We start from the raw sequence: 72,089 nt of genomic DNA on the forward strand, positions 1-72,089 counted from the left end.
GAAACCTTTACCTGATGCCTCGGTACTCTGCGCCTGCACTGGCCTCCTTAGCACCAAAGAGGAAACAAGGATGCTGCGCACGCTGGCGACCGCCTGGCGCCCATCTGATCCTAATCGTCATGGCTCACGTCATGAGAGCCTCGTGAGGATTGCCCTGCCTTGATACCTCCGCTCCTCGCGAGGCAGCCTGGTGAGGCCGCTCCCGAGGAGGTCTTGCGTCGTCCGCCTCGCGAGGCTTGGCCCCTCGCGAGTGTCTTGTATGCCTTGTTGATGACGATCAGCCGTACAGGCCTGCTTGCATAGCCACGCCGTGGGCTGCAGGCAGGCAAGTCTGGGGACCCTCGTTCCCAGGACGCCGACACACACGCTTCACGATCTCTAAGCTAGCTCGACGAACTCGCAACACAAGGGACACAAGATTTATACTGGTTCCGGCCACCGTTGTGGTGTAATACCCTACTCTAGTGTGGTGGTGGTGGATTGCCTCTCGGGCTGAGGATGAACAGTACAAGGGGAAGAACAGCCTCCTGAGGAGAGGTGTTCTTGTGCTTGGTGAACTTGTGTGGGTGAGGATTCGATCCAGCTGAAATCTCTCCACTACTATGGTGGCTAGTCCTATTTATAGAGGCCCTGGTCCTCTTCCCAAATATTGAGCGGGAAGGGATCCCACAATGGCCAATTTGAAAGGGGACAACTAGTACAACTTATCCTAACAAAAGTAGTCTTCGCCTGCCAAAGACTTTGGTGGTGACGCCGTCTTGGGCTCCACGGTGACCTCCGTTCTGCCGTCCTGCTGGTCTTGGTATTGTTGCACCGATAGGGGAACCTTTGCTTGACGCCTCGGTACTCCTCGCCTGCGCTTGCCTCCTTAGCACCAAAGAGGAAACAAGGACACTATGCGTGCTGGTACCCGCCTGGCGCCCGCCTGGTCTCGATCGTCATGGCTCACGTCACGCAAACCTCGCGAGGTTTGCCTTGCCTTGATCTCTCCACCCCTCGCGAGCCGGCCTGGTGAGGCCGCTCCCGAGGAGGTCTTGTGTCGTCCGCCTCGCGAGGCTTGGCCCCTTGCGAGGGTCTTGAAAGCTTGTTGGTGAAGATGGGCCGTACAGGCCAGGTCAGAGCCACGCCGTGGGCCGCAGGCAGGCAAGTCTGGGGATCCCCATTCCCAGGACGCCGACAGTAGCCCCCGGGCCCAAGGCGCGCTCGGACTTGGCTTCGAGGCGAAGCCAAAGGGCAAGTGCGGAGCGCCGCGGGCCCCAATAGCCTACGGCCTTGGTCGATGCATGGCGGTTGATTGGACGTGGGCGGCTCCGCTTCCCCACACTGCCTCGGCAACTGCCCGACTTGACAAAAGGCTGGCATAGACAGCGCTTGCCTTCACTGCTTCCTTTCGCCTCGCTCAGATCCCCTTTCTTGCGCCCTGCTTTCGAAATCTCCAGATCTGCTTCCATCTTCTACCGCATCAGCGACCAATGGTGCCTCGCAAGGTCAAGTCTGCCTCGTCGCCGGGTTGGTATGAGCCTGATCTCGATGCGCCCAACATCTCGGAGAAGAACCTCGCCGCCACGCGCTTGCTAACGGCGGGGGAAAGCAACGAGAGGGGGAAGACGGAGTTCCGGGTGGCCTCCGACGTGCCGGAGCCCGAGGGGAGCACCTTCTTCCCCTTCTTCACAAGCAGCATAATTGTAGGGCTGGTTCCCCCCTTCTCTGACTTCTTCTATGAGGTCCTCGGCCAGTATGGACTGCAGGCTCTGCATCTTCATCCCAACTCCATCCTTCTCTTGTCGATCTTCGCCTACTACTGCGAGGCGTACGTCGGCGTGATGCCGTATGTGGCTCTTCTGCGCCACTTCTTCTTCCTCCGCATCAACGAGGGCCGCACCTCCGGGTGTGCAAACTTCATCGCGACTAGCAAGGCCAACTCGATCTCGAAGACAGGGAAGAAAGCCGACGGCTTTCGGAGCAAGTGGGCCATGATGGACGCTAAATGCGTCCACCCACGCTTGACACTGCCAACGGAGATGCCCCAGTCTGACAAGGGGTGGTCTTGCGCGAACCTCACCGATGAGCGGGTGTTGTTGGTGCTGGAGCAGATGAAGACCGACTTGAAGCCGAGCAACGCGAAGGCGGCAAAGGTGACAGGGGCCATGCTTCTGAGGGAATTCCTGATGCTGCGCGTAGCCCCGCTTCAGGCTCATACGTGCCCCTTGTGGGAGCTTGGGACAAGGAGGACAAGGTTCGCTTGAGCCCGAAAGCCTTGTCCCACGAAGAGCTGGCTGTGGTCCTTCGCCTCTTGGTTGGGGACGACCAGGAGTACCCGTCGAGCATCTTCACCCCCTTGTTTTGCCATGAGGACGGGGCGCAGGTCGTGGCTTCCAGGCCGACTTTTGACGGGCGTGGGCTGGTGCCGCCGGCGCATACCGGGGCCCTTGCGGCGCCGAAGCCGGTGGAGCTGTCTTCTGATGAGTCCCGTGGGGAGGAAGAGGAGGAGGAGGAGGAAGATTCGGAGGTGACTCCTGAAGGGATGGGGGAGGCCTCCCCCTTGAGCAAAGCTGACATCCTCCGCACCCTTCCTGACGACGATGAGTCCGGCGCCCGCCAGGAGGAGGGAGAGGCACCGGCAATCCCGACAAGGGGCCGATCAACGCTGATCTGCCGGGATGCTACTTCTGTTCTGGCGCCGCCTGGTGCCGCTTCCGGCCCCTCCGCTGCCCCAGGTTCTGCTTCTGGAGCCCGCGCGCCCGTACTTCAAGCCTCGAGGCTCTCGGGCTTCAAGCTCACCAAGCGGAGGGTGGACTACGCCGCGGTGGACCAGTAAGTGCTCGTGCTTTGCCTTGTTCTTGATTATGCTGCTGATTCCTGATGCTTCTCCGCTGTGCGATCAGGCCGACGCCTGTGATGAAGAAGGGGAAGGAGGATGCATCGGCCATGCCTGGGACCGAGCCATCTACAGCGGCCGCACCCCCCTTCGCGAAGAAAGGAAGCGACAGCACTCACACCTCTTCGGCCCGGTTGCCCTCGCGAAGCCTGGAGGGGCGTCGTCCGGAGGAGTCAGCCCCCGAGGCCCCGCTCGCTCCGGAAGTGCTGATGTCCGGCTCGGCTGCTGAGGTCCCGAAGGCTCAGGAGCCCTTGGTCTCCCAGGCCCTGGTGACGACGTCGCCTCCTCCTGCTGCGCCAGTACTTCCAGGTCCTTCTTTTTTCTCCTAATGTCTTGGAGCGCGCCCTTTTGGAGATGACCCAGCTGCAAGAAGACCTTCAAGGCGCCGACCCCCTCCTGGTGGTCGGGCGTCTGGAGCTAGTTTCTGGCTGGCTCCGTTCCGACGTGTCTGTTCGAGCGGCACTGAGCCAGGCTATGGCGACCTCTGAGAAGGAGAAGCGGGCCGCCGCCCAGGCAACGGCCACTCGCGAGGCGGCGCTGAAGCACGTCGAGACCACCAAGAGTCGCTACTAGGCGCTGGAGGCCGAGCTGAAGACCCTGCGCAGCGAACACGCAGAGGAAGCCCGTGGCCGTCAGGCGGAGGAGGAGAAGATGAAGGCCCGGGAGGACACCGTCAAGGGTCGCTACGCCGAGCTGGAGCAGTCAGCAAAGGCGCAGGCCATTAAGCGGCCGACTGGAGGACCTGGAACAAAAGGTGAAGGCGGAGGGAGTCGAACTTGTCGCGAAGGCGAAGGTTGTAACATCCCAAATTTTCAATTTGGTATGTTATACATAGATCATCATTGCATATCATATTTTATTGCATTTTGACAAATCCTCGATAAATCCTAAGCAACTCAAGGACCCTCGGAGAGAGTTGGGGATTTTCTCGAATTTTCATATTTGATTTTCATCAAATAATAAGACGTGGATTTTGGTTTTAGTTATTTTCTCTCCGGAAAAATATTTCAATTAAACAAAATAAATGAGAGGAGAAAATATGACTTCTCCAAAACAATTGAAATACTGGAGGAAAAGTGTTAAAATCATTTATTGGAATTTATTTGCAATTTTATTGCATTATACAAATATTGCATGTTTTCAAAATTTATTTTGTGTCAAAAAATGTTCACCCTATTCTAGATTTTCTAACTAGACGGGGAAATTTTATTTTATCTTTTTTGGACTTTTATTTATTTTTCTACGAATTTTTCTGCGGAATGTATTTAAAAAAACCGCGCGACGCCCGACCGGGCCGAAGCCCCGCCGAGCGCCGGCCCACCCCGGGCCCCTCTCCTTCCCCAGCACGACGCCGCCGCCGCTCGCCGAGTCCGGCACCCGCACGCCTCCCCGGCCGCCCCCTCCTCCAAGCCACCGCACCCCCTCCCCCTCCTATATATACCGCCGCCCCCCCTCTTCTCTCATCCCGCCGCCGCCCGCCTTGCCCCGCACCCGCCGTCGCCGGAGCCGAGCACAGGAGCCGCCGCCGCCGCCGTTTGCCGCCCCTCGCCGCCCCCTCGCACCCCCCGAGCCCCCAAGCCCCGCCGCCCTCGCCGCCCCCTCGCCGGAGCACAGGAGCCCCGCCGGAGCACGCCCCGACGAGGTAGCCGCACCTCACCTCGTTGCCGGTTTTGTCTTTTTTAAAAAAAAACGTTCGTTAAAAAAAACCCTATATCGGTTTTTTTTCGGTTTTGTTATTTTGCGAGCGTTCACCGAACAGTTCGTTTTAACGAACGCGTTTGTCGGTTTTTCTCTGTTAACGAACGTCCGTTCTTTAACCGTTCGCCCATTTTTCTTTTTCGTCGGATTTTTCCGCGATTTTCTCAGATTCGATTTCTGATCAAATCTTCGTTTCTGTTTAACTTTTCGCTCGTTTATCGGAATTAGGCGATTCAAGCGCCTAGAGTTTCGTCTCGAAATTCTCTTTCCGTTTAACCTACTCAAACAAGTTGATTCTTTTTGCAAACCGGAGTTCTTAAGTTGAACTTTCTGGTTGGATCTTTCATTCGAGTTTTACCTGTGCATTAGTTGAGTACTTATTGTTTGCTTGTTTGTTTGCGATAGAGTACCCGGAGTGTGTCGCTTGTTACTTCGAATCGCTAGGTTTCGCGGATCATCAGCAAGGCAAGTAACACTTTGATCATACCTTCCATACCCAGTTTTTATTGCATTAGAGCTATTCCTCAAACATTGCATGGTTAGGATCTAATTAAACTGTGGGTATTGGGAAGTAGTTGAGGTAGTACCTATTACCTGTTTTCTTATCAAACCCTTGGGAGTTACTTCTACGTTTGCTATTATATTGCCATGCTATGCTCGTAGACGTGGATTGGGTTTGAGAGATATTCATGACAGATGTGAGATTGTTAATAATGGTTTACCTAAGGTGGCAACTAAAACTCACATCTGGGTGGATTGAGGCACCTGGAGAACCCAGTGTTGTCTGATTTTATAAGGTCCGCCACCCAGGCTCAAAGGGATCATAAGATTATTCATGCTAGAAACTTCCATGTGCAGCCACAAGCTATTATGGGCTCTAGCATAGTTGAGTAGGTTACAGGATCTCTTGAAGAGGTGGGCTAGCAGATGTAGGGGAAAGTAGGTGTACCGGTCCACCCAGAGTAAAGAGTGATTGTTCCTGAAAGGCTGTGTCTCGGTCATCCATTTCTCAAACATCATGCAGTGCGAGAATCAAGCGGAGGCGATCGAGTCTTGTGGGGAAAAGTGCACAAACCTCTGCAGAGTGTACAAACTAATCATGGTTAGCCGTGTCCCCGGTTATGGACAACTTGAGTATCTAGTACCTGGATTATCATTTGAATCTCATCACCGAGTTAATTTTAATTAATTTTGTTGGGTTAATGATGACACTTAATTGGGATTGAGTTGGAGGTACCTTCTCAATGTTTAACAACCACCATGATAGTTAAATAAAATTTATTCCTTTGAAGTAGGGAAAAATTGGCTTTTCGCAAAACTTTAACCATAGAGCTTTCCACCAGCCATAAATGCATGTAGTATAGTATTACTATTGTTCATTATTCTCTGTGTGTTACATTGCCAGCATATTCCATGTGCTGACCCGTTTTCGGGCTGCAACGTTTTATGTTGCAGACTTTTCAGACGACGAGTAAGGTGCCTTAGGTCGTGGTCTTATACTCAGTGATGCCGCTGGAGTTGATGGACTCACTTATCTTCCAAGTCTTCCGCTGTTATCGTTATTAGATGGCCTTAAGCCATATTTATCATACTTAATCTCTTTGGAGATATTCGATGTAATAAGTGTGTGATTGCTACTCTGTTATAAATCCTCCATTTGTACTGTGCGTGTCAGCATTACTGATCCAGGGATGACACTGGTGCACAGCAGCACAGACCATTTGAGGTCTGGTCGCTACAAAGTTGGTATCAGAGCACACGCTGACTGTAGGACACGACCACTAAGCTTAAGCCCTAGAAAGCTTCTCTCTTCTCATTTCTGACCCCTCTCCATTTTCTACTCTTTTAGGAATGGCGGATGCAAGGAGTAAGTTCATGCAACCAGATGAAGACACGCCGTTTGGTCGACACTTGAAGGAAGTCACTAAGTATTTGAACATAGGAATACCAAGCATCACCGGAACCTACAATGCCACATTACCCGAAGAGGAGAGCTGGAAGATTCAAGTTCACATTCCAGGAAGGACGTTTGTGCCAGTTACTGAACCCACAAGATTGGTTTTCGAAGCACCAACCTAGAGTTTAGGGAAGAGCATGGCCGCACACATCTCTATGGGACGCATTGGAGAAGTCTACCACCAGGAGCTTAAGGATACAATTTATCAAATTTGTGGACGCCGAGACGCGCAATGGGAGATGATCAGAACCAAGAAGGATGGATCAATCGCAGCTTTCATCCAGGAGCAGAACCAACATATTCGTCGCCAGGAGAACCAGATGTGCACGGACAAGGAAGAATTGAAGAAGGCATTAACCAAGATCAAGGAGCTGGAGGAAGAACTCAAGGCTACACGCGAGGATTATATGGAGGAAATCATCGCACTAGCAGGGAAGAATGACGACCTGGAGAAGAAGATTGGAGTATTCATGGGAAATCCAGTGCCAAAAGCAAAGGTTGACGAATGCACTTGTCCGGATAACTACATCATCATCGACGACACCGACTCAGAACCAAGTGAAGATGACTGGGTTGACGAAGCTGGAGCAGACATCATGGAGTCTTCAACGGATTAGAATTTTTATTACACCACCATATCAGTAGTAGTTTTCCCCCATTTAATAGTATAGTTCAAGCACTTTGTAACGCTAGTTAGATCGATTGTTATGCCTTGTTTGAATTGATTGAGTGATATTGATTGTATTTGTCTCATGAGCATATGGGTAGTGTTTTCTCTCTAGACCTCATTCTATTCTTAACTCTCATCTTTTCTAAACCTATCAGATGCCTCCGAGACGCGACAACGGATTTGTTTTCCCGCCAGAGATCACCCAGTTGATTCAGCAACAGAATGCCCTGATGCAAGTGTTAGTGCAGAACCAAGGCAACAACAACAACAACCCACCGCCACCACCACATGTTGATCACTTAGCCCGTTTCTTAAGGCTAAACCCGCCGGTGTTTTCCAGTAGCACCGAGCCGATTGTTGAAGATGATTGGCTCCGCAAAGTTGGAAGGGAGTTGACCACTGCAGGATGCACAGATGCGAAAAGAGTGCGTTTTGCCGCACATCAGCTTGATGGACCCGCAGCATCATGGTGGGAGAATTATACAGCCACGCACCCTATTGACACTGTCACATGGGACCAGTTTCAGCAAGCTTTCCGTACAACACATGTTTCAGCAGGAGCTATGGCTATGAAGAAGCGTGAGTTTCGTAACCTACGCCAAGGAGGACGCACCGTAGGCCAGTATGTGGAGGATTTCAGTAAGTTAGCACGTTATGCACCAGATGACGTTGCTACAGATGCTGCCAAGCAGGAGAAGTTTCTTGAAGGACTGAATGATGAACTGAGTATGCAGTTGATGGTAGCAACCTTCAACAACTACCAGGAGCTGGTAGATAGAGCTCTCATGATTGAAGGAAAGCAACAGCAGATTGAAAACCGAAAGAGGAAGTATGGACAAGGGAAGTACAATTCTGGAGCTCAGCAGAAGCCACGATTTGCCCCGAAACAGGGAGGACAGTTTCAGCATACCCATGGAGGAGGTAGTTCGCACAACCATAATGGCTCTAAGAATGGGAATGGGAATGGAGGAACCAACGGACAGAACCGTACCAACCCATCTACCCCAGCCAAGAGGGATCTAAGTCATATTACTTGTTTCAAGTGCCAGAAGACTGGACACTATGCAACTGATTTTCCTGAAGCCCAAAATGGAAATGGCAATGGAAGCTCTGGGAAGAAGCCGAAACCGTTCAACAAAGGACATGTGAACCACGTGAGCATGGAGGAGGTTGAAGCTCAGCCTGATGCAATAATAGGTAAGTTTTTGGTTAAGTCATTTACTGCAACCGTTCTTTTCGATACTGGTGCATCGCATTCATACATATCAAGGGGATTTGTGAATAAGTTTAAGATGTCCACCCAAGTTCTCAAAACCCCTATGCTAGTAACCTCGCCAGGAGCAGAGTATATGGCAAGCCAAGGATGTTTTCAGATACCATTGGCCATTGGAAGGCATGTTTTCCCCTCGGACCTCATAGTTTTGGAGTCGCAAGGTTTGGATGTGATTTTGGGAATGGATTGGCTATCGTTGTATGGAGGAATCATCGATTGTGCCAGTAAGACGATTTTGCTTACCACCCTAGAAGGAAAAGGGATAAAGTATGTATCCCGGCATATGCCGAAGAGGACTCAAGTGAATTCCTTATCAGGAGTTGTACAGGAGGAAGTACCAGTGGTGAAGGATTATCCGGATGTATTTCCAGAAGAGTTGCCAGGCATGCCACCAGACAGAGACATTGAGTTCTTGATTGAACTTTTGCCAGGCACAGGGCCAATATCTAAGAGACCGTACAGGATGCCCGCAAAAGATTTGGAGGAAATTAAGAAGCAGATCAAGGAGTTACTGGATAAAGGCTATATTCGCCCAAGTTCGTCACCTTGGGGATCACCAGTACTTCTAGTGGAGAAGAAAGATGGATCGCTGAGGATGGTTGTTGATTACCATGGATTGAATGAAGTAACCATCAAAAACAAGTACCCACTGCCGATGATCAATGATTTGTTTGACCGCCTACAAGGAGCTAAAGTATTTTCCAAGATCGATCTACGATCAGGATACCATCAGTTAAAGATTCAAGAGTAGGATATACCTAAGACGGCTTTTACCACCAGATATGTATTGTATGAGTACACCGTTATGTCATTTGGTCTGAGTAACGCACCTGCCTATTTCATGAACCTGATGAACAAAGTGTTTATGGAGTTTTTGGATAAGTTCGTCGTGGTGTTCATTGACGATATTCTAATCTTTTCCAAGAATGAGGAAGAGCATGAGGAGCATTTACGATTGGTACTTGAGAAGCTCAGAGAACATCAATTATACGCCAAGTTCAGCAAATGTGAGTTTTGGCTGAAGGAAGTTGGATTCCTTGGACATGTTATTTCTGGAGAAGGAATAGCAGTAGACCCTGCCAAGGTTGACATAGTGACAAGTTGGGAAGCACCCACGACAGTTGGAGAAATCCGGAGTTTTCTTGGACTTGCAGGATACTACCGGAGATTCATCGAGAATTTCTCAAGGATTGCTAAGCCCATGACTGAGCTATTGAAGAAGGACACCAAATTCAATTGGACTGAGGAATGTGAAGCTAGTTTCCAAGAGTTGAAGAAAAGATTGGTTACATCACCAGTGTTGATTCTGCCAGATCAACGCAAGGATTATGAAGTTTACTGCGACGCTTGTCGTCGAGGACTTGGAGCAGTGCTTATGCAGGAAGGAAGAGTTGTGTCATATGCTTCACGACAATTTAAACCCCATGAGAATGATTATGCTACACATGATTTGGAATTAGCAGCTGTGGTGCATGCATTGAAGACATGGAGACATTTTCTCATCGGAAACCATTGTGAGGTGTACACGGATCACAAGAGCTTGAAGTATATTTTCACGCAGAAGGAGTTAAATCTCAGACAGAGGAGATGGTTGGAGCTCATTAAGGATTATGATATGAGATTGCATTATCACCCAGGAAAGGCTAACGTAGTAGCAGACGCGTTGAGCCGCAAGAGTCATGTCAACACCCTCATGACAGGAGAGTTACCTCAGGAGTTAGCCGAGGACCTTCGCGAGCTATGTTTGGAGATAGTCCCAAGAGGCTATTTAGCGACATTGGAGATTCAGTCTACCTTGATGGAAAGGATCAGAGAAGCTCAGAAGACAGACAAGGAGATTGAAGAGATAAAGGAGAAGATGAGCAAAGGAAAAGCCAAGGGATTTCGTGAGGATGAGCACGATACCTTATGGTTTGAGGACCGCGTATATGTGCCAAATGATCCGGAGATCAGGAAGTTGATTTTGCAAGAAGCCCATGATTCACCGTACTCGATTCACCCAGGGAATACCAAGATGTATTTGGATCTGAAGAATACTTTCTGGTGGACCGGAATGAAGAAGGATATTGCAGAATATGTAGCAGTTTGTGATGTGTGTCAGAGAGTGAAGGCAGAGCATCAGAAGCCAGCAGGATTGCTACAACCATTGCCGATACCCGAATGGAAGTGGGATAAAATAGGCATGGATTTTATCACAGGATTACCCAGGACTCGTTCAGGCTATGACTCAATATGGGTTGTAGTCGACCGTTTGACGAAAGTGGCTCATTTCATTCCAGTGAAGACCACTTACACCAGTGCTAAGTTGGCAAAGATATACATGACCAGGATCGTATGTTTGCATGGAGTTCCGAGGACCATTGTATCAGACAGAGGAACCCAATTTACCTCGAAGTTTTGGAAGCAGTTACATGAAACATTGGGAACCAGGCTAGAATTTAGTACAGCTTTTCACCCGCAGACAGATGGACAGACCGAGAGAGTCAACCAGATTTTGGAGGACATGTTGAGAGCTTGTGCACTAGATTATGGATCTAGTTGGGACGACAATTTGCCATATGCGGAGTTTTCGTATAACAACAGTTATCAAACCAGTTTGAAGATGGCCCCTTTCGAAGCTTTGTACGGAAGGAGGTGTAGAACACCGTTGTTATGGGACGAAGTTGGAGACCGTCAGTTGTTTGGACCAGATTTGATTAAGGAGTCTGAACAGAAAGTGAGGTTGATTCGCGATAGGCTCAAAGTAGCCCAGTCCAGGCAGAAGAGTTATGCTGATTCTAAACGAAAGGAGACAGTTCACGAAGTTGGAGACCGAGTTTATCTTCGAGTATCACCACTTCGAGGAGTGAAGCGCTTTGGAGTTAAGGGAAAGTTAGCGCCCCGTTTTATCGGACCATACAGAGTTTTGGAACGTATGGGAGAGGTTGCCTACAAGCTGGAATTGCCCGAAGGATTGTCTGGAGTTCATGATGTATTTCACGTTTCCCAGTTGAAGAAGTGCCACGCAGAGATGGCTGAGATACCACTGAGAGATACTGTGCCACTGGAAGCAATTCAACTGGAAAGTGATTTGACCTATGAGGAGAAACCAGTTAAGATTCTTGAGTATGCCAGCCGAGTTACCCGCAGTAAGGTTATCAAGTTTTGCAAAGTCCAGTGGAGTCACCACACGGAAGATGAAGCCACCTGGGAGCGAGAGGAAGATCTACGGAAGGACCACTCCCACCTGTTTTCTAGCCAACCCGAATCTCGAGGGCGAGATTCATCTTAAGGGGGGTAGGTTTGTAACATCCCAAATTTTCAATTTGGTATGTTATACATAGATCATCATTGCATATCATATTTTATTGCATTTTGACAAATCCTCGATAAATCCTAAGCAACTCAAGGACCCTCGGAGAGAGTTGGGGATTTTCTCGAATTTTCATATTTGATTTTCATCAAATATAAGACGTGGATTTTGGTTTTAATTATTTTCTCTCTGGAAAAATATTTCAGTTAAACAAAATAAATGAGAGGAGAAAATATGACTTCTCCAAAACAATTGAAATACTGGAGGAAAAGTGTTAAAATCATTTATTGGAATTTATTCGGATTTTATTTGCAATTTTATTGCATTATAAAAATATTGCATGTTTTCAAAATTTATTTTGTGTCAAAAAAATGTTCACCCTATTCTAGATTTTCTAACTAGATGGGGAAATTTATTTTATCTTTTTTGGACTTTTATTTATTTTTCTACGAATTTTTCCGCGAAACATATTTAAAAAAAAACGCGCGACGCACGACCGGGCCGAAGCCCAGCCGACCGCCGGCCCACCCCGCGCCCCTCTCCTTCCCCAGCACGACGCCGCCGCCGCTCGCCGAGTCCGGCACCCGCACGCCTCCCCGGCCGCCCCCTCCTCCAAGCCACCGCACCCCCTCCCCCTCCTATATATACCGCCGCCCCCCCTCTTCTCTCATCCCGCCGCCGCCCGCCTTGCCCCGCACCCGCCGTCGCCGGAGCCGAGCACGGGAGCCGCCGCCGCCGCCGTTTGCCGCCCCTCGCCGCCCCCTCGCACCCCCCCCGAGCCCCCAAGCCCCGCCGCCCTCGCCGCCCCCTCGCCGGAGCACGGGAGCCCCGCCGGAGCACGCCCCGACGAGGTAGCCGCACCTCGCCTCGTTGCCGGTTTTGTCTTTTAAAAAAAACCGTTCGTTTAAAAAAAACCCTAGATCGGTTTTTTTCGGTTTTGTTATTTTGCGAACGTTCACCGAACCGTTCGTTTTAATGAACGCGTTCGTCGGTTTTTCTCTCTTAACGAACGTCCGTTCTTTAACCGTTCGTCCGTTTTTCTTTTTCGTCGGATTTTTCCGCGATTTTCTCAGATTCGATTTCTGATCGAATCTTCGTTTCTGTTTAACTTTTCGCTCGTTTATCGGAATTAGGCGATTCAAGCGCCTAGAGTTTCGTCTCGAAATTCTCTTTCCGTTTAACCTACTCAAACAAGTTTTTGCTACTGTAAAATTTGACCTAGATCCAGATTAGTAAATGAATCTTGTTTCTTTCGCTGTTTGACTTTCGTTGCTTCGTTCGATTTGATTCTGTTTGCAAACCGGAGTTCTTAAGTTGAACTTTCTGGTTGGATCTTTCATTCGAGTTTTACCTATGCATTAGTTGAGTACTTATTGTTTGCTTGTTTGTTTGCGATAGAGTACCCGGAGTGTGCCGCTTGTTACTTCGAATCGCTAGGTTTCGCGGATCATCAGCAAGGCAAGTAACACTTTGATCATACCTTCCATACCCAGTTTTTATTGCATTAGAGCTATTCCTCAAACATTGCATGGTTAGGATCTAATTAAACTGTGGGTATTGGGAAGTAGTTGAGGTAGTACCTATTACCTGTTTTCTTATCAAACCCTTGGGAGTTACTTCTACGTTTGCTATTATATTGCCATGCTATGCTCGTAGACGTGGATTGGGTTTGAGAGATATTCATGACAGATGTGAGATTGTTAATAATGGTTTACCTAAGGTGGCAACTAAAACTCACATCTGGGTGGATTGAGGCACCTGGAGAACCCAGTGTTGTCTGATTTTATAAGGTCCGCCACCCAGGCTCAAAGGGATCATAAGATTATTCATGCTAGAAACTTCCGTGTGCAGCCACAAGCTATTATGGGCTCTAGCATAGTTGAGTAGGTTACAGGATCTCTTGAAGAGGTGGGCTAGCAGATGTAGGGGAAAGTAGGTGTACCGGTCCACCCAGAGTAAAGAGTGATTGTTCCTGAAAGGCTGTGTCTCGGTCATCCATTTCTCAAACATCATGCAGTGCGAGAATCAAGCGGAGGCGATCGAGTCTTGTGGGGAACAGTGCGCAAACCTCTGCAGAGTGTACAAACTAATCATGGTTAGTCGTGTCCCCGGTTATGGACAACTTGAGTATCTAGTACCTGGATTATCATTTGAATCTCATCACCGAGTTACTTTTAATTAATTTTGTTGGGTTAATGATGACACTTAATTGGGATTGAGTTGGAGGTACCTTCTCAATGTTTAACAACCACCATGATAGTTAAATAAAATTTATTCCTTTGAAGTAGGGAAAAATTGGCTTTTCGCAAAACTTTAACCATAGAGCTTTCCACCAGCCATAAATGCATGTAGTATAGTATTACTATTGTTCATTATTCTCTATGTGTTACATTGCCAGCATATTCCATGTGCTGACCCGTTTTCGGGCTGCAACGTTTCATGTTGCAGACTTTTCAGACGATGAGTAAGGTGCCTTAGGTCGTGGTCTTATACTCAGTGATGCCGCTGGAGTTGATGGACTCACTTATCTTCCAAGTCTTCCGCTGTTATCGTTATTAGATGGCCTTAAGCCATATTTATCATACTTAATCTCTTTGGAGATATTCGATGTAATAAGTGTGTGATTGCTACTCTGTTATAAATCCTCCATTTGTACTGTGCGTGTCAGCATTACTGATTCAGGGATGACACTGGTGCACAGCAGCACAGACCATTTGAGGTCTGGTCGCTACAAAGGTTCTGGCTGAGGACCGCGCGGCCTTTGCACTTCTCGAGAAGAGGTCCCGCGAGGCTCTGAAGTCACTCTATGAGAAGGGCTTGGAGAGGCCGCTGACCACCGACGAGGACGGCCCCGCCCAGCTTCTTCCCTACTTGGTTGCCGCGCTTGAGGAGGTCGTGAGCGACGTCGGTCCCATGGCCGAGGCAGAAGCCCGCGTTCTTTCCTCAGCCGCACTGACGCGGGTCTTCAGCCACCTCTATCTTCACGATCCAGCTGCCTACCTGGACGAGCTGCTGGAGCCTATGGACGAGGAGCGTAGTGCGGCCGCTGCCGCAACCGTGAAGGGCTAGGTGGAGGCCCTGCTGAAGAGGTCCCACGGCTTCGCTCTCGCGCCTTCGACCGGCGGTGCTACCGACCCTGCGGCTCAGGCTGGCGGCATAGGTGACGACGATGCCGCCAAGGGAGGAGCGCCTCTTGTGGGCAACGGCGGTGTCCAGGGGTGACCTGCGGCTCCTTTCCTATTTTATTCCTTCAACACGCATCATGCCTTGTGGAGGCGTTTAGACTTGTGCTTGATATTTGGGAGAACAATATGTCTTGTAATATTTGCTTGAGATTTTGCGATTTTCTTCCTATTTGCTTTACGTTCTACGTCGGCAGAGCCTGGCCCCGCGCATACCTCAACCGCCGTTGGGCCGACCGGAGACCAGGATGGAGCCAAGGAGTGAGGGGCTACGTGACCAGTTAGGCTCCTGAGTCGCGATGCTTAGGAGTCCCCCTTGACGCGTGAACAGCTTATAGGAAGGAGATGCGAGGATAGGTTTAGTGTTCTACGTCGGCAGAGCCCGGCCCCGCGCATACCTCAACCGTCGTTGGGCCGACCGGAGACCAGGACGGACCCAAGGAGGGAGGGGCTACGTGACCGGTTAGGCTCCTGAGTCGCGATGCTCAGGAGTCCCCCTTGACATGCAAACAACCTTCATACCTTTGCCCTCGCCGAGGCTCGGCTCGGGAGGGGCGCGCGACGACCAGGTCTGAGGGACCTGGTTGGGTGGCGTACGCTTGGGCGTGACCGGAGCGCAGCCCCCGTGCCCAGCCCCCTCGCGCGACTCTCCCGAGGGGAGGTGTTGCGGTGAGGCCGGACACTGAGCTCAGGGCTCCCTGAGGTTGATGCAGCCGTGGGGCCGCCCTCAGTTGTTTATCACCAGCGCGGAGCATAGCGCTTCCGCACTTGCACGGGCATAGCTGCTCCTCGGCAGTGTTGACGGCCAGCACGGAGCATGGTGCTTCCACTGGTACGTGGGAGGGGACTCCCTACTGCGGAGAGCCCCCGGGGCGTGTACAGCCCCGCCCTAACACGTGGCTTGCATGTCAGGGCTAGACGAGGTGTGTCTGGGCACTCGTGAGCCAACGCAGGACTCACGAGGCCCTACCTCAAGGCGGGTTGCGCCTGGTCTTGGTTCTTGTTCGCTGTGTGGGTCCTGCGAGGTGGTCAGACAACCTGCGCTGAACGAATCTCCTGAGGTTATCGCGTGAGAAGGCCAAGCACCAACGGCCCCAGGAGGTGACGTGAATGGGGCCGGCCCGCCAAACAGAGCTCAGCCGTTGGATTTATCGACGCTGCAGGGATGGGCCCGAGCACAGACGCCGTGCCTAACCTTTCTCACGTGAAGGGTCCTGAAGAAAGACGATCGGCACGCGGCTCCCATGGTGGCGACAATCAAGCAGGTGATAGTCATGGATATATTAAGTATCGAAGGCAAACTGGCTCAAGTAAATGCACGGAAGATACACGCCACTGGGCCAGGCCCGAGCAGCTTGGGGATGATGCAGCCCGAGGGGCGCCCCCAACAAGGCAGGCTAAAGACATAAAAAGGGATACATGCCACAGGGACGGACCCACGCAGCCTGGGAATGATGCAGCCCTCAGGGCGCTCCCAGCTAAATAAACTTGGAAAATGTCACCTGGTTCTGTTGATGAAGGAATGTTGGGGTAGCTGAAGGTATGCGGTGAAGCGGTTGCTCCTCACGAGCCACTGGGGCCCGTAGCCTCAAGAGGCTCTGGGGGTCCAGGCGGTTCCTTGAGGACCGTCTCCATCTCCGCCAGGACTGGGTGGTGCCTAGCCTGCTGAGACACCAGGACACGCCGCAGGTTGCGCTGATAGGCGGATGCCACGCTCGGCAGGCCAAAAGGCATGCGAACATAGCTATGCGGTGGGCCCTCGCAGCGTCCCACGCGCGAAGGCCAGAAGAGCTCCTGAGACGCGGCTCTGTTGAGCCCTGGGATGTCGATGCAGACGCGCAACCCGCCATCCTCGCCTGGATGGGGGGCTGCGGCAGGTGGGCGGCGATCGCCGCGCATGGCTCTTGCTTCTCGCAGTTCCTGAGTGGTCTTGATGATGAACTCTCGAGCGTTGGGCGCACCTCGGCCGTTGTCTCCCTGAGGGAAACATGCCGCGAAGCACGCCTCCAAGTGGTGCCCGAGCGCCTCCCTCGTGACGTTGGCAAGGTCTGAGGCCCTCCAGAAGAGAGCCCCCGAGCCCTGCCCAAGGAGGGCGCCGAGCGCGCCTTCCTATGCGAGGGAGGGAGGCGCCCCAGGTGCGGGCGCTGATCCTGACGAGGTACCACTTGCGGTGCCGCTCTCCTGCGGTCTGGCGCGGAGCAGTTGCTTCTTCTTCTTGGGGATGGCTTGAGCTGCATTGTTGTCGGGGTCTTCGACTAACACTGCTTGGAAGGCACGCTCGAGGGAGCACACCGCATCTCTTTCTTCGCAGGGGGCCGTGATGATCCCGCCGCTTCCTGGCATCTTGAGGACGTTGTAGCCGTGGTGCGTGACCGCCATGAACTTGGCCTTGGCTGGATACCCGAGGACGGCATTATACGGAAGACGGATGTGAGCGACGTCGAAATCGATGAGCTCGGTGTGGTAGTTGTTGTGTTCTCCGAAGGTGAGAGGGAGGCGGACCTGCCCTATCGGTGTGGTGGAATCGTCGTTCACTCCTGAGAAAGGCTTGGTAGGCTGAAGCTGGTCGTAGGGCACTTGAAGGTTGTCGAATATGCCGACGGACAAGACGTTATGCCCTGCGCCGCCGTTGATGAGGGTCTTGGTGACTTCTACGTTGCTGATGACGGGCGAACAAAGCATCGGGAGAACGCCAGCGGTCGCCGCGCACTTGAGCTGATCTGCCCAACTGAAAGTGATGGCGCACTTGGACCACCTGAGCGGGCGTGTGGCCTCGAGCTTGGGGAGGACTGCGTTCACCTCGCGGGCAAACTGCTTGAAGATTCGCTGTGAGGCTGGGGCTTGAGCTCCGCCCAGGATGCAAGCGATAGCACGTGGCTCCTGGAAGCCCCCAGCCCCCTCATCCTGATGGTGGTCGTCGTTCCTTCTTGGTGGTGGCGGCAGCGGAGGAAGCCCAACATTGCCCTATGGACGGTCCTCACGAGGTTGATCCCTCCAGGCACCCTTGCGGGGCTGATCCTGCCAGCGGTCCTCACGGGGCCGGTCGCGCCACTCCTGACATGGGCCACGGTCGTCCCAGCGTCCTCCGCCACGTCCTCCTCCTCGGCCGTAGCCCCGGTCGTTGCACTCGGGGCGTCGACCGAAGCGTCCATCACGAATGGCCTTGAGCTCCTGACAATCGTTGGTATTGTGGCTGTGCACGTTGTGGAAGGCACAGAACGGTCGACTGCTCTTGGATGACTCGGGCTGATCCCTGCCATGCTTCGTGTCTGGTTCTGCCGCGAGTACGACTGCTCCCTTGCGCTTCACGTCTTTGGCTTTGACCTTCTTCTCCTTCGGGTCCGTAGCTGGGAGCTCGAGGAGGGAAAGGTGCCCTTCCTCAGCCCTTGCGCACTTCGTCGCCTGGTTGAACAGCTCCAGGGACGTGCACAGATCCTCGTGGATGGCGAGCTTCTCCTTCATCTTGACGTCGCGGGCGCCATCGGAGAACGCCGAGATGATGGCCTCGTCCGTCACCTTGGGGATCTTGAGACGGACGTTGTTGAAGCGCTAGATGTACTTCTGGAGGGTCTGTCCTGGTTGCTGCTTGACGCGGCGCAGGTCACCCGCGGCCGGGGGGCGGTCGCGAGTGCCCTGGAAGTTGGCGACGAAGCGGTCGTGCATCTCGTCCCAGGAGGAGATCGAGCCTGGAGGCAGGTTCAGGAGCCACGAACGAGCGCCGTCTTTGAGCGCCATGGGGAACCAGCTCACCATAACTTTCTCGTCGCCGTTGGCCGCCTCGGTGCTCAGTTCATAGAGCTGCAGGAACTCCGCGGGGTCGGGGGTGCCGTCGTATCGCGGAGGCAGGTCTGGCTTGAACTTGCCCGGCCAGGCGACGCTACGCAGCTAAGGGGTGAAGGCGCGGCAACCGGCCGTGGTCACCGGGGCCCGTCTTGGAGGTGGAGCTTGGTCTTGGCGCCCGCGCACTGCCACGGCAAGTGGCGCGGCGGTGCGGGGAGCGGTGGAGCGTTATCTTGTGGGCGAGGGACTTCTTGGCAGCTTCCTTCTTCGCGCACAGGCGCCGGGCGCGGTGGGTCGCGCCGCGGAGCCACGCGCCTTGGCGCCAGGGCGCCGTCTTGGGGCAAAGGTGGTGGAGGTGCTCCGTGAGCTACATCGCTCGTAGCTGGCGGTGGACGAGGCAGCGAGAGGGACGGTGTGGGGGAGCCCCCTGCGGCGCTGACAAGCTCGGCGATGTGGTCCAGCCAATCCTTGTAGAGGTCGTCGATGGGACGGTAGCGCAGGAGCTCGCGTGCCATGCACAACGCGGCCTGCGCTTCCACGGGAGCGCGACAAGCGTGGGATGACGAACCGGCCGGGGTCAACGATGGAGTGGCGATGCGGCCGTCCCGCCGCACCGAGGGGTGCAGCGAGGAGGCTTGCTGCTCGTTCCCCGCCGGGCTGGTGGCGGCGTTGGCGGCAGGCGACGGAGAACGACGAGGTGGCCCGCTGACGGGACCATCTGGGCGACGCGGGTGGCGAGGGCAGCCCGGCGCTCAGCGCGGGCTCGGCGGGCGTCCGCCATCGATGCGACGAAGCGATGGGACGCGGATCACAGAGGGAAAACTCTAGCGCACCCCTACCTGGCGCGCCAAATGTCGGATCTCGGGTTCCGGCAAAACCCTTAAGGTTCGAACTCTGGGGTGTGTAAGAAGATCTCTCCCCTGCAGATCACGCCCTCACACGCTTCGCGATCTCTAAGCTAGCTCGACGAACTCGCAACACAAGGGACACAAGATTTATACTGTTTCAGGCCACCGTTGTGGTGTAATACCCTACTCCAGTGTGGTGGTGGTGGATTGCCTCTCGAGCTGCGGATGAACAGTACAAGGGGAAGAACAACCCCCTGAGGAGAGGTGTTCTTGTGCTTGGTGAACTTGTGTGGGTGAGGATTCGATCCAGCTGAGATCTCTCCACTACTATGGTGGCTAGTCCTTTTTATAGAGGCCCTGGTCCTCTTCCCAAATATTGAGTGGGAAGGGATCCCACAATGGCCAATTTGAAAGGGGACAGCTAGTACAGCTTATCCTGACAAAAGTAGTCTTCGCCTGCCAAAGACTCTAGTGGTGACGCCATCTTGGGCTCCACGGTGACCTCCGTTCTGCCGTCCTGCTGGTCTTGGTCTTGTTGCACCGATAGGGAAACCTTTGCTTGACGCCTCGGTACTCCTCGCCTGCGCTTGCCTCCTTAGCACCAAAGAGGAAACAAGGACGCTGCGCGCGCTGGCGACCGCCTGGCGCCCGTCTGATCCTGATCGTCATGGCTCACGTCACGAGAGCCTCGTTAGGTTTGCCCTGCCTTGATATCTCCGCTCCTCGTGAGGCAGCCTGGTGAGGCCGCTCCCGAGGAGGTCTTGCGTCGTCCGCCTCGCGAGGCTTGGCCCCTCGCGAGTGTCTTGTATGCCTTGTTGATGACGATGGGCCGTACAGGCCTGCTTGCATAGCCACGCCGTGGGCTGTAGGCAGGCAAGTCTGGGGACCCTCGTTCCCAGGACGCCGACACACACGCTTCACGATCTCTAAGCTAGCTCGACGAACTCGCAACACAAGGGACACAAGATTTATACTGGTTCCGGCCACCGTTGTGGTGTAATACCCTACTCCAGTGTGGTGGTGGTGGATTGCCTCTCGGGCTGAGGATGAACAGTACAAGGGGAAGAACAGCCTCCTGAGGAGAGGTGTTCTTGTGCTTGGTGAACTTGTGTGGGTGAGGATTCGATCCAGCTGAAATCTCTCCACTACTATGGTGGCTAGTCCTATTTATAGAGGCCCTGGTCCTCTTCCCAAATATTGAGCGGGAAGGGATCCCACAATGGCCAATTTGAAAGGGGACAACTAGTACAACTTATCCTAACAAAAGTAGTCTTCGCCTGCCAAAGACTTTGGTGGTGACGCCGTCTTGGGCTCCACGGTGACCTCCGTTCTGCCGTCCTGCTGGTCTTGGTATTGTTGCACCGATAGGGGAACCTTTGCTTGACGCCTCGGTACTCCTCGCCTGCGCTTGCCTCCTTAGCACCAAAGAGGAAACAAGGACACTGTGCGTGCTGGCACCCGCCTGGTATCGATCGTTATGGCTCGCGTCAAGCAAACCTCACGAGGTTTGCCTTTCCTTGATCTCTCCGCACCTCGCGAGCCAGCCTGGTGAGGCCGCTCCCGAGGAGGTCTTGTGTCGTCCGCCTCGCAAGGCTTGGCCCCTCGCGAGGGTCTTGAAAGCTTGTTGGTGAGGATGGGCCATACAGGCCTGCTCAGAGCCACGCCGTGGGCCGCAGGCAGGCAAGTCTGGGGACCACCGTTCCCAGGACGCCGACACACGCAACGGCCTCCGAAAAACATTCATACACAATGGCCGCCTAAGCACACATGCGTGCAGCTGAAATCGCTCCCGCCCATTATTTGGGACACCTGGGATTACCATCCTACCCTGACCCGCAATAGGTCCGAAATTTAAGAGCGGGGTAAAGTTTGTACTTTCCCCAAATTTCAAACAAGCGCGTCCCATCTGTTCAAAAAAGCCAAAAACAAGCGCGTCCCAGACCGAAACATGGTTCTCCCTTAGCTCCCCCTGCCCCCCCCCCCCCCCCCCCGCCCGCCCCCCGTCCGATTCCTCATTCGTACTCCGTGGGAACCAAAACTAACTCTACACCAGCCGTGAAACCCCGGCGTCCTCCGTCCGCCACCCCATCCCACCCATCAACCGCCGCCCTCCTCCATCATGCCCGAGCCGATACCTCAACGTCGTCGTCCACCGCAACCTCAACCGCAACACCCTCCACGGCTAGTAGTTGAAGCCGAGGTCGAGCCGTCCGTACCTGAGCCAGTTCAACCACGCCGTCCTGCGCCTCACCGCTGCCGCTCCAACTTCGCCATCGTCCACCGCACCGGAGCTGTTCCTGCTACGCCGTCCTTCGCTGCCTCGGATCTGCTTCCCCTCCGCCCGCATACGGCCATGGCAACATAGTCAACAATTTGGCCATGGGTTCTGTCGGCGTTCTGGGAATGGGGGTCCCCAGACTTGCCTGCCTGCGGCCCATGGCGTGGCTGCGCTAGCAGGCCTGTACGGCCCATCTTCATCAACCAGGCATTCAAGACCCTCGCGAGGGGCCAAGCCTCGCGACGCGGACGACACAAGACCTCCTCTGGAGCGGCCTCTCCTGGCAGGCTCACGAGGAGCGGAGATATCAAGGCGGGGCAAACCTCGCGAGGCTCGCATGACGTGAGCCGTGACGATAAACACCAGGCGGGCGCCAGCGCATGCAGCGTCCTTGTTTCCACTTTGGTGCTAAGGAGGCAGGCGCAGGCACGGAGTACCGAGGCATCAGGCAAAGGTTTCCATATCGGTGCAACGAGACCAAGACCAGCAGGACGGCAAGATGGAGGTCACCATGGAGCCCAAGACGGCGTCACCACCAGAGCCTTTTGCAGGCGAAGACCACTTTTGTCAGGATAGCTTGTACTAGCTGTCCCCTTTCAAATTTGGCCGCCGTTGTTGGCTCCCTTCCCACTCAATATTTGGGGAGAGGACCAGGGCCTATATAAGTAGAACTAGCCACCACAGTAGAGGGCATCGGATAGTGCATCGAGTCCTCACCACACAAGTTCGACAAGCACAAGAACACCTCAACCTCAGGAGGCTGTTCTTCCCCTTGTACTATTCATCATCAACCCAAGAGGCAATTCACCACCACCACACTAGAGTAGGGTATTACACCACAACGGTGGCCCGAACCAGTATAAATCTCGTGTCTTTCTGTGTCGCGAGTTCGTTGAGTTCGTCCGCAAGATCTTAGCAAGCTAGGGCGTGGATTGATAGGAGGAAAGAACTTCGTGCGCACCACAGATTTCGAACCTTAAGGGTTTTGCCGGAACCCCAGATCCAACATTTGGCGTGCCAGGTAGGGGTGCACCATAGCTTCCCTTCCATTGATCCGTCGCTCCGTTGCTCCGTCGTCTCAATGGCGGACGCTCGCCGCGCTTGAGCTGAGCGCCGGGCTGCCCTCACCGCCCGCGTTGCTCAGACGGCTCCCATCGGCGGCCCACCTCGTCGTTCTTCGTCTCCTGCCGCCAACGCTGCCACCCGGCCCGGTGGGGAACGAGCAGCAAGCATCCTCGCTACACCCATCGATGCGGCAGGACGGCCGCACCGCCACTCCATCACTGACCCCGTCCGGTTCCTCGTCCCACGCACGCCGCGCTCCCATGGACGCGTAGGCCGCGCTCCTCATGGCCAACGAGCTCCAGCGCTACTGCCTGGTCGACGACCTGTACGAGGACTGGCTCGACCGCGTCGCCGAGCTCGTCTGCGCCGCAGGGGGCTCCCCGGTGCCTTCCCTCTCTCTGCCACACCCTCCACCGGCCACGGGCGACGTGGCTCATGGAGCGCCTCCACCACCTCTGCCCCAAGACGGTGCCTTGACACCAAGGCGCGCGGCCCCACGGCGTGACCCACCACGCCCAAAGCCCGCGCGCGAAGAGAGAAGCTGCCAAGAAATTCCTCAGCCGCGAGAAGCTGCACCTGCGCTCCCCGCGCCGCCTCGCCAAGACCACGCGCTACCTGCAGTGGCGGCGCGCGGACCTCATCAAGACCAAGCTCCACCTCTAAGACGGGCCCTGGCGACCATGGCCGGCTGCCGCTCCTTCACCACCGAGCTGCGTAGCTTCGCCTGGCCGGGCAAGTTCAAGCCGGATCTGCCTCCCCGCTACAACTGCACCGCCGACCCCGCGGAGTTCTTGCAGCTCTACAAGCTGAGCATCGAGGCGGCCAACGGCGACGAGAAAGTCATGGCGAACTGGTTCCCAATGGCGCTCAAGGACGGCGCCCGTTCGTGGCTCCTGAACCTGCCTCAGGGCTCAATCTCCTCCTGGGATGAGATGCGCGACCGCTTCGTCGCCAACTTCCAGGGCACTCGCGACCGCCCGCCGCCCGCGGGTGACCTGCGCCGCATCAAGCAACAACCAGGAGAGACCCTCCAGAAGTACATCCAGCGCTTCAACAACACTCGCCTCAAGATCCCCAAGGTCACGGACGAGGCCATCATCTCCGCGTTCTGTGACGGCGTGCTGGGTATCATCACCTTACCGGGTCATAAATAGGCCAATGTTATAACTCTTGGAAATATGATCCAACCATCATATCTGACCGAGATTCAGATCTGATTGGTGTCAGGATAACTCAGACTCAGGATGCCTGAGAAGAAGAAAGGTGCAACACAAATTGTCGAAACGACATCGAAGATTCTCGGGAGATGAACTATGGAAGCGAGTTCCGAATAAGGGTTCATCATTACATCAAGGAGAGGTGAGGAGGTGACTGATTGTCTCAGCGACAATCCATTGAGATTTCCAAAAGATGGATTTCCACCACTATGTGAACAAGGAGATAACATTAGCTAGTTCGAATGACTTAATGATGTATGCTCGAGGAAAACATACACAGTTAAACATTGGTTGAAATGTGCACCCGAAATATGGGCTAGGTAGCACAATCAATGTCTGAATGATGATTCATTAAGCCATAGACGTAGAATGAAACTATAGACCAATAACTTCAAAGCAATAGGGTTGCTAGAAGTTTAGAATTTACACATCACAGACCATTGGTCGGTATTCCTTTAGAAACAACACGGGGACCAAGAAAGAATGGTGATGGGGAGAAGTATCACTGTACCAAGATGTCATACGAGGTGGTGAAATTCTTACGACATACTTGACATAAAAGCTGGTAATACTCCAAGGTAGAACATATCATAAGCTAGATAGCAAGGAAATCAAGGTACAACACAAAACACGAACAAGTTTGTGTTGAATGGAAGGCGACAAAATGGTCGGTGATAAAACAAATCATCGAGGGCAAGGATGGTATTCCTCATCCAGAATTCGATAGATATCTTGGAAGAGCTCAGAATGTTGATGATGTTCACGACACATTGTAGCGAGAATTTATGAAGAGGTAATCGATCGGCGATGACATCAAGTCAAAGGAATGACGAAGCGAAAAGTTATTGGAACCAGGGGTACGACACAAACTCGAAATCAAGCTTGCTGTTCAAGGCTAAATGATATGGCAAGGAAAATCGACGTAAGATTAGCTCACTGTCGAAATTTGTGCGCTGGGAAGGACCAGGTAGCACAGTTAAGATCGGCACGATAATGACATAGTTGAGCAGGCTAGGGATGACGTGATCGAGTACGAACTCGTAAGCAAAGGAAATTACTAAGAGTTGTTTAATCGTGTTGCGGACTCGATTCAGTTATCGATGTCCTTGAGTGTTTAATAACTCGAAGTCCGTGGACAATTGGAATCAATGAGAATGTAATGCTTGATGGAGACGACAGATTAAAATAGAGGTTGGATTGGGTATTGCTCTACAGAAGTCAAGTGCTTAAACTTGCAGGAGAAATGGTGTTTAAAGGAGAACATGGTCGGAACCACGATTGCAAAAGGCCAGATCCCAGATATAAGATGAACTTATACCAAGGTAATAATTTAATTTAAGAGAAGCTTTTAATGATAAGATCTACATCGTGTCCATGGGCATGAACACAAAGTTCAAGGTCGACTCCCACTTCTGCAATGCATAACCTTTCATTCACTGCTCTATTAAAAAATAATTTGAGTGCGAAGACCCACCTGGTGAATTACCAGAGGAGTATGATCCTTGGAAAACTTTCGGATTCACACAGATTAAGGAAGGCATAGGTTCAACCCATCAGGGCATCTTAGGAACATATACCACAAACTTCGGAGTAAATATTACAAGCTCGAAAGAAGAGCATTGTTCAAAAGCAGATGATACAATTTACCAAAGGCATTATATACCCATGGAAAGGCTCACAAGGTTATTCAATAGGAAGGACACTGTCGGATAAGATCCAACAAAGGAACCGATGGTCCACAAGGGATCTGATGTGAGCATCGGTACTCAACCAGAGGAAGAAGAATGCCAGGAGATCTGATTATAGAAACAACTGACTAACTCAAAGTTCAAATGCAAAAGAATTATGATTTCCAACTCAGGGGGTCAGAAGCAACGCTCTGATCAAGGATGAATAAGTTGAGTAGGCTTAGGGGTACAATCGATGGCAATTTGATAGGTCGAGTTCCAGCTCACGTTTAAAATGACGCCTGAGCCGGAAGAATGAATTCTAGGATATGATTGAGGATTGCGAGCATTCGCAACAAATTGAATCAACGGACTCAAAATGATAATGACAAGAGATGCCAATAAGATTACGAGACTTATGGGATTAACCATAATGCAAGCAAACAAGAATTTCGAGAGCAATAGGCTCCTGAGGATTTTCGGAAGATCGAATAGTATTTTGAAGACTATTGTGGAATACTTGAATCAACTGGGGATGACCGGATACTTGGTAAGTGCGAGAATTATCCGTAGGGGTATTCAGGTGACAAAGAACAGCAAGGCAGTAAGCTCAAAGGATTCTCAGAACAACAGAGAGAATTTCGGGGTATCTTGTAATAACAAGATCAACTGGGAAACATTGTATGAATGGCGAGTATACGTGGTTATCCATAGGAGTTTATCGATGAAAGAGAATTGCAAAAGCAATGAACACAAGTTCTTGGGTTATCAGCGGAGAGTATCTTCAGGGTCTTCACGTGCAGCAGACGATCATCAGTAATAAGGGGCTCTCCGGGTGAAAGTGATAACGAGATCCTAATGTTAGATTTAGTAAAATTCACTTAACCCGAATAGAAGAGAGATCAGAGTCCCAGAGTATAGGCAAGGAGTAAAAGATCCTAGTACCACCCAATGGCGACGTGGGCCCGTAAGACACACAGCCATGTTAGTAAAAGTTTTTCAATGTCTAGACTCGACTTCGGCCAAGGAGTTGGAAAGGGGGATTCCTACAGGCAGTCGGCTCTGATACCAACTTGTGACGCCCCCGATTTGACCGTACACTAATCATGCACGCAAATGTGTACGACCAAGATCAGGGACTCACGGGAAGATATCACAACACAACTCTACAACATAAATAAGTCATACAAGCATCATAATACAAGCCAGGGGCCTCGAGGGCTCGAATACAAGTGCTCGATCACAGACGAGTCAGCGGAAGCAACAATATCTGAGTACAGACATAAGTTAAACAAGTTTGCCTTAAGAAGGCTAGCACAAACTGGGATACAGATCGAACGAGGCGCAGGCCTCCTGCCTGGGATCCTCCTAACTACTCCTGGTCGTCGTCAGCGGCCTGCACGTAGTAGTAGGCACCTCCAGTGTCGTAGGTGTCGTCGTCGACGGTGGCGTCTGGCTCCTGGACTCCAGCATCTGGTTGTGACAACCAGATAGAAAAGAAAAGGGGGAAAAGAGGGAGAGAAGCAACCGTGAGTACTCATCCAAAGTACTCGCAAGCAAGGAGCTACACTACATATGCATGGGTATATGTGTAAAGGGGCATATCAGTGGACTGAACTGCAGAATGCCAGAATAAAAGGGGGATAGCTAGTCCTGTCGAAGACTACGCTTCTGGCCATCTCCATCTTGCAGCATGTAGAAGAGAGTAGATTGAAGTCCTCCAAGTAGCATCGCATAGCATAATCCTACCCGGCGATCCCCTCCTCGTCGCCCTGTTAGAGAGCGATCACCGGGTTGTATCTGGCACTTGGAAGGGTGTATTTTATTCAGTATCCAGTTCTAGTTGTCATAAGGTCAAGGTACAACTCCGGGTCGTCCTTTTACCGAGGGACACGGCTATTCGAATAGATAAACTTCCCTGCAGGGGTGCACCACATAACCCAACACGCTCGATCCCATTTGGCCGGACACACTTTCCTGGGTCATGCTCGGCCTCGTAAGATCAACGCGTCGCAGCCCCACCTAAGCACAACAGAGCGGTCAGCACGCCGGTCTAACCCTATGCGCGCAGGGGTCTGGGCCCATCGCCCTATGCACACCTGCACGTTGCGTACGCGGCCGGAAGCAGACCTAGCCTAGTGGCGTTCCAGTCCAATCCGGCGCGCGCCACTCAGTCGCTGACGTCAAGAAGGCTTCGACTGATACCACGACGCCGGGATACCCATAACTACTCCCGCGTAGATGGCTAGTGCGTATAGACCAAATGGCCAGACTCATATCAAATACCAAGATCTCGTTAAGCGTGTTAAGTAACCACGAACGCCGACCAGGGCCAGGCCCACCTCTCACCTGGGTGGTCTCAACCTGCCCTGTCGCTCCGCCACAAAGATCCACTTGCGGGTACTCCTACGAGCCGACCCGACTTTAGTCATCACATGTGTCATGTATGTAGTATATAAGTATATACCCGTGATCACCGCCCAGGTGATCACGGCCCGATAGTATAGCACAGCAGACGGACAAGAATGTAGGGCCACTGATGGAAATCTAGCATCCTATACTAAGCATGTAGGATTGTAGGTAAAGGTAACAACAGTAGTAGCAAGGATAGGCTATGCATCAGGATAGGATATCGAAAAGCAGTAACATGCTACACTACTCTAATGCAAGCAGTATAGAGAAGAATAGGCGATATCTGGTGATCAAGGGGGGGGCTTGCCTGGTTGCTCAGACAAGAAGGAGGGGTCATCGGTGACGTAGTCGACCACAGGGGCATCAGCATCGTCACGGGGTCTACCGAAGAGAAGAGGGGGGGAGAAACAGTAAATACATAGCAAGCAAGTGCATAACAGGACAACAGGCAGAGCTAGACGTGTTCTAACGCGGTATGAGGTGATACCGGTGAAGGGGGGAAACATCCAGGAAAATATCCCCGGTGTTTCACGTTTTCGGACACACGAACCGGAGGTGAAATGTTGCAGGTTCAATAGGTTAGTGATGTGTGGTGAACGAACGGGCTGCGTATCCGGATTCGTCTCGTCGTTCTGAGCAACTTTCATGTACAAAGAATTTCCATCCGGGTTACGGATGATTTTATATGATTTTCTAAAGATTTAATCATTTTCTGAATTTTAATTAATTATTTAATTCAACCTTATCCAAAACAGTGTTGCGATGACATCAGCATGACATCATGCTGACGTCAGCAGTCATCTGACACGTGGGTCCCACATGTCATAGACTGATTAGGGTAATTAGGGCTAACTAATTAATTAACTATTAATTAAACTAATTAATTAAATTAGATTAATCTAAACAGGGTTAATTAACTTAATTAATTAACTAATTAATTAATTATTTTTATTTTCTTATTTTCTTTATTTACTTATTCATTAATTTTTATTAATTTAATTTATTATTTTTATTTTCATTATTATTATTATTTTAAATTCTTTTAAAATTTTTTTATTTACTTTTTTTTACTAAACATTTTAGGAGAGGGGCCTGCCTGTCATTGGCCCCAGGGGGCCTAGAGGGTTCGGCGGGTTCGGGTGCTGGAGCGGGCAACGGGCACCTGGGCGCGCGCTCGTCGGCAGGGAGTACGGCGGGGCGAGGCCACGGGCGCGACGTGCTCGCGCGTGGGCGCGGGCTGGGGAAAGCGAGGGCGCGGCGAGGCGGGCGAGCAGAGCAGCGGCAGTGGGTGCGGGCGAGCAGGGGGCGGACTCGCCCGAACGGCACAAGGCGATGGCGATGGTGCGGCCGGCAGCGGCGACCAGCACCGTGGCACAGCGGCCGGAGGCGAGCGCCGGAAAGGGGGAAGAGGCATCGCGGGGAGAGGGACGGGGGCCGAGGCGTGCGCCGGCGCGGTGAGCACGTTCGGGGCCCGGTCGGCGAGTGTGCACGGCGACGGAGGGGAAGAGGAGGGAAGGCGGAGGCCGATGGCCTCACCGGCGTTGCAGAGAAGTGGGGCGGCGAGGCTCGGGGGCGACCGTTGTGGAGGAGGATGGGGACGAGGCGTCGTCGCCGTGTCGGGGAGGCGGACGCAGTCTGGCGGGGAGGAGGACGGGGACGCGGCGACGGCGGGGCAGCGTCAGGCGAGGTCAGCTCCGGGCGGCGGCGATCCGGTGATGGGGCCACGGGTGGTGGCTCGGGCCGGGGTTGTCGAGGCCGACGCGGGGAGGCGAGGTGGCGGAGGAGGTGGTCGAGGTCCGGCGAAGGGCAGCACCAGCGTCGGGGCGCGGGGAAGGGGGGGTCGACGCGGGCGTCGAGGCGATGGGGGTGTCCGGCGACGGGGGCGAGGCGGCGGCGTCGCGGTCGGTTCCCCGATCCAAATGGGATCGGGGAGTGGGGAAGCGAGGGAGTGGGGAGGTGGGGGTTGTCGGTGGGGAGTGGGGTGGATAAGGGAGCGGGGTGGGCTGGCCGGTTGGCCTGGCCCAGTGGGGCTGTGGCCTGCTGGGCCGGAGCCCAGTGGGGGGGGTTGCTCTCTTTTTTTAGCTTTGTTTTATTTCTACTTTTTCTTTTCTGTTTTATTTTGTTCCTCATTTTATTTTAGTTTTGTAAAGTACAAAATGATCCCTAAATTAGTACTACCACTAAACCCACTGCGATAAAAAGTTTAACACCTAACTAGAATAGTTTAACATTTTATTTATTATAAAAGGCATTTCAATAATTGTTTTGACTACTGTTTTATTCATTTTAGAGTATTTAAAGATTTTATATTAGTGTGGTTTTCTCCATCATAATTATCCATGATTTATTTGAATCCCCCCGAACATTTTAGTTTTTAATATTTTTGAAAACTTTTGTTGTTTGCCATATTTTGAATTTGAATTTTGATCCGGTTTTGAACTAACGCGAGATTATCAACACTAACAGAGGTGACGTGGCATCATTAGCGTAGGTTTACTGTAGCATAATTATCCGGGCGTCACAACTCTCCTCCACTATAAGAAATCTCGTCCCGAGATTTAAGAGGGAAGTAAAGGGGGAAGGTTCGGGCTACGAAATTATAACGGATCTTCTCGAAGAAGTTAATCCCTTTCATTGATGTCTGCAATTCTTTATTCCTATGCATCATGATGATGTTGCCGTCCTTTCTTCGGGGAACTCCATCGTACTTACGAATAGGTAAGGGGCAGCTCTTCAACGATAGGATGTTATAAGGGAAAATCATCTGGGGGGTAACCCAAGAATGAACATATGAGTATCCTTCGAGTTGAACAAATTGAACACATCGAGAGCAGAGTAGGACAGTGCAATAAGAAGTTTCGATCGGATAGGCAATCGTTCGTTGCCTGAAACAGAGTGAAAAGGGGTTCAGAGCAACAGGAATAAGTATTGTGCCCGATACCAGAATTGATCACTTGGGACGGTGGCCCGTGAATTACATACGAAGTCAAGCTCGAGGAATAACTTCGACAACAGGGTGTATAGGAGAGTCAGGTTTCGATCCCGTGGAACTGTGGGTTATGGGCCCACCATGTGGGTTAAAAGTAGGAAGGGCGGTGACATCTTGCACGATCATGATAGCAAGGCATGTCAGAGAATACCCTGTCAGTTATGTCGGCAACACGTTGGTACCAAGGGCGAGGGACGAAGAGAACCATTTTCCTGCTCGTTAAAACGAGGCGGACCCTTAGGCAAAGTTCTCGTCCATCAGTGGTTACCGAAATGTCACCAACACTAGTAACAGGGTCTTACTGACAGAGTTGTACACCGAGGTGTTTACATAAGCAGGAGAATATTACTGCTTAGATCATATAGATCACCAGAAAGGTTAAACCAAACAATGGAAAGAAAAATATGATTATCAGATTAAACAGAAGAATGGAAAGGAAAATGTGTTTAAACACATATTTCAAGGGTATATCCTTCCCAAGGACAAGCAGAGCATGATATCCAGGACAGGATATAATGTAGAAAACTCTTTAGGTAAGGTGAGAGAATTTCCATGACATTACCCATACAACGGTGGTTGGATAATTGAGCGAGAAACATTTAGCATTGGGCTTCAAATGTTCCTGTTGAAAATCAGAGTACCATAGACATGCTTCGAGATAGCATTGACATGGTCAACAGGTGAAGATCAGACTTTGGAAACAAAAGGATCCATCAGGAACAACTTATAGAATAAGTCTTACAGTTTCCTCAGGGAAGAATGGATAACCTTGCTAAAAGGGAAAACTATAACAATAGGTCCTCCCGCCAGGTGTGCTGGGTATCATCACCTTACCGGGTCATAAATAGGCCAATGTTATAACTCTTGGAAATATGATCCAACCATCATATCTGACCGAGATTCAGATCTGATTGGTGTCAGGATAACTCAGACTCAGGATGCCTGAGAAGAAGAAAGGTGCAACACAAATTGTCGAAACGACATCGAAGATTCTCGGGAGATGAACTATGGAAGCGAGTTCCGAATAAGGGTTCATCATTACATCAAGGAGAGGTGAGGAGGTGACTGATTGTCTCAGCGACAATCCATTGAGATTTCCAAAAGATGGATTTCCACCACTATGTGAACAAGGAGATAACATTAGCTAGTTCGAATGACTTAATGATGTATGCTCGAGGAAAACATACACAGTTAAACATTGGTTGAAATGTGCACCCGAAATATGGGCTAGGTAGCACAATCAATGTCTGAATGATGATTCATTAAGCCATAGACGTAGAATGAAACTATAGACCAATAACTTCAAAGCAATAGGGTTGCTAGAAGTTTAGAATTTACACATCACAGACCATTGGTCGGTATTCCTTTAGAAACAACACGGGGACCAAGAAAGAATGGTGATGGGGAGAAGTATCACTGTACCAAGATGTCATACGAGGTGGTGAAATTCTTACGACATACTTGACATAAAAGCTGGTAATACTCCAAGGTAGAACATATCATAAGCTAGATAGCAAGGAAATCAAGGTACAACACAAAACACGAACAAGTTTGTGTTGAATGGAAGGCGACAAAATGGTCGGTGATAAAACAAATCATCGAGGGCAAGGATGGTATTCCTCATCCAGAATTCGATAGATATCTTGGAAGAGCTCAGAATGTTGATGATGTTCACGACACATTTGTAGCGAGAATTTATGAAGAGGTAATCGATCAGCGATGACATCAAGTCAAAGGAATGACGAAGCAAAAAGTTATTGGAACCAGGGGTACGACACAAACTCGAAATCAAGCTTGCTGTTCAAGGCTAAATGATATGGCAAGGAAAATCGACGTAAGATTAGCTCACTGTCGAAATTTGTGCGCTGGGAAGGACCAGGTAGCACAGTTAAGATCGGCACGATAATGACATAGTTGAGCAGGCTAGGGATGACGTGATCGAGTACGAACTCGTAAGCAAAGGAAATTACTAAGAGTTGTTTAATCGTGTTGCGGACTCGATTCAGTTATCGATGTCCTTGAGTGTTTAATAACTCGAAGTCCGTGGACAATTGGAATAAATGAGAATGTAATGCTTGATGGAGACGACAGATTAAAATAGAGGTTGGATTGGGTATTGCTCTACAGAAGTCAAGTGCTTAAACTTGCAGGAGAAATGGTGTTTAAAGGAGAACATGGTCGGAACCACGATTGCAAAAGGCCAGATCCCAGATATAAGATGAACTTATACCAAGGTAATAATTTAATTTAAGAGAAGCTTTTAATGATAAGATCTACATCGTGTCCATGGGCATGAACACAAAGTTCAAGGTCGACTCCCACTTCTGCAATGCATAACCTTTCATTCACTGCTCTATTAAAAAATAATTTGAGTGCGAAGACCCACCTGGTGAATTACCAGAGGAGTATGATCCTTGGAAAACTTTCGGATTCACATAGATTAAGGAAGGCATAGGTTCAACCCATCAGGGCATCTTAGGAACATATACCACAAACTTCGGAGTAAATATTACAAGCTCGAAAGAAGAGCATTGTTCAAAAGCAGATGATACAATTTACCAAAGGCATTATATACCCATGGAAAGGCTCACAAGGTTATTCAATAGGAAGGACACTGTCGGATAAGATCCAACAAAGGAACCGATGGTCCACAAGGGATCTGATGTGAGCATCGGTACTCAACCAGAGGAAGAAGAATGCCAGGAGATCTGATTATAGAAACAACTGACTAACTCAAAGTTCAAATGCAAAAGAATTATGATTTCCAACTCAGGGGGTCAGAAGCAACGCTCTGATCAAGGATGAATAAGTTGAGTAGGCTTAGGGGTACAATCGATGGCAATTTGATAGGTCGAGTTCCAGCTCACGTTTAAAATGACGCCTGAGCCGGAAGAATGAATTCTAGGATATGATTGAGGATTGCGAGCATTCGCAACAAATTGAATCAACGGACTCAAAATGATAATGACAAGAGATGCCAATAAGATTACGAGACTTATGGGGTTAACCATAATGCAAGCAAACAAGAATTTCGAGAGCAATAGGCTCCTGAGGATTTTCGGAAGATCGAATAGTATTTTGAAGACTATTGTGGAATACTTGAATCAACTGGGGATGACCGGATACTTGGTAAGTGCGAGAATTATCCGTAGGGGTATTCAGGTGACAAAGAACAGCAAGGCAGTAAGCTCAAAGGATTCTCGGAACAACAGAGAGAATTTCGGGGTATCTTGTAATAACAAGATCAACTGGGAAACATTGTATGAATGGCGAGTATACGTGGTTATCCATAGGAGTTTATCGATGAAAGAGAATTGCAAAAGCAATGAACACAAGTTCTCGGGTTATCAGCGGAGAGTATCTTCAGGGTCTTCACGTGCAGCAGACGATCATCAGTAATAAGGGGCTCTCCGGGTGAAAGTGATAACAAGATCCTAATGTTAGATTTAGTAAAATTCACTTAACCCGAATAGAAGAGAGATCAGAGTCCCAGAGTATAGGCAAGGAGTAAAAGATACTAGTACCACCCAATGGCGACGTGGGCCCGTAAGACACACAGCCATGTTAGTAAAAGTTTTATAATGTCTAGACTCGACTTCGGCCAAGGAGTGTGGATAGGGGGATTCCTACAGGCAGTCGGCTCTGATACCAACTTGTGACGCCCCCGATTTGACCGTACACTAATCATGCACGCAAATGTGTACGACCAAGATTAGGGACTCACGGGAAGATATCACAACACAACTCTACAACATAAATAAGTCATACAAGCATCATAATACAAGCCAGGGGCCTCGAGGGCTCGAATACAATTGCTCGATCACAGACGAGTCAGCGAAAGCAACAATATCTGAGTACAGACATAAGTTAAACAAGTTTGCCTTAAGAAGGCTAGCACAAACTGGGATACAGATCGAACGAGGCGCAGGCCTCCTGCCTGGGATCCTCCTAACTACTCCTGGTCGTCGTCAGCGGCCTGCACGTAGTAGTAGGCACCTCCAGTGTCGTAGGTGTCGTCGTCGACGGTGGCGTCTGGCTCCTGGACTCCAGCATCTGGTTGTGACAACCAGATAGAAAGAAAAGGGGGAAAAGAGGGAGAAAGCAACCGTGAGTACTCATCCAAAGTACTCGCAAGCAAGGAGCTACACTACATATGCATGGGTATATGTGTAAAGGGCATATCAGTGGACTGAACTGCAGAATGCCAGAATAAAAGGGGGATAGCTAGTCCTGTCGAAGACTACGCTTCTGGCCATCTCCATCTTGCAGCATGTAGAAGAGAGTAGATTGAAGTCCTCCAAGTAGCATCGCATAGCATAATCCTACCCGGCGATCCCCTCCTCGTCGCCCTGTTAGAGAGCGATCACCGGGTTGTATCTGGCACTTGGAAGGGTGTATTTTATTCAGTATCCAGTTCTAGTTGTCATAAGGTCAAGGTACAACTCCGGGTCGTCCTTTTACCGAGGGACACGGCTATTCGAATAGATAAACTTCCCTGCAGGGGTGCACCACATAACCCAACACGCTCGATCCCATTTGGCCGGACACACTTTCCTGGGTCATGCCCGGCCTCGTAAGATCAACGCGTCGCAGCCCCACCTAAGCACAACAGAGCGGTCAGCACGCCGGTCTAACCCTATGCGCGCAGGGGTCTGGGCCCATCGCCCTATGCACACTTGCACGTTGCGTACGCGGCCGGAAGCAGACCTAGCCTAGTGGCGTTCTAGTCCAATCCGGCGCGCGCCACTCAGTCGCTGACGTCAAGAAGGCTTCGGCTGATACCACGACGCCGGGATACCCATAACTACTCCCGCGTAGATGGCTAGTGCGTATAGACCAAATGGCCAGACTCAGATCAAATACCAAGATCTCGTTAAGCGTGTTAAGTAACCGCGAACACCGACCAGGGCCAGGCCCACCTCTCACCTGGGTGGTCTCAACCTGCCCTGTCGCTCCGCCACAAAGATCCACTTGCGGGTACTCCTACGAGCCGACCCGACTTTAGTCATCACATGTGTCATGTATGTAGTATATAAGTATATACCCGTGATCACCGCCCAGGTGATCACGGCCCGATAGTATAGCACAGCAGACGGACAAGAATGTAGGGCCACTGATGGAAATCTAGCATCCTATACTAAGCATGTAGGATTGTAGGTAAAGGTAACAACAGTAGTAGCAAGGATAGGCTATGCATCAGGATAGGATATCGAAAAGCAGTAACATGCTACACTACTCTAATGCAAGCAGTATAGAGAAGAATAGGCGATATCTGGTGATCAAGGGGGGGCTTGCCTGGTTGCTCAGACAAGAAGGAGGGGTCATCGGTGACGTAGTCGACCACAGGGGCATCAGCATCGTCACGGGGTCTACCGAAGATAAGAGGGGGGGAGAAACAGTAAATACATAGCAAGCAAGTGCATAACAGGACAACAGGCAGAGCTAGACGTGTTCTAACGCGGTATGAGGTGATACCGGTGAAGGGGGGAAACATCCGGGAAAATATCCCCGGTGTTTCACGTTTTCGGACAGACGAACCGGAGGTGAAATGTTGCAGGTTCAATAGGTTAGTGATGTGTGGTGAACGAACGGGCTGCATATCCGGATTCGTCTCGTCGTTCTGAGCAACTTTCATGTACAAAGTATTTCCATCCGGGTTACGGATTATTTTATATGATTTTCTAAAGATTTAATCATTTTCTGAATTTTAATTAATTATTTAATTCAACCTTATCCAAAACAGTGTTGCGATGACATCAGCATGACATCATGCTGACGTCAGCAGTCATCTGACACGTGGGTCCCACATGTCATAGACTGATTAGGGTAATTAGGGCTAGCTAATTAATTAACTATTAATTAAACTAATTAATTAAATTAGATTAATCTAAACAGGGTTAATTAACTTAATTAATTAACTATTTTTATTTTTATTTTCTTATTTTCTTTATTTACTTATTCATTAATTTTTATTAATTTAATTTATTATTTTTATTTTCATTATTATTATTATTTTAAATTCTTTTAAAAAAATTATTTTTTTTTACTTTACTTTTTTTTACTAAACATTTTAGGAGAGGGGCCTGCCTATCATTTGCCCCGGGGGGCCTAGAGGGTTCGGCGGGTTCGGGTGCTGGAGCGGGCAACGGGCACCTGGGCGCGCGCTCGTCGGCAGGGAGTACGGCGGGGCGAGGCCACGGGCGCGACGTGCTCGCGCGTGGGCGCGGGCTGGGGAAAGCGAGGGCGCGGCGAGGCGGGCGAGCAGAGCAGCGGCAGTGGGTGCGGGCGAGCAGGGGGCGGACTCGCCCGAACGGCACAAGGCGATGGCGACGGTGCGGCCGGCAGCGGCGACCAGCACCGTGGCACAGCGTCCGGAGGCAAGCGCCGGAAAGGGGGAAGAGGCATCGCGGGGAGAGGGACGGGGGCCGAGGCGTGCGCCGGCGCGGTGAGCACGTTCGGGGCCCGGTCGGCGAGCGTGCACGGCGACGGAGGGGAAGAGGAGGGAAGGTGGAGGCCGATGGCCTCACCGGCGTTGCAGAGAAGCGGGGCGGCGAGGCTCAGGGGCGACCGTTGTGGAGGAGGATGGGGACGAGGCGCCGTCGCCGTGTCGGGGAGGCGGACGCAGTCCGGCGGGGAGGAGGACGGGGACGCGGCGACGGCGGGGCAGCGTCAGGCGAGGTCAGCTCTGGGCGGCGGCGATCCGGTGATGGGGCCACGGGTGGTGGCTCGGGCCGGGGTTGTCGAGGCCGACGCGGGGAGGCGAGGTGGCGGAGGAGGTGGTCGAGGTCCGGCGAAGGGCAGCACCAGCGTCGGGGCGCGGGGAAGGGGGGGTCGACGCGGGCGTCGAGGCGATGGGGGTGTCCAGCGACGGGGGCGAGGCGGCGGCGTCGCGGTCGTTGCCCCGATCCAGATGGGATCGGGGAGTGGGGAAGCGAGGGAGTGGGGAGGTGGGGGTTGTCGGTGGGGGAGTGGGGTGGATAAGGGAGCGAGGTGGGCTGGCCGGTTGACCTAGTGGCCTGGCCCAGTGGGGCTGTGGCCTGCTGGGCCGGAGCCCAGTGGGGGGGGGGTTGCTCTCTTTTTTTTAGCTTTGTTTTATTTCTACTTTTCCTTTTCTGTTTTATTTTGTTCCTCATTTTATTTTAGTTTTGTAAAGTACAAAATGATCCCTAAATTAGTACTACCACTAAACCCACTGCGATAAAAAGTTTAACACCTAACTAGAATAGTTTAACATTTTATTTATTATAAAAGGCATTTCAATAATTGTTTTGACTACTGTTTTATTCATTTTAGAGTATTTAAAGATTTTATATTAGTGTGGTTTTCTCCATCATAATTATCCATGATTTACTTGAATCCCCCCGAACATTTTAGTTTTTAATATTTTTGAAAACTTTTGTTGTTTGCCATATTTTGAATTTGAATTTTGATCCGGTTTTGAACTAACGCGAGATTATCAACACTAACAGAGGTGACGTGGCATCATTAGCGTAGGTTTACTGTAGCATAATTATCCGGGCGTCACAGACCGATGGTTCCACCACACTAATAGGGCAGGTCCGCCTCCCTGTCACCTTCGGGGAACGCAAGAACTACCGCATCGAGCTCATCAACTTCGACATCGCGCACATCCGTCTGTCGTACAATGCCATCCTCGGGTACCCAGCCCTGGCCAAGTTCATGGCGGTGACACACCACGGCTACAATGTCCTCAAGATGCCAGGAAGCGGCGGAATCATCACGGTCCTGTGCGAAGAAAGAGACGCGGTGTGCTCCCTCGAGCGCGCCTTCCAAGCTGTCGCAATCGACGAACCCGACAGCAAGAGCGAGGATCCTCCGGCGGCAATCCCCAAGAAGAAGAAGCAGTTGCGCCGTGCCGGACCTCAGGAGGGTGGCGTAGCGGCTGGAACCTCATCAGGATCAGCGCCCGCTCCGGGGGCGCCTCCCTCCATCGCATAGGAAGGCGCGCCCAGCGCCCTCCTCGGGCAGGGCTCGGGGGCTCTCTTCTGGAGGGCCTCGGACCTTGCCAACAACGTGAGGGAGGCGCTCGGGCACCACTTGGAGGCATGCTTCGCGGCACGTTTCCCTCAGGAGAATACAGGGCAAGGAGTGCCCACCACTCAGGAGTTCATCGCCAAGACCACTCAGGAACTGCAAGACGCAAGGGCCATGCGCGGCGACCGCCGCTCACGAGGCGCAACTCCCCATCCAGGTGAGGATGTCAAGCTGCGCGTCTGCATCGGCGTTCCAGGGCTCAACAGGGCTGTATCTCAGGAGCTTTTCTGGCCTTCGCGCGTGGGCCATTGCGAGGGTCCACCACACAGCTACGTTTGCATGCCTTTTGGCTTGCCGAGCGTGTCGTCAGCCTATCAGCACAACCTGCGGCGTGTCCTGGCAGCTCAGGAGGCCAGGCACCACGCCGTCCTGGCAGAGATGGAGACAGTCCTCAGGGAACCACCTGAGCCCCCAGAGCCTCCCGAGGCTCAGGGCCCCAGTGGCTCGTGAGGAGCCATTCCTGCGCCGTGTACCTTCAGCTGCCCCAACTCTCCTTCGTCAACAGGACCAGGTGACATTTTCCAAGTTCATTTAGCCGGGAGCGCCCCTCGGGCTGCATTATTCCCAGGCCGCATGGGTCCGTCCCTGTGGCATGCATCCCTTTTGCTTATGTCTTTAGTTTACCCTGTTGGGGGCACCCCTCGGGCTGCACCATCCCCAAGCCGCTCGGGCCTGACCCAGTGGCATGTATCTTTCTGCATTTACCCAAGCTGATTTGCCTTCCATGCTTAATCTGCCTATGATTATCGCCTACACGATTACCACCTGCTCGATCGTCGCCTCCCACGGGGCCTCCTCACACTGTCACGGCGCAGGTGCATGGGTCCGTCCCTGCCATGTCGACAAACCTGAGCGGTCGAGCTCTGGCTTGCAGCACGCCCCGCGCACGTCACCTCGTCAAGCCCTCAGTGCCTTCACCTCTTCACGAAACAACCAGCGGCAGGCTGGCAACCATGACGGCAAAACCGTGCTTCTCCTTGTGCTGACTCGCATGAACATCACGAGGATAGTACCAGGCGGCACCGCGAGCTCCCACCTCTTCCAAGTAATCCGCTTGCACGTTAAAAGGGGGGCTCCTGAGCATCGCGACTCAGGAGCTCTTACTGGCTCTCTAGCCCTCACCCCCCTGGCCTTGACCACGGCATCACGACCTGGCATACTAGCGGCGGCTGAGCTCGGTCGAGGGCCGGGACCTGAGGACGTAGAGCACAAAGGAAAGCGTTGGAAGGGGGAGGACCCGTACGGGCCTAACCTGGCTACGTTGCGGATGAATTGCACACAGGTCTGGCGCAGCGCCGAGAATCGACCCCGAACTGCCAAGATAAGTCACGAGCTCGGAACAACTAAGTTGTTGGAACCTAGGCGTTACGCTCGCCACATCCCTGTTGCGGCCACGTCGCATCCCTTTCCTGCCTTACCATAGCTGCTTGTGCGCTAAAGGGGACCTCCTGAGCATCGCACCTCAGGGGCTCTTACTGGACCTCGGGCCGCTCACCTCCTGGCCTTGACCACGCCACGCGACCTGGCATACCAGCGATGGCTGCAGCCAGCCTGGGGACCGGGACCTGTCAGCGTAGAGCAACAAGCTATCGCAAGGATGGAAAGGGGAGACCGAGCCTTAACAGGACATGCATTTGCAAATTTTCATAACATGGGAGATATGCGCAAAAGACATTACAGACCCTTCACACACACCCACGGGGTACTTCATGATTCTTCGCAGGAAACAAAAAACGAGAACTAAGATGAACCATATCTACACCCTCCCGTGGCGGGCGCCATCATCAACAGTGGGCCACGGGAGGCCGGCGCCGACCCCATCCAGATCAGCGGCGGCGGCTAGACGCCGCGGCCCTGCTCCGAGCCCGGCGAGAGCTCGGGGGCACGTGGCTATCGTTGCTCGTCTCCGGAGTCTCGTAAAGCTCAGGAGAGTCGCTAGACTCCCAGGGGCTGCTGCTGCTGGAGTAGCCACGAGCGGAGCGCGCGCCGGCCTGGCGCTCCCCTCCAGGGCAACACTCCAGGCGGCGGCCCTCTGCGTCGAAGACCTTGAAGAAGAGCGTGGAGGCGCCGTCGAACTCAAAGTGAATCGCGAGGGCGCCCTCCGCACGGCAAACCCGCGCAACCTCGCCCCGGCCGCGGGTCATGAAGATCTTGCCAGCGGGGACCGCTTCGATCTCTGCTCCGGTCGCTGGAGCGTTGCAGTCGGCATGCTGTAGCCAGAGCTCGAGAGGCCCCCTCGGCGGCATCACGTCGGAGAAGAACCACGGGAAGCGGATCCAAGAGCTTGGGGGCATCGGCGCCCATAGCACGAGCTCGCGCGAAGAATCCGAAGCGTGGCTTCGAGGGGCGACAGCGTGTGTCGCCATGGCGCGGCGACCATGGGCACGGCGCGGGCGGCACCGCTCGTCGCTCCGCCCTCCTGAGCCCTCAGCTCGGGCGTACAAGGGTAGCGGATACCCTGGAGGAGGCCGCTCGCACCAAGGCCTCGTCACCACCTTCATCGCTGCTTCGTCGTGGCGGTGAACCGGCCTCTTCTTCGGCGGAAGCGGCCCTGGATCATCGCGGGGGGCCTTTCCTTTCTCTTCAGTGGTGAACCTTCGGATGGGCTCCATTGCTGCTAGCGGTGGAGCAAGGAGGAAGAAGCGAGTGAACCAAGAAGAGATGGGCGATGGGGGCTCCGCCCACCTCCCCATTTATAGCGGAAGAAGGCCAACCGGTGCCTCCCACGATCACAGGTAATGATGATTTTCCTTGCATGTCGCAGGGACTTGTCAAATCGAGCAATTGTCGAGGCCACGTGGGGAAGTGGAGACGCCCACGTCCAATCAACCGCCATGCGTCGACCAAGGCCGCAGGCTTTTGGGGCCCGCGGCGCTACGCGCTTGGCCCTTGGCTTCACCGTGAAGCCAAGCCCGAGCGCACCTTGGGCCCCGGTATGATGGGCTAAGTTGGGACACCCCTGCAGGGTAATATCTTTCGAAAGCCATGCCCGCGGTTATGAGGCAGATGGGAATTTGTTAATGTCCGGTTGTAGATAACTTGTCACTTGACCCAATTAAAATACACCAAGTGCGTGTGTAACCGTGATGGTCTCTTCTCGGCGGAGTCCGGGAAGTGAACACGGTCTGTGTTATGTATGACGTAAGTAGGTGTTCAGGACCTCTTCTTGGTCATTGCTAGATGACGTCCGTTCCGTTGCTTCTCTTCTCGCTCTCTTTTGCGCAAGTTAGCCACCATACATGCTTTTGCCGCTGCAGCTCCACCTCTTTGCACCATTCCCCCCCCCCCTTAAAGCTTAAATAGTCTTGATCTCGCGGGCGTGAGATTGCTGAGTCCCCGTGACTCACAGATTCTACCAAAACAGTTGCAGGTGCCGACGATGCCAGTGCAAATGATGGCGTCGATCTCAAGTGGGAGTTCGACAAGGAACGTGGTCGTTTCTATGTGTCTTTTCCTGATGATCAGTAGTGGAGCCCAGTTGGGACGATCGGGGATCTAGCATTTGGGGTTGTCTTATTTTCATCTGGATTTTGACCGTAGTCGGTCTATATGATTGTATTTTGGATGATGTATGATGATATTTATGTATTGTGTGAAGTGGCGATTGTAAGCCAACTCTTTATCCCATTCTTGTTCATTACATGGGATTGTGTGAAGATGACCCTTCTTGCGACAAAACCACTATGCGGTTATGCCTCTAAGTCGTGCCTCGACACGTGGGAGATATAGCCGCATCGTGGGCGTTACAAGTTGGTATCAGAGCCATCCCCGACTTAGGAGCCCCCTGCTTGATCGAATCGCTGACGCTGTTGAGTCTAGAACAAAATGTTTTGAGTCTTAGGATTATATATATCAGAGAGTAGGATTCTTTTTACTCCTCAGTCCCTTCGTCGCTCTGGTGAGGTCTCCTGACGTAGAGTTTTGACTATTCTCTCCTCAAATTTCACTAAAAAAAAATTTAGGATCACGCGGGTATCTTGGAGTCGTTCCGATGGATTTGTGACGAGAACATTGTTCTTGGTGCCTCCTGTCATTTAGGGGTTGTGGCAGTGTCCCGGGGAGTTGAGCTCCGAGGTGTTGTCGTCACAATTTTATCGTTGCAGTTCTGGAATACCTGAGTTTCGCCGACATCGAAATCTCTTTTATGCAGTTGTTGGTGAGATCACCTCGACGCCACCCAGTACTGGGGCGGGAGTTCGGGAGTATTGCCATAACTTGTATAACGGATGTTTCTCGAAGGTTGAGGTAAACGATTTCCGAAGGTTTCTTGGTTATGTGTTGACGGATGGATACAGCTGGATCTAGGGATTGTTAGTTGGGTGATATATTTTGTGTCCCCTGTATCCCCTACACCAGATTGCATAACCAGAAAGTTTCGGGAGTTTATAAGTGGGAATTCTAGTAGCCTTAGGATTTCTTTCCGACAGACGCATGATATGAGATTGGGGTTCGACGTCTAGTGGTCCGCCTGTATACGGTTGATTTTACAGTGGTCTCGTTGTGTCTTAAAGAGTCCATGGCTTTGCCGACTCGGGAACGCTTCGTATGTCATGTGCACAGCCTTGTACATGATGGTGCTGTACGATTGAGCCCGTGTGGGCCCCACCACGAAAACTTCGGACGAAATATCTATCATATGTTTGTTCCGGCTTATTCTGCAAGCCAATACTTTGTTTTATTTTGTATTGTGGTATTCGAGTTCCTTCGAATTCATATGTTCATTCCATATCTTTTCAAGTGGCTTCTCAACTTATGGAAGTGTGATGATTTACTACGGAATTCATTCGTTCATCTTCGTTCGAATGTTTATTGTGAAGACTATATGTTGCATTTCTGTCCATTGATTCTACTTATCTTTTGTCTATCGAGATGCTAACGGATGTCACCCTCTTCAGGATGGCTCCGCCAACGCGTCAGAATCCGGATCGCAATGAAGGGAGTCAAGCGAACCCTCCGCCACCACCTCCACCTCCGGAGGCATGGCAAGCAATCATGGCAGCCACCAACGCCAATGCTCAAATGATTCTGCAACTCTTGCAAGAACGTACTCAAGGGCAAGGCAATCAAGGCAATCAAGGTCAAGGCAACAATCAGTTTCACTTTGCCACTCTCAACCAGTTTCTCGCAAATCAGCCCAAGTCTTTCAGCTACTGTGCCGAGGACACGGATGCCGATGATTGGTTTGTGGACATCAACAAGCATTTTGAATGTAGCAATGTCAGGCCTGAGGACTTTGTCAAGTTCGCTTCTTTCCAGCTCAAGGACCAAGCTGCTGATTGGTTTCAGCAATACAAAGATTCCAGAGGAGGTCGTGTGATCACTTGGACTGACTTCTGTCGGGACTTCAAAGCGCACCACATTCCACAAAGTGTTGTTGAGAGCAAGCGTGAGGAGTTCCGCAATCTCAAGCAAGGAAACATGTCTGTGTATCAATACAACATTCAGTTTCAGAAACTTGCTCGCTTCGCTAAACAAGACGTTCCTGATGAGAAGAGCATGATCTATCACTTCAGAGGTGGCCTTAAAGAGGATCTGCAGTTAGCTCTCGTTCTTGTTGAGCCTACTCAGTTTGATCAATTCTACAATATGGCACTGAAGCAAGAGGCTGCTCAGCTCAAGTGTGAGGCTTCTAAGAAAAGAGTCAGGGACGCAGTTCAGTCTTCTTCTTCCTCACTTGTGACAGCTAAGCAACAGAAGTTCTGGTTGCCTCCTCCTCCTCCGTTTCGTCAGCCTTACCAGCAGAAGAACAAAGGTGGCCATGGTTCTTCCAACTCTTCCAACGCTGGCTATCAGAACAAGTCTCAGAATCAAGCTCCAAAGTCCAATGCTCCTTATCACCGTCCACTCTCAGAGGTGACTTGCAACAAATGTCAGCAGAAAGGTCACTATGCTAACAAGTGCTTCAACCAGAGGCGTCTTCCTCCTCCTCCTCCTGTCAGATCTTCCAGCAATGCAGTGGTCAAGCATAATCCAAAGTCTGCAAAGGTGAACATGTTGAATGCAGCTCAAGCGGGGGAATCTACTGATGTGATAATGGGTAATCTTCCTGTTAACGATATTCCTGCAAAAGTTCTTTTTGATACTGGTGCATCGCTTTGTTTCATGTCAAGACCGTTCTTTGCCAAGCATGAATTCACTTGTTCTCATCTGAGTAAACCCATGGATGTCGTTTCTCCGGGTAAACGTTTGAGTTCTAGCATGATGGTTCCGGATGTTTCCATCAAGATGGGTGACTATAAATTTCAGTCTTCTCCAATTGTTCTTGGTTACTCGGATATTGATCTAATTCTCGGGATGGACTGGCTTTCTAAGCACAAGGCTCAACTTGATTGTGCTGCCAGGGAAATTCAATTGACACACTCGTCTGAGGATGTGATTATTTTTGCCGCTCGTGATGAAACCATTCGGTTTTTCTCTCTCAATGAGAAGGGCGAATTGGGTGCCATCTCTCAAATTCCAGTCGTTTGCGAGTATCAAGATGTCTTTCCAGAAGAGCTTCCGGGTATGCCTCCTCATCGGCCAGTTGAGTTCGTTATCGAACTAGAGCCTGGTACTGTACCCGTTTGCAAGCGTCCATACAAGCTTGGACCTAACGAGCTGAAGGAATTGAAGAAGCAGCTCGATGAACAAGAACGTCTGGGTTTGATCAGACCGAGTTCTTCTCCATGGGGTTGTGGTGTTCTTTTTGTCAAGAAGAAGGATGGCACAGACCGACTTTGTGTCGACTACCGTCCATTGAACAAGAAAACAATCAAGAACAAGTACCCACTTCCCAACATCAATGAGCTATTTGAGCAACTCAAAGGTGCTAAAGTATTCTCGAAGCTTGACCTTCGTATGGGTTATCATCAGATTCGCATTCGTGAAGAAGATATTCCCAAGACAGCATTCAGAACAAGCTTTGGTTCTTATGAATATACTGTCGTGTCTTTCGGCCTTGTCAATGCTCCTCCGGTGTTCTCTCGGATGATGAATTTCATCTTCAACCCCTATACCAATGAATTCGTTCTGGTGTATCTCGATGATATCTTGGTCTTCTCCAAGAATAAGCAAGATCATGCCAAACATTTGCGATTGGTGCTCGACAAGCTCAGAGAGTATCAATTCTATGCGAAGTTCTCCAAATGTGAGTTTTGGCTTGATGAAGTTCTTTTCCTTGGTCACATCATCTCTGCCAAAGGCATCGCTGTTAACCCCGAGAAGGTGTCCGCAGTTCTGGATTGGGAACCTCCTCAAAATGTCAAGCAGCTCCGTAGTTTTCTGGGTCTTGCAAGCTATTGCCGAAGATTCGTTGAGAATTTCTCCAAGATTGCAAAGCCTCTTTCCAACCTCCTACAGAAGCATGTGAAGTATGTCTGGTCTCCTGAGTGTGACGTTGCTTTCAACACTCTCAAACAGAAACTAGTCACAGCTCCTGTCTTGACTCCTCCTGATGAATCCAAGCCGTATGAAGTTTTCTGTGATGCTTCTCTCCAAGGTCTCGGTGCTGTGTTAATGCAAGAGAAGAAAGTTGTGGCTTATACCTCTCGGCAGTTGAAGCCCAACAAGAAGAACTACCCCACTCACGATCTTGAGTTGGCGGCAGTTGTCCATGCTTTGGTTACGTGGAGACATCTCTTGTTGGGAAGACAAGTGAACATTTTCACTGATCACAAGAGTCTCAAGTATATCTTCACTCAGCCCAACCTCAACCTCAGGCAGACTCGCTGGGTCGAAATGATTCAAGAGTACAATCCGAGTATCGAATATACTCCAGGCAAAGCAAATGTCATTGCAGATGCTTTAAGCAGGAAAGCTTATTGCAACAGCTTAATTCTCAAGCCTTTCCAACCGGATCTTTGTGAAGCTTTCCGCAAGCTGAATCTCCAAGTTGTTCCTCAAGGCTTTCTCGCCAACCTCATAGTCTCTCCTACTTTGGAAGATCAAATTCGTGAGGCACAACTCCTTGATTCCATGGTGAAGAAGGTGAAACGTGGTATCGACAAGGGTCTTTCCAAATACAAGTGCTATCGCATTGATGACAGAGACACTTTGTTCTTCGACGACCGGATTGTGGTTCCGAAAGGTGATCTAAGGAAAGTCATAATGAACGAAGCGCACAATTCTCTCCTTTCCATTCATCCTGGAAGTATGAAGATGTATCATGACCTCAAGCAGTCGTATTGGTGGACTCGAATGAAGCGAGAAATTGCTCAATTCATGAATGAATGTGACGTCTGCCGAAGAGTGAAAGCAGAACATCAACGACCAGCTGGTCTCCTCCAACCTCTGGCTATTCCGGAATGGAAGTTTGTTCATATCGAAATGGACTTCGTGACTGGATTTCCAAAGTCCAAGCGCGGAAATGATGCTATCTTTGTTGTCATTGACAAGCTCTCTAAAGTGGCTCATTTCCTTCCTATCAAAGAATCCATCACAGCAGCTCAGCTGGCAGAGCTCTACACCTCCAGAATTGTCTCCTTGCACGGCATTCCACAATTGATTTCTTCAGATCGTGGAAGCATCTTCACCTCTAAGTTCTGGGACTCCTTCCAGAAGGCCATGGGCACAAACATTCGCTTCAGCACAGCTTTCCATCCTCAAACTAGTGGCCAAGTCGAGCGAGTCAATCAAATTCTTGAAGATATGCTCAGGGCTTGTGTCATTTCCTTTGGCATGAAATGGGAAGATTGTCTCCCTTATGCTGAATTCTCCTACAACAACAGCTTCCAAGCAAGTTCGGGCAAGGCCCCATTCGAGATTCTCTATGGCAGAAAGTGTCGTACTCCTCTCAATTGGTCAGAGACTGGTGAACGCCAACTTCTTGGCAATGACTTAATCACTGAAGCTGAAGAAATGTGTAAAGTCATCCGTGATAATCTCAAAGCCGCGCAATCGCGTCAGAAGAGTTACTATGATAGTAAGCATCGTGATTTGGCTTTCGAGATCGGAGACCATGTCTACCTCCGCGTCTCTCCAATGAAAGGCACTCGTCGCTTCGGTATCAAAGGGAAGCTTGCCCCTAGATACGTGGGTCCTTTCAAGATCATTGGCAAAAGAGGCGACCTCGCCTATCAACTTGAGCTTCCTTCCAACTTCGCGAACGTGCACGATGTGTTCCACGTGTCACAGCTCCGCAAGTGCTTCAAGACGCCTGAGCGCACTATCGACTTCGAAGAGATTGACCTCCAAGAAGATTTGTCTTATCATGAGCACCCAGTTGCTATTCTTGAAGAAACTGAGCGCAAGACTCGCAACAAGTCTATCAAATTCCTGAAAGTGAAGTGGTCGCACCATTCCGACCGGGAAGCCACCTGGGAACGCGAGGACCATCTCCGTTCCGAATATCCGGAGTTCTTTCAGTCCTAGATCTCGGGACGAGATCCTCTCGTAGTGGTGGAGTGTTGTAACACCCCGCATGTAACTTGCCATATTTGTAACTCCGACTCTTGCCATTTCCGGCTATGTGATATGTTTTTCCCTCCGTTGTCGGGTTTTGTCTTTCGTTTCGTATTTTGTCATGTCATGCATTTTCATATCATGTCATCATGTGCATTGCATTCGCATACGTGTTCGTCTCATGCATCCGAGCATTTTCCCCGTTGTCCGTTTTCCAATCCGGCGCTCCTATCTCCTCCGGTGCACCCCTCTAGTTTTCTTTCGTGTGCGTGTGTCAAACTTTCTCGGAATGGACCGAGGCTTGCCAAGTGGTCTAATATACCACCCGGAGACTACCGGTCAAGTTTCGTTCCAGTCGGAGGTCGTTTGGTACTCCATCGGTTAACCGGGCCTCCGCAATGTCCATTTGAGTATCCAGCAAAAACTCCCTTCAAAACCAGCCCAAAGCCCACCAAACTCTCTTCCATGCTCTAGGTCGTTCGATCACGATCGTGTGGGCGAAAACCGCACCTTATTTGGAGTCTCCTAGCTCCCTCTACCTATAAATGAGTGGGCATCCCGAAAAACGGAATCGCAGTCTAACCCTAGCAAAAATCCCTCGCGCCACCGGACAGCGTCCGCCCGCGCCGGACACGTCCGCCCGCGCCGGCGGACGAATCGCCCGTCGCCACGTCACTCCGCCGCCGCCCGGACCCCGCCGGCCCGCCGGCCCTCCGGCCCATCTCCTCCGCCGCCGCCTCGCCTCACCGCCGGGCGCCGCCGCCATCACCGCCGCCACCGCGCCTTGGGCTCCGGCCGCCGCCCGCAGGCCCGCCGGCGCCGCCCCCGGCCGGCGACCGCCGCCCACGCCGGCGGCTCCCCCTCCTCCGGCGCCTCCTCTCCTTCCCACGGCCGCCGCCACCGCCTCCTTTCCTCCTCCCGCCGGCGACAAGCTCGGGCTCGAGCAAGTCCCCTCGATCCGATCTGGTAAAGCTCACCCCCGTTGACTTTCCTAGCCTTCGTTTTTTTTCCTATGTCCTAATTTATCTCAGCACATGCTCCTGTTCGAGATGCGATAACTTCTTGCATGTAGCTCCGATTTGCGCGTATAATATGTCAAATTGTTCGTCTCGTGATGCTCTTCATTTTGTTCAATTGCACCATTTTCATTAGAGGTCATCTTGATGCCCAAATCTTCGTTGGAAGAGGGCTAGTTGCTGTTAATCTCTGGTTCTTATCAGAACTTGGAGATTTGTCATTTTTGTATCATTTATTCTGTGCATCTTTTGAGCATGAGCTCTACATGTGTTTTGGAGTATGCCATGCCATATTTCCAGTGGTGTAGTCCATGTATTTTTGTGATCTCTGTGGTGACTAGCACAAGCATGCAAAGTAGGTCCTGTAATATTTCTGATTTCAGGGACTTAGTGATTTCTCTAAGTCCTCGTCTGCTGTAATTTTGTTGCCATGTAAACTTGGTGCTACAGAGAGATCCATGCATAGTTTGGAGATGTTCAGTAAGGATGTTTTGTAGCTATAGTTGTAGTTGATCCATTCCTGCAATTGTTTGTAATTTTAGAGTACCATAGCATGACTCAATCCTGCTCTACTTTTGCTATAAAATATTTCTGGCAGATTCTTAACATGATATGCATTTTTGCCAAGCTTATTGTAGTTGATCCATACATGCTATGCAATTGTTCTTGCCATGGATAGCTTCATAAACATGCCATCTTGCTGTAGGTATGCTTGGTTTGTCATGCGTTGCTCTTTAGTGAGTGCATCGAGCTCACAAAGAGGCCTATATATAAATATTTCTGCCATGCTCTGTTTTCTGCTGTCTGAAACCTGATAACGAAACTTGCTATGTTTACATGCTTGCCATCATATCCTCTGGTCCTTGTTGACTTATTGTCAGTAAGGGACGTTTGTCATGTGCATTTAGTAGAACACTACCATGCCTTGTTTTGCTATGTTAAGTTCCTGTAGCATGTTGATTTAGTGCTCTGAACATTGCTACCTGATGCTGATTTCTGCCATGTCCAGTTTTTCACTAAGTCTGTGAACCTGTAATCTTTTGCACTTTTGCCATGCTTGTTTGAGCTTGATATGTTGTGAACTAGCCGTAGCTCAGTGTTCATATTTTGTCAAGCATCTCCTGTAGATTACTGCCATGTGCCTTGTTGCTATGTTGGGGTGCTGTAGCATTGTTACTTGTTGTATTCTAAGTGCTATCTTGCTGTTTATCGCAGATTAGGGTCATTCTTGTTTTGCTTGCCATTTGCAAACCGTGCATCCGATTCCGGTGATCTTTATATCGATTTCGACCGAAATCATCTCACCTTTCCAGTGGCATGCTTGGTTTGCCAAGTTACTGCCATGTTCATCTTTTTCCTTCCGGAGCACGCTTATGCATCGCATATCATATCTTGCATATCATACATGTTTTGCATCATGTTGCTTGTGCATTTCTCGTTGTTGATTGTGGTTCCGTTTGTTTGTGTTCTTGTCTTGGGTAGAGCTGGGAGACGAGTTCGTGAACGAGGAACCTGTCGAGTACGCTTACGAGGATCAAGCTTTCGACAACTCTGAGAATCTTGCAGGCAAGATGACCACCCCTCGAAATCACTTCTATCTTTGCTATGCTAGTTGTTCGCTCTATTGCCATGCTCGCTACCTATCACTTGCTATATCATGTCTCCCATTTTAGCCATGTCAGCCCTAACCATCCTTTCCTAGCAAACCGTTGTTTGGCTATGTTACCGCTTTTGCTCAGCCCCTCTTATAGCGTTGCTAGTTGCAGGTGAAGTTGAAGTTTGTTCCATATCGGAACATGGATATGTTGGGATATCACAATATCTATTATTTAATTAATGCATCTATATATTTTGGTAAAGGGTGGAAGGCTCGGCCTTATGCCTGGTGTTTTGTTCCACTCTTGCCGCCCTAGTTACTGTGATACCGGGATTATGTTCCTTGAGTTTGCGTTCCTTACGCGGTCGAGTGTTTTATGGGACCCCCTCGATAGTTCGCCTTGAATAAAACTCCTCCAGCAAGGCCCAACTTTGGTTTTACTATTTGCCGCCTAAGCCTTTTCCCCCGGGTTTTCGCGAGCCCGAGGGTCATCTTATTTTAACCCCCCCCCCGGGCCAGTGCTCCTTCGAGTCTTGGTCCGAACCGAGCAGCCTGCGGGGCCACCTCGGGGAAACTCGAGGTCTGGTTTTACTCGTAGCTTGACTTATCCGGTGTGCCCTGAGAACGAGATATGTGCAGCTCCTATCGGGATTTGTCGGCACATTCGGGCGGCTTTGCTGGTCTTGTTTTACCATTGTCGAGATGTCTTGTAAACCGGGATTCCGAGACTGATCGGGTCGTTCCGGGAGAAGGTTTATCCTTCGTTGACTGTGAGAGCTTATGATGGGCTAAGTTGGGACACCCCTGCAGGGTAATATCTTTCGAAAGCCGTGCCCGCGGTTATGAGGCAGATGGGAATTTGTTAATGTCCGGTTGTAGATAACTTGTCACTTGACCCAATTAAAATACACCAAGTGCGTGTGTAACCGTGATGGTCTCTTCTCGGCGGAGTCCGGGAAGTGAACACGGTCTGTGTTATGTATGACGTAAGTAGGTGTTCAGGACCTCTTCTTGGTCATTGCTAGATGACGTCCGTTCCGTTGCTTCTCTTCTCGCTCTCTTTTGCGCAAGTTAGCCACCATACATGCTTTTGCCGCTGCAGCTCCACCTCTTTACACCATTCCCCCCCCTTAAAGCTTAAATAGTCTTGATCTCGCGGGCGTGAGATTGCTGAGTCCCCGTGACTCACAGATTCTACCAAAACAGTTGCAGGTGCCGACGATGCCAGTGCAGATGATGGCGTCGATCTCAAGTGGGAGTTCGACGAGGAACGTGGTCGTTTCTATGTGTCTTTTCCTGATGATCAGTAGTGGAGCCCAGTTGGGACGATCGGGGATCTAGCATTTGGGGTTGTCTTATTTTCATCTGGATTTTGACCGTAGTCGGTCTATATGATTGTATTTTGGATGATGTATGATGATATTTATGTATTGTGTGAAGTGGCGATTGTAAGCCAACTCTTTATCCCATTCTTGTTCATTACATGGGATTGTGTGAAGATGACCCTTCTTGTGACAAAACCACTATGCGGTTATGCCTCTAAGTCGTGCCTCGACACGTGGGAGATATAGCCGCATCGTGGGCGTTACACCCGAGGCTACTGTCGGCGTCCTGGGAACGGGGGTCCCCAGACTTGCCTGCCTGCGGCCCACGGCGTGGCTATGCGAGCAGGCCTGTATGGCCCATCTTCATCAACAAGGCATACAAGACCCTCGCGAGGGGCCAAGCCTCACGAGGCGGGCGACGCAAGACCTCCTCGGGAGCGGCCTCACCAGGCAGCCTCGCGAGGAGCGGAGATATCAAGGCAGGGAGAACCTCACGAGGCTCTTATGACGTGAGCCATGATGATCAGGATCAGACGGGCGCCAGGCGGTCGCCAATGCGCGCAGCATCCTTGTTTCCTCTTTGGTACTAAGGAGGCCAGCGCAGGCGCGGAGTACCGAGGCATCAGGCAAAGGTTTCCATATCGGTGCAAGGAGACGAAGACCAGCAGGCCAGCAGGACGGAGTTCACCGTGGAGCCCAAGACGGCGTCATCACCAGAACCTTTCGCAGGCGAAGACTGCTTTTGTCAGGATAGCTTGTACTAGTTGTCCCCTTTCAAATTGGCCGCCGTTGTTGGCTCCCTTCCCGCTCAATATTTGGGGGGAGGACCAGGGCCTATATAAATAGGACTAGCCACCATAGTAGAGGGCATCTGATAGTTGATTGATGGGATAACTAATCGAGTCCTCACCCCCACAAGTTTGACGAGCACAAGAACACCTCAACCTCAGGAGGCTGTTCTTCCCCTTGTACTGTTCATCATCAGCCCAAGAGGCAATCCACACCACACACTGGAGTAGGGTATTACACCTCAATGGTGGCATGAACTAGTATAAATCTTGTGTCCCTTGTGTTGTGAGTTCATCGAGTTCGTCCGCAAGATCTTGGTGAGCTAGGGCGTGGATCGGTAGGGGGGAAAACTTCGCGTGCACCCCGGAGTTCGAACCTTAAGGGATTTGCCGGAACCCTAGATCCGACAGTGTGAGGGCGTGATCTGCAGGGGAGAGATCTTCGCGTGCACCCCAGAGTTTGAACCTTAAGGGTTTTGCCAGAACCCGAGATCCGACAGCGTAGCGTCTAGATGAAGCTACAAACCTACCCAGGTTTAGACCTTTGGACGTCGGGCCGGTAGGTTTCACGGGTCGGAGTTAGAGAAGTAATTTCCTTCTACTACCAAACATTGGTCTCACGCGGTTTTGGGCGAGTAGATGCTCTTTTGGCACTTCGTTCAAAATTTTGAAACAGAAGCATTCACGTTAGAGTACTCTTGAACTTTGAGGATTGACCTAAATAGACAACGTTAAATTTGACCTTGTATGTTTGAAAACCTCATTAAATTATCCGCTTCTTTTTGAAATTTTGACACTTGAAAATCCTATAACTACGATTATTTTGGAATGGAGGAGCTAAATTTGAATCTATTTTGTACATGACTATATATGCTATTATGTACAAAATCGGAGCAAAGATTGGTGCCCCCATAACTCAGGTATGATTTACAAATGCCATGATATCGAATTCAAATAATTGAATGGACTTCATGTTGAATTCGAATTTTTTAAACCACCTTAAGTTGAATTCAAATGTATGCTAGTTCATAGCTAGCTATTTATAATGTTCATTGTGTAACTTTCGTATGTATAATGTGCTTTACACACACAACATGAACTATACTCACGTTTATATTCGATTGCTAAAGCGATGCATTGTCTGGAGTTCAAAATACTAACTATGTGGATCAATTATGTCGAATAATAACATAGACATGCTCAAATTCAATAGAATCTAGATGTCTGATGGATCAATGACCGTTCCTTACGCGAAGTGCAAATATCATGATCCCATCCTAATATTTGGATACAATTTATATCTTTAATCAATGTGTACATCAGTCTTTTACGTGTAGTTTCACTCTCCATTGGTGGTCTCTCACACATGCTCACACACTCTCTCCCGAGGTGTCTTTCTCGCAGACATGCTCTCGATATAACCCTCCCTCCCTCTCGTAACCATTTACGACTGTTTTCACTAACCTTTATCAGAAGCACTCTTCCTCTCACAAGCATACACACGCACAATCCCCATCGACCCTTTCTATATACATAGACTTGCCTACGTGTCTCATGTACGCACATTATCTTTAGGCCTGTCTCTCACGCATTGTCTCACACCTCTCTTCCTAATCGACGAGTATGATTCTAGCAGAGCATTCTGTAGGATGCCCCTTAAAGTTAGGTTGGATGAATAGTAATATCAGAGATAAGGGGTTACCTTAGTCCGATAACCCAGGGTTACAAATCCTAGCCGGCTTTGTCAGTGGACACAGAGTCCTTCACAATTCTACTATCGTTGTCCATTACGACAAGTCATCCATGGGTCTCCTTAAATGCGTCACGGACCGACCAATGTGGCGCAGGACGGAACCGAACCAAGGGCCTCACCTCTGCCCCCAGGTCTCGTTATCTTCTCACACCCACACATACCAACACAGACACCACACACAAAAAATCTCCTCGTGCCTCTATACCCTCCCCCTTGCATATACACACTCAAGGGAATCTCTCGCCGTGACATCATATATTAGTCTCTCTCTCTAGACCTCTCTCATTTCTCGTGCTATCTCTCCCACGCCCCCCTCCCTCCGCCGGCCCCTCTATCCATGCCTCTCTCGAATACATAATACACACACACACCTCTCTAGGCCCTGCCAAATACATCAACTACACATTCACACATGTTACATCACGTACCCCATTGATCTAAAAAGCCCTCTCTTCACGTTTATTTCGCATACAAAATTCCTTTTGAATAAAGTGTGGCCAAAAAAATATTTTAGAATTTCTACATATATACAACATTACAAAGTTATATGGAGGAGTATGAACGTTAATTTGCATTGCATAGTGCCCACAATGATATTTATTCCGCACTGTGAATTTTTATATTTTTATACTATATATAAAGTTAGTCATAATAAAGAGAAACGAAGAGCATCTCTCTCCCCATCGCATACACCCCCTCTACGCCCCTTTCATGTATGCACACAAACTATCTCCAGGTCCTCTAAACGTAAGCCCCCAGCACATTCACGCATGTTTCATCTTTCTCTCGCGGTATATACAGTGACGATCATTGTATTTGGAGCGAAAGCACGATACGTACATTGGACTTCAGAATCCACTCATTACGGTCACCTTTTACGTTTTGTGGTTATTATACAGTCACGGGCTCGCCGTACAGCTCTATATTTGCTCAAGACACAACTAGTTGACCAGTTAAACGCTCCACGTTGGACCTCTAGTGTTGCATCACATTATCCCACTACCATTGGGCCCACCTGTCGGCTTGTATCTACTCTTCTACACTCTTATAAAAAACAGAGTTGGTGATGATGGTGTGCCTGCCATCCTGCAACATAGGCCGTCCGATTTATATCTGACGGATAGGAAGGAAACTATGGCAATTTTGCAAAAAGGTACCCACACACCTCTCCACATTTGCAAATAAGGCCTTCCCTCGTTCATCCTTTTCTCTCACAAGATAAACTAGTCATACAAATGCATCTTGATGTTACGTGCAACGCACGGGCATCTTGCTAGTAAGAATGAAAACAAACGACAAAAAATATTGGACGGTGGTTCGAAGTCATGACCGCGGGCACGGCGGACAAGGTGGCCTTGTATTGGTATGCTGAGCCGTCTGTTTTAACACACAGGAGCTGGTGTGGTGATTATACACACACGCACGCATGCACACGAACTGCATGCACGCAACACTCACACGAACACATGCAGCCACGCACGCAACACTCACACATACACACGCAGCCACGCATGCACGCAACACTCACATGCACACACGCACGCACGCATGCATGCACACACCACACGACCAACACACACTCTCAAGCTCAAGTGCTCAACCTACACGTGCATGCGCACACACCAGGCCCTGACAGACACATACACAACCAGGTGATTCCCTCGCACGGGTTGGATTCTTGTCGCGCCTGGGTAAATTTGTGTTCATCTGACCTTTTTCCTATGTGAACTGACATGTGGGACCCACAAGGAACGTGGTCAGTTTAACTAGTCAACATGGTGCCGCGCAGACTATTTGGTCGGTCAACAGAGTGCAATCTGATGCTGAACGGTGAGCAAGTGACCGTATAATCACCGCAAAACGTATATAGTGACCGTAATGAGCGTATTCTGAAGTTCGGTGACCGTATTACGCTTTTCTCTCTCTAGGCCCTCCAAAACTACATCTCTACACGTTCTCGCATGTTACATCTAACAACTATGCAATACAGCACTACTACTACACTCTAACACAATAATCATATGTGTTTTTAGTTTTACTAGATATCATATTGTTACTTAATTATTCAGTTTGCATACATTAAAATTGCCTTTGAAATGTATGGCCAGTATCATCTACCGCGCGGGAAAAATCCCGCCCTTTCCTGTTTAATCGGGTTTGTATCGATGGATTGTGCGAAACAGCAAAACTATAGTACTATACAGTACAAGTGACAGTTCACGGGGCCGCCGTGTCATGTACTCCTTCGCCGTAAGAGTGGAGCGCTCGCTTTCATAAATGTTCTAGTCCTGTTCGCCGACATGTGGGACATCATGCTACCGGGTCCACGTGCCATACCAAAATACAGTGCAGAGCAGCAGGGGTGAAGCACCCCAGTCATGGCGCCGGCGTAGTAATGAGCAATGAGGCGTCAAATCACAAAGCTGCACCTTTCCCGCAGTTAAGTTGGAGGGACGAAGTAATAATGCTAAAAAAAGAAGTTGGAGGGACGAAGCAACCATCATTTCACTCATTGCTAAATCCGTCTCCCTCATCCTCTTCAAGTTTTTTTATAAGATCTTCTTCAAGTTAACCACGTGTTGCTTCTGCCGTTGTTCTGCCTCATGTGGGACGCGGATCGGCTTGGTAAAGCACTGACACGTGGGACCGCATGTTAGCAAACCGCCAGGCCAATGTCCTCTAAAAATAAGAAACCTCCCCCGCCATCCGCGCGGCAAAATCACCTCCTTTTTACTAATCTTGATTCTATAATTTTTTAGATCAATATAATTGAGATTTGTATAGATAGCACATAGGAGCAAATCCAAGTGGTACGGTTAAGGGCATCCACAATGTGTAGCCAAATGTGAAAATAGCTTTTTGCATCGATGGGAACCATTGTGGACGGTGCTGCCAAAGCCAAAAAGATGGAACCGAAGCTCCCTGATTGATTGATTGAAGGAATAGAAAAATGCAACGTCTCTCCTCTTGCTCCCGTGCTTGGACGCATGTACAGTATAGAGCACAGAGTCTACTCCCCTGTCCCTTCTATCACAAATCACAAAGCATTGAGGCGTCAAATCACAAAGCACAGATGAAGCAACCATCATTTCACTCTTCGCTGACTCCGCTTCTCCATCGTCTTCTTCGAGAAACCACCTCACCGCACTAAGCTGGACGGACGACGCTATTGTGTACTAGTAGTACTAGTACATTTATCCGTCCTTTAGTTCAAAGGACTTCCTGGATGCAAATAAGGCAGTTGTCTCGGCTTGCAGGTGGCACTTGCATCCAGTGGTCTCCCTCAATGGTGTTCTCCATCGAATGCACTTCGCTAAACCACAACATTTGAGATATCGTCGACGTCACCGCAATGGGGAAGGAAGTCAAATAGTTACTACCTCCATTTTTTTGTACACAAGGCCAGTATATCAAAATTACAATTTGCAAAAGGCCACTAACACTAATCGAGGCAAAATTGATGGGGTTTGCCTCGTACTAGCAACCAAGGACATTAATATACCCTTGCATGCATGCGGAAGTGAGCAGGTTGGTTTGCATGGTGCTGCATTAATCAAGCGATGAGGAGTGAGATGGTTAGCTCTTTGGGCTTTGGAGAAAAAATACGCATTAATTGACACGTCAAATGAGGATTTGTATCGATTAATCCCGCGAAGGAAAACCCCGCCTTTCTTTATTAACACCAGTACTCCTAGTACGTACGTACTTATCCTGTTTGGGTCTAGGCCTTGCATTGCCATACTTCGCCACACATTTTTGCCAAGCTTGCCTAAAGTTTTCAAAATGAAAAGGAGGTACACTTGCGCACGGCTGTCGCGGTCGCACCGCACCCTCACACGGTCGCTCCGCACCCTCACACAGTCGCTCCTGCATGCCGCAAACCCAACCAAGGGAACGCACCCTCACTGACACGTGCTACCGCATGTGAACAAACCAAACTCAGCCATCCTACCGCTGACACATAATTTTCGTTCATACAGTATGTCTATCCAACCGCATGTTGGGGAGGATCCGTATGGCCCGTGTGGTGGCCTGTTGGGGAAGAAGAAGAGGTGAGGAAGAAGGGTTAGGAGACGTAGGATATTCATCCAACAGCCTGAAATGGTAGACTGACCCAAATGATGAAAGTCAGGCGACTTGCATAACAATATATGTTTTTACACAGCAAAAGATCCCTAAAAACAACAACATAAAGAAAAACTATCACTGCTCGCGGAACGAGACGGCCTCGTCGTCTTTGGCTGGCGGCGCGAACCAGCCGTAGCTGCCGATGTGCGTCTCCGCACCATGGTTGTCCTTGGCCTCCAGCTACTCGTTCATGCGGAGCGTGCGGGTGCTCTGCACGGACGAGAGCACCGCCCGGTTCAAGTCGAGGACGTCCGGTTCCGCCTACAGGAGGGCCTCGATGGCAGCGGCATCCACGCGCTCCGCATCGAGTTGAGCCTCCGCCGCCTGGTTCAAGTTGGGGACGTCCAGTTCCGCCTGCAGGAGGGCCTCGATGGCAGCGGCATCCGCGCGCTCCGCGTCGACTTGAGCCTCCGCCACCCGGTTCAAGTCGAGGACGTCCCGTTCCGCCTGCAGGAGGGCCTCGATGGCAGCGGCATCCGCGCGCTCTGCCTCAAGTTGAGCCTCCGCCGCCCGGTTCACATCCACGACATCCGGTTCCGCCTGCAGGAGAGCCTCGATGGCAGCGGCATGCGCGCGCTCCGCGTCGAGTTGAGCCTTTGCCTCCCGGTCCTCCTTTAGTATCGCCAGGTTGAACCGTTGGTCCGCCTGCACCATGGGGGACCCGGACGCCGGCACGAAGTTGACGTCCATCGTCTCATACCCATCGGGGGCCTTCTGCGCCACGACCTCCGCCATGAACATTGGATCGGCTTCCTCCTCGTAGCTTGGCTCTAGAGAACTCGGGGATTGGCCCGCCGCAAAGCGAGCTTGGGAACGGAGGTCTGTGGCGCCGACCGCCGCCGCGATTTCTGCGCGGCGCTCCGGTGTTAGCATCTTGTAGTACGTGATCTTGCGGCGCACCATGGCTGTCTGGCGAACTAGGGGACGCTTGATGCAGGCTAGGGGATCGAAAGGTGGGGGGATGGGCTGGAGAGGAGGTGTGGTTTTGGGGCAGTGGTTGGCGTATGCCGAGCAGCAAAGGTTCTGGTGTGAATAGTGGTTCCGGTGACGACCGGTCAATCGGTTTTGACTGTACATCGCTCTTGTCGCGTTCGCGTTGCACCCTGGCACGCTGGACCCTCCACGTCGCCCACCAAATGGAACGCGCTTCGTCTTGCATTTTCGCTCGCTTGTGGGACCACAGTTGAGAGCAAACCGACGTCCCTCCCCCGCCCACGTCATTTATACTACCACTCCCTCCATTTTATGCGGAGTAAATAAAAACAGAGGGAGTATACTACAGATGAGGATCCCCTGACGTGGCCGAACCCATTGAGTACCTGACATGTAGGGCCTAGCAAGCATGGGGTCCGCCAGTAAGTGAACGAAAGGGAGGGTAAGGCAGGGATACCTATGTCAGAGGATCCACTTCCACTACTACTCCCTCATTCCATCTACAGGGCCTAATGCGTTTTTCGAGGCTAATTTTGACCAAATGTTAGAGTAATAATTTATGACATGCAACTTACACAAAGCATACGGTCAAATTCATATGTGAAAGGAGCTTCCAATGATATAATTTTCACATTGTACATCTCATGTACTATTAATCTTGTCAATAGTCAAAGGCGGTTTTGAAAAATGCATTAGAGCATGGTTAATAATATAGCCAGCCGATGGCTATAAGGAACTGCCATGTCATCTATAGCCATCATCTATATGCACTCATACAGTAGTGTGGGCTATTTCCCGCAAAAAAATATAAGGTTGGCTATTGTATTAGTACTTTTTCCATCTCCTCTCTATCTCTTTCTTCATATTTATTATATTTTACTAGGAATGCGTATATAGCTAGGCTCTTGCATGAGAGCTCACTCCCTTTACTTTTTCACATCTCTCTCCTCCACATAGGCCCTATATAAATGGAAGGAGGGAGTACTATGAGCACTGCATACTCTACTACAGATGTTGTCAGTACTCCACTAGTACTATTGTTTTAACAACTTTAGCTGATTGATCTACGAATGGAGGGATTCAAGCTTATTTTTGTTAACCGAGATGCAAACGACTAACAAACTGGATTCAAAGCCACCTGTCGTAATAGTACCTATGGGTTCTTTCTATGGAGCCTTCAAATGCAATAGCTAGCTTCCCAACGGCCAATGCCACAGGCAAATCTCCATTTTCCAACTTATACAACTCTTTGGGGTCCAAAGATACTCGCCAGACAGGGAGCTTAAAAAAGTTACTATTGGACTGGCTATAGGTGGCGAAATCCTAGTAGGAAGAGCATACACGAGAACAAGCACATTCACGTGGTTGAAAACAAATTTGAAACCATGTCTGTTTGAATACAAATCTAGGAGTACGTACGAATCTAACAATATTGATTGGGCGTTGTTGAATGTTGATACTTTTTTCTGTAAGTTTGATCAAAGTAGAGATACTTTGACTACACATAAAACTTATATGTAAACTACTAGAAAGGATCGGAGGGAGTATATTGTACGTTCAAGAGCAAAACGAACATTGAATACCCTTTATATATGATTTGTGGATGCTATGATCACCGGTTCAAAATTTTGAATCCGCCTTACGTATCACACATGCACCCACTTGTTCTCTCTCGATTTCATCTCGGGGTCCGGAGATCGATTGAAAGAGGACTAGGGTGGGTACAATACGTTTGTTTCGCTTATGAACGTACAATATACTCCCTCTGATCCCCACAGACCCCCCCCCCCCGCCGGTCATTTCTATCATAGAAACAGACCAAACCTTTATCTCCTTGGACGACACGCAAATTGATCTCTCAACATCAATTGATCTCGTCAAGATGTGTCGGGACATGAACCGAATGGGATGTCAAAACTAAGATGGGATGCGACACGTAGTGGAGGCAAAGTGAGACTTTAAATGAACCGTTTGTTTGTATGCATGTCGGACAAATTACAACATTGGAAATACAAGTATGGTCTAGGCCCACATGCGAATGATACTCGACATTGCACGACACGCTCATCGTCGCTTTACACGGTGGGTTTCAGTGTGCCGAGGGTGGAGTTAGCGCTGTGGCATAACCAGGAGATCAACACCCGGCTTGTCGAGGATGCACGAGGCGCCGAAGTGCGCGTGCGCCGCAACGCGTCCGCGGAGTGGTGTAGCGCGGCCAACTGCATCCCCAGGACCTGAGACCATGCCGGGTCGTCTTGCTTTTTCGATGACATGTGGGGTCGCATGTGAGCAAAGGGCATCTCCAATGTTGCCACGACCGCAGCTGACTACCCTGGCACACCAAAAACCCTCGTCCCTTGCAACGTCGTGCGGTGCATTCCCAGCCGGCGCCAGCTGCCCGCATTCATGCCGTCCATCCGTATGCCATCGTTAAGAGGCTCGGTGCCCGAGGAACCAACTCCGGTGACTTAACGATGCACCCGGACGCTTGGCCTCACCAGAATGCGCTACTTAAAGCGGCAACGCCCAACTAACCTCCACATCATAGCGCATTGTCCTGCTACCTGGCATCACATCCGCCATGACCGCGAGCGCGAACGCTCTGTGGAAGAGCTTATCTTCGGGGATGAAGCTCGAGGTCACCGCCCTCGCTCAAGTCGCCGCACAAGCGGTGGCCACGTTGGTGGCCGATGACGGAAGCACCATCAGCCACGCGTCCTACTTGCCGCCGTCCAACGTCCAGCACCGCCGAGGTCGGGGACTCCTTCGAGGATAAGTAGGGCATGGGAGGCGGCAGGGCATGGTGTGCCAACTGGCCGGTCCGTCTCCCGTGTTCTACTCTTCCTCGCCGGAGACCGCACCTTCACTTCACGGGTCTTGAACCCCGCCCCCGTACATGGAGATCACAGATGGAGGACGTCGGTCGCCGCCGTAGAATAGGTTTAGGGTCGGGTTTCTTTTATTTTTCTGTCCTATAAAAGTTCGAAATGTAATGAAAATCTGCCGTGTTTGCATTAATCTCGGCCGGTGTACATGAACTTTCACAATAATATAGTATATTGTAGGAGTACTAGCAAGATGCCCGTGCGTTGCACGGAACATCAAGATCTTGTGGGAGAAAAGGATGAACGAGGGAAGGCCTTATCTGCAAATGTGGAGAGGAGTGCGGGTAAATTGTCATAGTTTCCTTCCTATCCGTTAGATATAGATCGGACGGCCTATGTTGCAGGATGGCAGGCACACCATCATCACCAACTCTGCTTTTTATTGAACCGAGACAAAGCTAACATGCGAAGTAAAATAAACATATAGTCTACATACACAATTTATCTTAGGCACTCCAATAGTACGTCCACTACACATTCACGCATTTCACATCTTTCTACATCTACGGGAACCTACAAAAGGGTTAGCATAAATTGCCTCTCTCTCTCCTGCTTGATTTTCATGGTGGTGGGCCCCTCCCTCCCCCCAATCTACAATCAATAGCTCACATGTTTCACATTACGTTAATTACGTAACTGGGATTACGTAGGTGTAGCATTACTCGTCCTAAAAAACCCAACTAAGCCAACCTCCCAGCATATCGCGCGGGAAAAGACCCGGCCCCGCCGTTTTAGTCGGGATTACCGGATTACTAGTAGTAGTATTGATGGATCACGCGAAGCACCAAGTTTTTTTTTCTTTAGGGGCGAAGCACCTAGTTTATTAAAAGGAAAAAAGGCGGTACACTAACAGCACACCTGTCGCGGTCGCATTGCACCCCACACATGTTCGGTCCTGCACACGGCTCACGCAAACGGAACGCGCTTCGGCTTGCCTTTTCACTGACATGTGGGACTGCACTTGGAGAAACCGACCACGCTCCAAACTCCCCCCGCCCACCGCACGAAAATCCCCCTGCCCCCCCCCCCCCCAAAAAAATTCCCCCCAAATCCCAAATTCAACCGCCCTTCAGCCAACTAGCCAATAATATTCCCCAAACCCCCCTCCCCCGTCCCCCTCCACTCCATTCGCTCCACCAAAGCTGCCCTCCCCGCCGCGCCGATATGTCGGTGCAGCGGTTCATCGAGGGGACGCACGGCAATCCTCTCGCTCCCACAATACGCTCTCGTAGTCTGTCGTCCTCTAGCCGCGCCGCCACCAGTGGCGACGTTCTTGTGGAGGCGCATGGCGGTCAGCGCCGCCACCGCTAGCGACGTTCGTGTGGAGACGCACGGCGGTCAGCTTCTCCCACGGTACGCGCATTCTAGACTGAGGCCCCGTGCATGTCGGTGTAGCGCTGAATGTTAGCTGATAGACGCTGTTAATCTCACTGTTTGCCGAAGTAGTTTACAGTCAATATGCTCTGCTTAAGAAGCTTCCTTGCCCTGTTCTGCGCTCAATCTGCTTAGCTGAGATGGCATGCCAAGCCCGATTAGTTGCTAAAATATCCTGCCATATATTTATTGTGACGTAGATTGCCATGGTCTAGTAGCCAATCTGTTAGGTGAAATAGCTGTACACCGTTTTATACTCGATCTTTGTTGCTGCGATGGCCTTCGATAGTTTGATGGCTGTGTGCTCGGCCTCATTGACTACTGAAACAGCCTGCCATAATTTAGCACTCAAATCTGTTTGCTGAATTAGCTTTACATATATCTCGTTACTTAGATCTGCTCGTCCAAATATCTTGCCATAGCTTTAGACATCGACCTAGGTATTTTTTCTGGACTTCATAAAAAAGCATATATGTTTTTCCTGTAATATCTAGTAGAAGAACTAATTTGTATGTCTAACAGATGGACAGGACTTGGATAACTTCTGCTCGAAGATTCTCCGCTGCATATGTCGAGGGGGTTGAAAACTTCATGAACTTTATCAGAGCTGAGTACGGTGGTCCGAAATCAGATGTGCTCTGCCCGTGTAGCAGTTGTATGAATTCAGTTACAAGACCCCAGTCAACTGTGCAAAATCATCTACACTTGTATGGGATGTCGGTCACATATACTAGGTGGGTTCATCATGGTGAAGCTGTGAACGTCAATGTTACTGACTACGTGGAAGCAGCAGATCACCATCTTGATCTGCCTGATGCTCAGGTGGAAGAGGAGGAGGAGGTGGTGGTGGCGGAGCCAGTGAGTTTGACCAACATTGAAACAATGCTACGAAATGCTCGTGCATTTCGTGAACTTTCACCTGCAGAAGAAAAACGGTGGGCCCGCATGTTGGAACAATGCAACGTGGCTGTCACCCCAGGAAATAAGCTGTCAGTATTCTCAGCTATGGTCACCTTTCTTCAGGTGAAGACATCTGAGCGGATGACCAACAAATCATTCGATGCGATGTTGGCTGCTTTCCGCAAATCTTTCCCAGATGCGTCTGAGCTGCCACACACCTACAGTAAAATGAAGAATTTCCTTCGTGCAGTTGGAATTGGATATGATATGATCCATGTTTGTAAGAATAATTGTGTTCTGTTCCGGAAGGATTATGCCAACTTAAGTGAATGCCCGAAATGCAAATCATCAAGATGGAAAGATGGCGATGCTGTGAAGAGGGTTCCTCATAATGTTCTGAGACATTTTCCAATTACACCAAGATTGCAGAGGTTGTTTCATGATGCTGAAACAAGAGAGGATGTACTGTGGCATTCTAGGAACCAGGAGTACAGAGATCAGAATGTAATGAGCCATCCATCTCATGGTAGTGAGTGGCAAAGCTTCAATCAGAAACACAAAAAGTTTGCTGCTGACCCGAGAAACATTAGACTTGGCTTAGCTTCAGATGGATTTAACCCATTTGGCCACCAGAGCGCCACATATAGCATGTGGCCAGTGCTTGTTATCCCTTACAACATGCCTCCAAATGTCTGCACCAAAGAATCAAACTACATGATGGCCTTGCTCATCCCAGGTCCAAAAAGTCCTGGAAAGGATTTTGATTTATTCATGGAGCCTCTTGTGGAGGAACTTCAACAGCTATGGAAGGGTGTTCTCACTCGAGACCTATATAGCAGCCCACCAGCTGATTTCTTTCTGCGTGCTGTTATAATTTGGTGCATCCATGATTATCCGGCTTTGGGCACTATGTCAGGGCGAACGACACATGGTTACAATGCATGTGTTCGCTGTGACAGGAATCCGCTGTCATACGCAATACTTAGCAAGATCTGTTACATTGGACACCGCCGTTTCCTTGCCAAGGACAAGCCGCGTCCTACAAAATACCGAAGACATGTGTTCAATGCAAAGCATGAAAACCGTGATGCGCCAAAGAGGCTCACCGCCGATGAGTTGCAAGTGGAATTAGAGAAGGTCAGGCATATTACACCAGGAAACCATCCTGGTAATGGTAGCGGGAAAAGGAAGCGTGGCAAGGCAGAAGAGAGATTATTGTTTACCCGCAGGTCCACTTTGTGGGACTTGGAGTATTGGAAAGATTTGGATCTGCGGCATAATCTTGATGTGATGCACATCGAGAAAAATATATGTGACAGCATTGTCGGCACACTTCTTAATATTGAAGGCAAGACGAAAGATACCTTAAAATCTAGGATTGATTTGACACATCTGGGTATCAGAAAGGATTTGCAGGTGCAAGATGAAGGTAAACCACGGGATATGGCACCAGCTGTGTACGTCTTGGACAAGGTAAAAAGAAAAGAATTCTGCGAGGTCCTGTCACGTGTGAGATTCCCACATGGATTTGCTTCCAACCCTGAAAGGAGAGTCAGTGCAGATGGAAACAAGGTACAAGGGTTGAAAACTCATGACTGCCACGTCCTACTTCAAAGGGTTTTACCTGTTATCCTTAGAGGATTGGGCCGCCCTGACTTATACAGAGCAGTTGCAGAGTTGGGACAATTCTTCAGGGAACTCTGCAGTAGAAATATCAGGATAGATGCTTTGGAGCGTCTTAGAGACAAGATACCAACTATCCTATGCGACCTTGAGAAGATATATCCTCCAGCCTTCTTTGATGTGATGGTGCATTTGGCTGTTCATCTACCTGATGAGGCACTACTTAGAGGTCCAGTACAGTATGGCTGGATGTACCCTATTGAAAGGCGGCTAGGCACTTTCAAGGGCTATGTCAGGAACAGAGCTAGACCTGAGGGTTCCATTGCAGAGGCCTACATTGCTACAGAAGCGTTGACATTCTGCTCAAAATACATTGAAACAGCTGATCAGCTTAGCAAAGAGGTGGGTGAAGACAATCCCGGGCTCAATGTTTTCGATTATTCTGTTCGAGTTACAGGGAAGAGTCGACAAGAGGACAAACCTAAAGATTTGGACAAAATGGTTTGGTATGTGTTGAATAACTGTCCTGAGATACTACCTTATATCAAGTAAGTGCTAAGTACTGCAGCTTATACATCGTAATCTACTAAACTTGCAGCACATTCTTATATATTTAGATGTTTGACGCGATCACTATGTTGTGCAGCATCTACAAAAATGAGTTACTGCCGCAAAATCCAAGAAACATTGACAAACTGGTTATGGCAGGATTTGCGAAATGGTTCAAGAGCCATGTAAGCTATTGAATTGCACTGTCAGTTTTTTTAATATATTGAGTACATAAGATGATCAGCTTGTCTATTTTCTAAACATAGGTTAAGAAGATGCGGGAGGATGGGCAGGCAGTTGATGATGCCCTTTACGCACTAGCAATGGGTCCTGATACTCGGGTAAGACATTATGAATCTTGCGTTGTTGGAGATGTGCGCTACAACACCCTTGCACGCGATGAAGGCAGGAAGACACAAAACAGTGCCATCATGAGCACGGATACGTACGGCAGAGAGACAACTGAAATGTATGCTAACATAACAGACATTGTTCAGTTGCAGTATATCTCCAGTTTCGAGGATCATCGGTGTGTGGTTCTGTTGTGCTGTCGTTGGTATAACCTGTTTTCCAGGATCGCAAAACCCAGAGCTGATGATTATTTCAAATCCATCAATGTCAAGGCGGCGTACCAGACCAACGAGCCTTTTATTTTGGCAAATCAAGCAACACAGATATTTTTCTTGGAAGACACATTTGCACGTAGCGATGACTGGAGAGTATTGCAAAGGTTTGAGCAGAGGAATTCGTTTAATGAAGTTGCACAACAAGATGATGCTTACACCGCTCCTGATGTACAAGATTCCACAGATGTTCCTAATATCTTTGAGAACCATCACGTCAATGACGCTGGCGAAAAGATTGCCTGTCGTGCTGTGGACATACAAGAGTTGATCAAGAAGAAGCCAACGTTCGAGGACATTGAGGATGAAGAAGAAGATGACACTCTGGGGAATTACGATTCAGACTGATACACATGGCGAAGATGTTGACGCTGCTGCTGCGGATGATGATTAGATTGCTTTTGTCGTATTTGCCTGTCAGAAGACGTTTTTTATCTACTATGTGAAATTGTGCTTGCTATGACAACTGAAACCTGATGAACGTGTTGTTTAGTATTTTGCTGTGAGAACATCACTTGTTATGTATGTTGATTTGTGTTTGGTGATTGTATGACGAGTAAAACATGATGACATTGTTGTTTAGTTGTACTCATATTTGGCTGTGAAACTTGAATTTGATGACATAGTTTGCTGTTGGACTGCAATTTGCTCGACGTCTTCGAATGGGAACAAAGCTGACCCGACAGGGCCTCTGCTAATTTATTTATTTATTACCAAAAGGGCCTCTGCTATTTATTTATTTATGAGCAAAAGGGATACCCCCCGTTTTCCGTTAATAGAAATCATTAGATGTTCACAACACTACGCCCAGCCTGCTACACAGGTTTCATTCATTACTAGTTTCAGCAAAGTGCTCATGTCATAGCCACTGAATACATCACGAGTGCTACATACACTGCAAATAAAGAGACAATCATCCTACAGAGCACATCGATTTTGCCCATTATCTTCACAAGCTCTTTCATCTCCTCATTGCTGTCAAGGCCGTTCAGCAGCTGTTGCTTGGCCATGATCAGAGGAACTGCATCTTTAACCTTCTGCTCTGCATCTTCCTCTTCTGCCATTCCTTCAGTTACTTGTCCAACACCCCAACCTGCTGGTATTGGGATTCCTCGGCTAACCAAATAATCAGCGTAGTTGCATTCCCCCACATCAGCAACTTCCCAGAAATACAAATCACACGAATCTTCCCTTTTCTGCACGAATCAAATTGGAAGATCATCAACCAAACTATTAAAAAAATCAGCAACTGAAAGCAGCAGAACAACACTTAAACATATTATTACCCCATGATTCGGGCATTTGTAGAAGACTCGGCCAGGGTTGAGGATTGTGGTTGAGACGCGACGGATGACTCTGCGTGATTTGCAGCAGTGGCACCACACCAACGGCAGCGGGTTGCGATGAGCAACCGGCTGCGGTGCGTGTGCCGGCGGGGGTGTGATGAGACCCACAGGCGATGGTACGGGTGGCGACTTGGCGCATATCTGGTTGTTGCCTGCTGAAGAGCAGGTGGACGAGCAGCCAGCGGACATGGTTGCTGCGGCCAGAGCTTCTGATGCTAGGCAGAGTAAGTAGAGAAGAGGAGAAGCGAACGTTGGATATGTCAGTTTCATTACTTGCAGAGTAGCATAGCACCATATATAGTCATAGTCTAGGTTTGGATTCGAACCAGCTACAGGAGCACGTCTCTCTTTTTTCTAAAACTCAGCAACGTCTCTTTACTGGTACACTAGCTTGTTCTGTACGCCTTCTCAAGTCTTTGATTTTCTTTCTTTTTTTGCGAGGAAGGAAGGAGGACAAAATTGAGAGTTCCTGGGACTCGAACCCAAGGCCTCTCGGTTGAATACCAAGGGTGCTAGTCACTTATGTGGCGAACGTTCCCTGGGAGGAGGACGGCAGACGAACGCATTTTCCTCGCAGTTTTAGTTGCGACGCAAGATCGAACGGTCGCAGTTTCGGGAATGTTACCAGGCGAACGAGCCCAGTTTTTCTTTTCTTCCTATATATAAAAAAGTATGCTACTTGGTGTCGGCTTAGTCAACAAACGATTGTGCCAACCTTGACCGTTGGATTGACATTCAACGTCTGTCGTGTTTCTTCGGTCTCTTCTTCCTCCAGCCGCCAAAGCCAAATCAGCGCCGGCGGGACGCTTGCTCCCACCTCCTGCGGCTGGCTGTGCTGCCGCGCACGCATCGTGGCCACATCGCACCCTAAAACTCTGCGCATCTTCCCCGGCTCCTGTTCGTTCCCGTCCGAGGCCTCACCATCGTCCTCCGCCTTGGTTCGCTCGCCGCGGCGCCGCCCTCCGGTGTTGTCAACATGGTCAACAACCGAGAGGAATAAGGATATGACTGTGCATGGTGAGGATGACAGTAGGGACCCAGCAGCGCGCGCAGTAATTTTGTTTTTTCGGGACGGAGAAGGGAACTGGGTTGTGCGGGAGCTGTGGCCCGTCTAGCCCAGGCTTTTATTTCATATGTTTAGCACATGACCAGCCCAGTTTGTTTCTTTCCTTTCTGAAAATGGCTAGCCCAACTATTTTGTTTTTTGCAGAATAACCAACGTAGGCCTACTTGCTTTTCTACGCCCTGCTGGGCCGGAAATCTTTCAAGACGAGGAGGGATGCATTTTTCCCAGAAAATGGGCTACAAGTAATAAGAAATGGGCTATAAGTAATAATAAATGGGTTGTAAAATGAAAAAATACAGCAAATAGGCAATTAGTTCCAAAATACTTTTTTCTTTCGGATTTTGATATTTTAAATTTCATTGTTTTTGTGCGGGTATAATTTCATTGGATTTAAATTAAGGTATGTTTAGTTTTTAATTAATTTGAATCTGGCTAGAAATTTTGGGTTGTATGCTATTTGGGGCAGATATGGAGGCTGACTTGTGGGTCTACTAGGTTGACGTGTTCGAAAGGCTTTGTCAACTTAGTCCACAAACGATTCTAGCAGCAGTGATCGTTGGATGTTAATCCAACGGCCGTGCTACTTCTTCAATATCTGATCTTGTTGCTCCAGCTGCCCAAACCAGCGCCGGTGGGATTACTTGCTCCCGCCTCCCGTGGCCGGCTGTGCTGCCGCACAGGCCGCACAGACCCACCCTACTCCATTGCTCGCCAGGCCATTCCTCTACTCACCCACACCTCCTGTTATTTTCCGGTGACGACAGCCGGACCGGTAAACCCTCGTACTCCCCACCGCATGGGCAACCACTGCCGAGTCTTTCCTGGCTCCGTGTCATTCCCTTCCTAGGCCTTGCCATCATCCACCGCCCTGGTGCTCTCGGCGCGGCGTGGTCAACATGGTCAACGAACGACATCCATCCGAAGTGGACTATACGTGGAGAGGCTGACAGCTGGGTCCACGGCCACACATAAGGAAATGTCTCCTTATTACGCGCAAAATAATGATTCCTCCACCTGACATCTGGGACCCACCGGAAGGGCCTCTGTATTTCGCGAAAAAAACGTCCCCCCCCCCCCGCTCACAGGTCGGACCCACCAGCTATATCTTCGCACGCAAGGAAGTGCCTCCTTATTACGCACAAAAAAATGAATACTCCCCCTGCTAGCTGGGACCCAGCATAGTGGGAGGCTGACTTGGGCCTACTAAGTTGACGGGGACAGAGGGCTTTGTCAACTTAGTCAATATGAACGATTCTAGCTCCATTGACCGTATGATGTCCATCCAACGGCCGTAGTGCTTCTTCAACCTCTGGTCTTCTCGCTCTAGCTGCCCAAAGCAGCGCCGGTCGTGCCGCCTGCTCCTGCCTCCCATGGCCGGATGTGTTGCCGCGAGGCCTCACCGCCCCCTACTACTCCCACCGCTGGCCAGGCCATCCCTCCACTCACCCACACCCCCTGTTATTCTGCGGCGACGGCAGCCTCACACCAAAGCCGAACCAGTCAACCCTCGTACTCCTCTCCGCGTGGGCATCCACTGATGCGTC

This window comes from Triticum aestivum, chromosome 2D (assembly GCF_018294505.1).
Source record: "Triticum aestivum cultivar Chinese Spring chromosome 2D, IWGSC CS RefSeq v2.1, whole genome shotgun sequence".
Classification (NCBI taxonomy): Eukaryota; Viridiplantae; Streptophyta; class Magnoliopsida; order Poales; family Poaceae; genus Triticum; species Triticum aestivum.